Raw genomic sequence first — 72,089 nt, forward strand, 5'->3', positions numbered from 1 at the left:
TATTAAATAAGAAATTACCGATTGGAGGTTAGAATTAATTAATTAAATTAAATTAAGATGGTATAGAGTTAATTCCATAGTAGGATTTTATTAATTAAGAGTATTAATATTTTGATTCTAACTAGATTCGACAAGTTGTCGAGCTACCGGGTCGGAGGACCAAGGAAATTAACGGAGTTTTATTAAGGAGCATTGACGGAGTAATACCGTAGTTAAACGGTTTCTGTGAGTACATGTTTTTACATTTCGGTATTCGTAAATTCTCATATTTTAACATACCGTGTGATATATGTGTTGCGGTGTTATATGTTTACATGCCTTTCATGGATGTATGTTTTATGTATATACTATATGTATATATTATTTTGATATACAAAGGTACACACATAGTTTTGAGAAATTATTATGCATTTGCTTATGCTTGAATGTGTGTTACATCGGTTGGCTGTGCTATCGATGTCAGAATTGTGTGTGTGTGTTACATCGGTTGGCTGTGCTATCGGTGTCAGGATTGTGTGTGTGTTACATCGGTTGGCTGTGCTATCGATGTCAGGATTGTGTGTGTGTGTTACATCGGTTGGCTGTGCTATCGATGTCAGGATTGTGTGTGTGTGTTACATCGGTTGGCTGTGCTATCGATGTCAGGATTCTGTGTTACATCGGTTGGCTGTGCTATCGATGTCAGGATTGTGTGTGTGTTACATCGGTTGGCTGAGCTATCGATGTCAGGATTGTGTGTGTATGTTACATCGGTTGGCTGTGCTATCGATGTCAGGATTGTGTGTTACATCGGTTGGATGTGCTATCGATGTCAGGATTGTGTGTGTGTTACATCGGTTGGTTGTGCTATCGATGTCAGGGTTGTGTGTTACATCGGTTGGCTGTGCTATCGATGTCTGGTGATTATGGTTGATCGGTTGGCTGTGTTATCGGTCCCATAAGATTGTGCATGTATGTTATATTGGTTAGTTTTGTCATCAATGTAGATGGACGAATTTAAGAAATGTGGTTTAATTTAAAGGTCAACATGTATGGTTGACTTTCAATGATATTGAAATCTTGTCGAAATATGTAATGTGCGAGTTCAAGCTTCAATGTTTTTTTTTTAAAACGTTTTCAAAGGATTTCGAAAATACATAAAGTTATTTTAAATATAAAACGGTTTTAACTTTATGTAATATTTATTGAGCAAAGGGTCAACGCGCCTCCTAAACTTGTGACACGGGGTCATCTAACCCAATTTATACTTTTTTGAGCAACTAACCCCAAAACTCTTCATTTTTGGGTCAAATAACCCCATAAATTATATTTTTATTTTAAAAAATAGATTTAGAATAATTATATCGCAACAATTAGGGAAATATCTAATTACCTTTTTGCATCCATCGCCTCCGATTTATATTTTACACATTTTAAAAATATAATTATGGGTTAAAATTGAAGAGTTTTGGGGTTAGTTGCTCAAAAAAGTATAAATTGGGTTAGATGTCCCCGTGTTACAAGTTTAGGGGGCGCGTTGACCCTTTGTTCAATATTTATTTGTAACAGCATGAACTCACTCAGTTTTATACTGACCCACTCCTCCCAACACTTTCAGGGAAAGCTGGTCCGATTTTGAAGAAGGCTTTCGAATGTTTATTTCTCGGAAGTCTAATTTGGTAAAAGACTGTAAAGAAGGTTTTAAGTTCTAGTTGTCCGCAGTAGATTAGTATAGTCTTATTGTATTCAAATATTTTAAAGCGCATTTAAACTCTGATGTTTTGTCCCATCAGTTATTTAATAAATGTTTCATACATTTCTATTTTCAAAATGAAAAATTTATAGTGTTTTTCAGGCTTGCTACGGGTTTCGGAGCAACCACTCCCACTCCCTAGCGCCGGTCTCGACTCGAGATTTCGGGTCGTGACAAAGGTGGTATCAGAGCAGTTGGTCCAGTTACCTTTGCTAATATGTGAATTGAGTGCAGTTGGTCAGAGATACCACTGCTAGTGTTTGTAGATGTTGTGTCTACCTAGGAGCAATGTATAATGTCACTAGGTTAAATTAGGAACTATTGCGGATTATAGGATTTCCAGTCATGTCTTTCAAACGTTTTCATCGTTTTCATCGGTTTTCCAAATGTTTTTCAAAACGTCCTGTCATATGTGTGGTGTCAGGATATCCGTTAGATGTGTATGTTAACACAATATATGTTTATGGTTACTCGAGTAGCATTACGCTTTCGAGTATATAGTCTACGAGAAGTTGTATACTCTCGAGACGCATACTATCTATGAATTGTGTGATTATTATGAGTATGATTGATTGATTGATGCGGTATGTTTATAGCGTAATCACTGAAAGGAGTGATATGCTTTCGAATGTGATAAAGTCTGCGTGGAGAGATATACTCACGAGACTTGCGTTATGTGCTTTAGCCGAGAATTCCTAAATGAGTTGATTATCATTAGGATATGGCTTATATGTATGATATATGATGACATGTGCATTGTGAATTGTTTACTTGAGTGATTATATGTTTTGAGTGTTGTTTAGTCTACGTAAAGTAGTACACTCTTGAGACTTATGGTATGTGTTATGATGGAGTAAATCTTAAATGAATTGGGTTTTCTTTGAACCTGATTTATATGTATTGATGATGGCTATGGTTTGTTTAGATGCATGTACTGTGGTTGATTATTATGTGCATGCGATGGAATAGTAATATATGAAACGTATAGAACACGTGAATTATAGCCATATATGACATAGAAGAATGAAAATTTTATTAGAGTCTAGTTCGTAAAGTAAGAATGAGACACGACTATATGAGCGGTAGAACTTTGCGAACATGATGCGGATGCCATGTTATTAGGAGCTCATTTAGAATTCTTTGTGCCTTAGAATGGCTGAACAAAGAACCACTCGAGCGCGTGCAGCGGCACAACGAGTAAACGAGGCCCTAAGGGAGGCCGAAATTAATTTAGGAGAGTATGATCCAGTCTAACAGGCAGATAGAGGCCGCGGACGAAATAGAGGTCAAGAAGAACCTAGAGTATATCAAGCTGGGAATGTGCAGGCACCAGGAATGCCGCAACAACCCAATATTGATATAAATTATTTGGCAGCAGAAGTTATTGATATACGAAGTTGTGTGTTAATGATGGGGCAGTGGATGCAACACCAGCATCAGCGAGAAGAGAGAAATGTTGATAGAGATCTGGTGTTAGCATACGTAAAACTGAGCCGAAAAGAGTTTGATGGATCAAGTGATGCATTAGACTTTTTGGAAGAAGTCGAGCAAAATGCTCGTAGACTTCAAGCTAACGAAAGACAGACAATGTTGTTAATGGAGATGTCGATGGAAGGTCCAGCCAAGGATTGGTTTCGACAAGTAATTGGATCAATAATGGGTCATATAACATGGGCAGAGTTTGTGACCCGATATAAGGACTTCTTTTTACCGTTTGCGGTAGTTGAAGGTAACCGGGACAAACTGTTATCGTTAACTCGAGGTAACAGATCTGTACAAGAATATGTTACCGAGTTTAATCGATTGAGCAGATTTGCTCCAGACTTGATAACAGATCAAGTCAGAGTAAACACCATGTTTGTGAAGGGATTAGGACATCAGTTTATATAACTGTTGAATCAGAGAGACAAGGATTTTGTGCAAGTTGTCGACAGCACAAGACAACTGGAAAGCGCATTAATCCAATTTGGTAAAATTCCTGACCCCTCACAACCAAACCAAGTCAGAGATGAACGTTCTGGTTATGGAAACCAGACTTCGAGGCAAATTAGTGAAGGAACTGAACGACGTTATGGTCGAACCCATAAGAAAGGTAGACAAGGAAAAGAAGCCAAGAAGGCTAGAACCATTGGTCAAAATTTTGAGCAAGGAAGCTCTAGTTTTGCAAATCCTATGTGTCAACGATGTGGAAGGAGACATTTAGGTATTTGTCAAGCTACTACAAATATATGTTTTTCGTGCAGCCAACAAGGCCATTACGCGAGAGAATGCCCGTATTCCGTACAACAGAATACAACAGAGAATGTGGACCAACCACTTCCTCAGCAAGCAAGGTCTATTTACACAACGGTTTCGAGACAGGGTCAACCTAGCGCAATACGCGGTAGAGATTGAGGCAGTGAAAGTCCGAACTTGAGGAGTTAAATAGTGGCGCAAATCCCTTAATCAATCAAGGATTAATAAGAATATTTGGGCTAGTTTCGCAAGCTATGCCTGAAACCAAGGAATAAGATTAGATCCTTTAGATGTGTAATAAAGCGTAGAAAGCTTAAGAAGAGACAATATAGAAAAATTAGAGACTAAGCAATTTTGCAGAGCTCTATGTCTACAGAAACTTACGCAGGCGCCATTTTTGTAAACACAAATGTGTTAATAAAAAAGAGTTGTTTTATAAACACATAATTGTGCCCGGACACGAATCACGAAAGCATTGCATTGGCACGAATAGGATTGCATCACTATATTCATATTGTATTCACTATTAGAACATGCATCATGTGCATTATGTATGTTGAAAGGAAAAGAGGAATGCTATTGCAACTCTTGGTGATGAGAGAAGTCATCACACCGGTGCACAATTATGACATGGATTTATATGTGGAAAAGAAAAGTGGTTTTAAAAGGATAAGTTTTTAACGTAAGTACGCTGAGACATTGACTCTGTAATGTAAACAAACGAATAGGATTAGGGAAAGCACCCTATTAGTCCTAAATAAGAAATGTTGAGATATAAATGATATTATAATTCGAGGATGAATTATTTTAAGGAGGGGAGAATGTAATACCCCGTATTATTTGTTAGTATTTATTTTCGCGCGTGTCCAAATTTTTATTAAGTAGGACCTCGAAAATAGTTATTAAATTCACGAGATGAATTTATAAGTGTGAAAATATGATTTGGTGTGTGTTTTGCCTTAAGTTTGACTTTTGGCAATTTTATGTGTTAAATGTGAATTTTGCGATTTTACGCTAAAAATCGTCAAAATAGATATTTTTAATGGCCCAAAAATATTTTAATTCAGCCCATATGTTATGTTTTAATGTTTTTGAATATTTGAGAAACTTAAGTTTATTTTGCCCCTAGAGTTCGATTTAATTACAAGAATGCCATAATGACAAACTTGTAAATAAATGAAACATGAAAGAATATCTAGATATTTCCTCTAGACATCTTGGTGACCAAGTAACTTACTCATCTTCTTCTTCTTCATTTCTCTAGCATAATTTCATTCTCCATTGTTGTGTGGGTGCCAAAACTCTCAAAAAAAAAAAACACAAGTCCTAGATTGTTAAATTTTCTCACTAAATTTTCTTAACAAAAACGTTGCAATTTTCCCGTAGAATACTAATCTACAATTGCATGCTGGATCAAGGTGAATTTCAAAGCTCAAATCTTAATTTGTATTTGCTGATGTTGAATGAACCTTAGATACATGCTTAGGATGGTTTAAACTTATTGTTTGATGGTTGATTAGTTGGTTTTAGTTGCTAGTTTGATGGGTTTCAGTTTTAAAATAATTTTTCCGTGAAATTAAATGAATTATTTTAATTTTCTCGGCTGATATAAATGGCGAGGTTAAAATATGCTTTAAAGTGTGATTTTTGTGAATTAAAAATGTTAAACATTTCGGGTATTAATTTAATGGTTTGGAGTTCGATTTTTAATAGTTTTAAAGGATTAAAAATCGCTTAAAAAGGGTAAATAAATGGATTTTAAATTTCCAGAAATAAATTGGTTTATGTTTGAGTTAGATGTTGGGTTGATGGTGAATAAATGATTAATGGTGAATTTTTAATGGTTTGTTAATCGGGTTTAATTTTTGATAACTGTTTATTCGTTAAAAATTGTTTAAAAAGGGTATTTTCGTTATTTTAAATTTCTGGGCAGAAATTATTTATAAATGTTATATGTTGATTATTTATGGAATTTAATTGATTTAATTGAGGTGTTTTGACGGATTAATAATCGGTTTTGATTATTAATGGTTATTTCAGTTTTAATTGTTAAAATTATGAAAAATAATTTATTTTAATTTTGAGGCTGCTGTTTTCAAAATATTAAATAAAAATATGTATTGGTTGACTTTTGGGTGACTAAAATTATGTAAAAATAATTTTTGAACGTTTTAACGGTTTTTAAAGCTCTTCGGAGCTTGACCGGAATTTGGTGACCGGAGTGATCAAAACATAAATGGGATTCTGAGTTTGAGAGTTTATGATTTATTCAATTTGGTTGGATTTGGACTTGATTGTCAAAATTTAGAGTTTAGGAGTTAAAGTGTAATTTTCATAAAAATAAAGGACCAATCGGTAATTTAACCATATTTCCAGATTATTAATGTATATAATCTGATGTGAAATGATTTTTATAATTATAAATGATTTTAATGATTTTTGAAAGATTTGGATGTGTTTTGCCGAAAACTAGAGTTTTGGGGTTAAATTGTATTTTTCCAAATTTGAAGGGTTACATTGTATGTTAGCCAAAGTTTCCAGATTATATTTGTTAATAATCTGAGGTAAATAATTTTTGGGTATTTTAAGTAATTTTGTCGATTTTAAAATCGATTGATTTACAAAAGGACCTAAATGGTCAATTTTGAAAAGTTTGAGGATATTTGGTATTTTGACCAAAAGTGGAATTTAAGCTAATATGGGGCTGTTTTAATAGATTTAAATAAATAACTTTGAAGTGGAAAGTATTACTTGATGGAAGAAATATATTTTATATATTTATGAAAAATAAAATATTTAAATGAGTGGTGATGAAAAATGGTTTTGCGTGTTAAAAGAGATAAACAAGAAAAGTTTAAATTAGTAAAAATATGAAATTATTAAATAAGAAATTATTTGGAGGTTAGAATTAATTAATTAATTAGATTAAATTAAGATGGTATAGAGTTAATTCCATAGTAGGATTTTATTAATTAAGAGAATTAATATATTGATCTAACTAGATTCGACAAGTTGTCGAGCTACCGGGTCGGAGGACCAAGGAAATTAACGGAGTTTTATTAAGGAGCATTGACGGAGTAATACCGTAGTTAAACGGTTTCTGTGAGTACATGTTTTTACATTTCGGTATTCGTAAATTCTCATATTTTAACATACTGTGTGATATATGTGTTGCAGTGTTATATGTTTACATGCCTTTCATGGATGTATGTTTTATGTATATACTATATGTATATATTATTTTGATATACAAAGGTACACACATAGTTTTGAGAAATTATTATGCATTTGCTTATGCTTGAATGTGTGTTACATCGGTTGGCTGTGCTATCGATGTCAGAATTGTGTGTGTGTGTTACATCGGTTGGCTGTGCTATCGATGTCAGGATTGTGTGTGTGTGTGTTACATCGGTTGGCTGTGCTATCGATGTCAGGATTGTGTGTGTGTGTGTTACATCGTTTGGCTGTGCTATCGATGTCAAGATTGTGTGTGTGTGTTACATCGGTTGGCTGTGCTATCGATGTCAGGATTGTGTGTGTGTGTTACATTGGTTGGCTGTGCTATCGATGTCAGGATTGTGTGTTACATCGGTTGGTTGTACTAGCGATGTTAGAATTGTGTGTTACATCGGTTGGTTGTACTATCGATGTCAGAATTGTGTGTGTGTGTTACATCGGTTGGCTGTGCTATCGATGTCAGGATTGTGTGTGTGTGTTACATCGGTTCGCTGAGATATCGATGTCAGGATTGTGTGTGTGTGTTACATCGGTTGGCTGTGCTATCGATGTCAGGATTGAGTGTTACATCGGTTGGCTGTGTAATCGATGTCAGGATTGTGTGTGTGTGTTACATCGGTTGGATGTGCTATCGATGTCAGGATTGTGTGTTACATCGGTTGGCTGTGCTATCGATGTCAGGTGAATATGGTTGATCGGTTGGTTGTGCTATCGGTCCCATAAGATTGTGCATGTATGTTATATTGGTTAGTTTTTCCATAAATGTAGATGGACGAATTTAAGAAATGTGGTTTAATTTAAAGGTTAACGTGTATGGTTGACTTTCAATGATATTGAAATCTTGTCGAAATATGTAATGTGCGAGTTCAAGCTTCAATGGTATTTTTTAAAACGTTTTCAAAGGATTTCGAAAATACATAAAGTTATTTTAAATATAAAACGGTTTTCACTTTATGTAATATTTATTTGTAACAACATGAACTCACTCAGTTTTATACTGGCCCACTCCTCCCAACACTTTCAGGGAAAGCTGGTCCGATTTTGAAGAAGGCTTTCGAATGTTTATTTCTCGGAAGTCTATTTTGGTAAAAGATTGTAAAGAAGGTTTTAAGTTCTAGTTGTCCGCAGTAGATTAATATAGTCTTATTGTATTCAAATATTTTAAAACGCATTTAAACTCTGATGTTTTGTCCCATCATTAATTTAATAAATGTTTCATACATTTCTATTTTCAAAGTGAAAAATTTATAGTGTTTTTCAGGCTTGCTACGGGTTTCGGAGCAACCACCCCCATTCCCTAGCGCCGATCTCGACTCGAGATTTCGGGTCGTGACAGTCATACTTACGCTGGGATCATTTCAATACTGTTATTCCATAATCATATTATATTAGTATAAAAGGTTTTGACTTAAGAGTTTTAAACTTAATAAATGTAAATAGTATTACAAACTCATCTCAGTATATCTGACCCCGTTGTTTTCCCAAATTTTTCAGGTTTATGATTTGAAAGTTGGTCCACTCCGATCCTTTTGATTCCTCTGAGGTTTTATGCTATCTAAACTAGTCAACTGTTTTAATCTCTTAGACTGCAGTAGAGCTAGTTTATTTGTTATGGATATCTTATGTTAGTTGTCGGATTGGTCCGATTATTTTGTTATTAACTTTGCCACGTTATACTTTGGTTTATATCGTTATATATAAGGCATATGCTGCGGAGTCTCAGATTCGAGCCGAGCATTTGGTTAAATTAAGTGTTATATACACTGCCAGAGTTAGGTTTGAGTCTCGGTTGCTCCTGAGCAGTGTTTTTCTGCAGGTTATTATGTTTGATTGGTTATCCGCGAGGCTTGCTACGGGTTTTGGTACAACCATACCCATACGCTAGCGCCGGTCGCGATCCATGAAATTGGGTCGTATATATATATATATATATATATATATATACTGTATAAACAGCTTTCGAACTGTTTTCGGCATTATGGATATGAATTGGAACGGGCTACTCGATGGGCATCATCGAGACAGTGTGCGCACCGGTATATGATCTTATGGTATCGAGGTAGGTTTGAGATATGTCTCGTCTTAGTAAGGGCACCGGTGGAAGATACGTCTCCTGAGACTCACGTGTTTATTTGAGTGACAGTCGGGAATTGGTTATGGAGATACGTCTCACCGACACGATAACTGGATTATAGATATTGTTGTTTAGGGTTTCAATACTTATCCATAATGATAAATGCTTTACAAAATTTTTATAGGTTTTTAAAGGTTTTAACTTAATAAATGTTTGATAAAAAAAATTGTATAAATGTAAATAGTTGTATGAACTCTCCTCAGTATATCTAACCCCGTTGTTTCCCAAATATTCCAGGGTTATGATTTGAGCGAGTCAGCTGGTCTCCGATTCTTTATTCTCTCGGAGGTATTTTTTATTTTTAATAAAGTCGTTAAACTGATTTTATTTCTTAGATCATTGTAGTAACTAGAAGTCTTAATTATCTAATACTTGTTGTTAGATCCATTCTATTGAATTATTTTTGTTTATATAAATCGCTAGACTAGGTTGGAGTCTCAGTTGCCCCCGAGCGGTGGTTTTTCTTGCAGGTTTCTATGTTGAGTGGTTATCCGCAAGGCTTGCTACGGGCTTTGGTACAACCATACCCATACCCAAGCGCCGGTCACGATCCATGAAAATGGGTCGTGACAATAACTCAACGGAAACGAAATAAAAACCGTCTAAATAAACCTAAGCAAAACACCACCGCATATTCAATAGATTAAACCAAACCCAAGGTAATTCTATCAGAAAGACAATTGCGGAGAGTCAAGCAAAACGAAACATAATTTAACCGAAAACACGCTAAAACTTTTACGGACATTCTTCCCAACTTAAAGAATTACGACTTCGAATTTAAAACTGAGTCGAAAATTCAAAAGATCACTATAGGCGTACTCGAAAAATTCTTACTTCAACAATCTAGTACGTCAAACGACTCTCTAAACACCACGTGTGAACGAATTTAAAATTTATTTTTCAATCGGGAATAACCAATACGCTATACAAGGAAAATTTTTAAAAGAACAAACTCAAGTTTCAAAGACTACTAAAGCAACACCACAAGTGTAGGAACAATCCCAAACTTCAAATCGTACTCTTACTAAGCCAAACTCCAATGCTACAACCCGAAAGCCTAAAGACACTTTCAATTTAAAATAATCTTACATTCCTTAACGCCTACGCACCATATCACATATAGCGGTCACAACACCAATTACCTCATATGAGAAAGTTTAAAACGCACTCTAACAAGCATACAAGCAGATCAAAATGTCGTCCTGATTATATATGCTCTCACAAAAAAATGGCTGAGAACTAAGATCAGTTCTATAATACCATCATCTTTTCGAACCAAGACGTAAGAAAACACACAAAATTCTAAGGAAAACCTAACTTAAACTTCAGATAACAAATTTTTTTCATCGTCCAATTTTTTTTATCAGTCAATTATTACCTAAAATCCTACAGAAGATCATTTAGATCAAATCGCTATCAACGGTTTGTTGGTTATGCTCAAAATAAATTTTTTTTATAAAAACTCTTTTCGCAACCACAAAATATTTAATAATACCATCCGCCTTTAATTTGAAATAACTAACATCTTTAGTTTAATTTCATTTTCAACAGAAAATAATTAACCCGTTGAAAAATTTTCTAGTTTCGTAAGCGCATCCACAAAATAAAACACTTTCACTTTGAAATCATAACCGAACCCTACTTTCACAATAAAATTCACGATTTTATAAAATCGTTCATCTAGAAAAAATCTTAAAATCCACTTTTAGTCAAAATTGACAAAATTTCATCTCTTTCTCAACAAAATAAAGTTTTGCAATTAAGGATCCATTCGTTTACGAAATATTCCCATACTGGTACTAAAACGTTTTAAACAGAATTCGAATTTGTAAAAACAAAATTCCTTTTAATTCTTTCAGCGTAAACAAACACGCAGAGCATAACTAATTTCCTTAAAACAACAATCCTCAAATTATATACTCTAAGCTGACACAATTCTTTAATCCGAACTCAAAACTTTCCCGCACTTACCACAACTAAACCTCGAGTGCAACCTTATAACCATAGCACTTATTTATCAAATACGGATACTCCATCAATATAAAACAAACCCTTACAATGCAATTTCTCTTAAATCACCACCGTCATCACATAGTATTTCTCTAGATAGCAAACAAAATTTCAAAACCGTTTAAAATTATCAACTTTTAAACACCATTTACACAATGTAATTCGCGAGTTTATAACAAAACATTTTTCAGCGTTTTAAGCCAAACGTATATAAAATTATTTTGCGTAATTGTGCACCAGGGTGATGACAGCTCTCATCCCCAAAGAGTTGCATTCAACCATAATCATTTAATGCCGTGATGAATGTACTAAATGCATGTATCAATTATTTATTTCTCTTTTAATTAGTGATCATACTTAATGCTCAATGCAGTTTCCTATTCGTGGCATTTCAAATGCATGTTCATGACATCCACAATTACATGATAAAAACATTTTTAGCGATTTAAGTCAAACGTTTACAAACGTTACGAAACAAATCAAAACTTTTAACTTTTTTGCGAGTTAAGCCAAACGTTTAAAACATTACGAAACAAATCCAAATGTTTCACCTTATTAGCGATTTAAGCCAAACGTTTACAAACTTTACGAAACTAATCCAAACGTTTCACCTTTTTAGCAATTTAAGCCAAATGTTTAAAACATTACGAAACCAATCCAAATGTTTAAAACGCTATGAAACAAATCCAAACATTTCACCTTTTTAGCGATTTAAGCCTAACGTTTACAAACATTACAAAACAAATACAAACTTTTCATATTTTAGCTATTTAAGCCAAACTATTAAAATGTTATGAAACCAATCCAAAGGTCTAAAACGTTATAAAATAAATACAAACGTTTCCCCTTTTTAGTTATTTAAGTCAAACGTTTAAAATGTTACGAAACCAATCCAAATGTTTAAAGCGTGATGAAACAAATCCAAACATTTCACATTTTTAGTGATTTAAGCCAAAAGTTTACAAATGTTATGAAACTAATCCAAATGTTTCACCTTTTTAGCGATTTAAGCCAAACATTTGAAACGTTGCAAAACCAATCTAAACGTTTAAAACGTTACGAAACAAATCCAAATGTTTCACCTTTTTAGCGATTGAAGCCAAACATTTTCAAACATTACGAGACAAATCCAAACATTTCACCTTTTTAACGATCCAAGGCAATTGTTTATAACGTTATGAAACCAATCCAAAGGTTTAAAACGATAGGAAACAAATCCTAACGTTTCACCATTTTAGCGATTTAAGCCGAACATTTCGAAACAAATCCAAACATTTCACCTTTTTAGCGATTGAAGCCAAACATTTAAAAGTTACGAAACTAATCAAAACGTTGAAAACGTTACGAAACAAATCTAAACGTTTCATCTTTTTAGCGATTTAAGCCAAACGTTTACAAACGTTACGAAACAATTCCAAACGTTTCACCGTTTTAGTGATTTAAGCGAAATGCTAAAAGCATTTCGACATAAATCCAAACGTTTTCCCTTTTTAGCGATATAAGCCAAACATTTATAAACTGTAATACCCCGTGTTTTTCCGGCTAGTTCCGATGAACTTTCCAATATACCTTGGATTTGTTTGAGTTGGTTTGACTTCTCGAAAACATGGTTTGAAGGTTCATGACCTCTTGAATGATGTTTTATGATGTTTTGAGTGTGGTTTGGGTCATCGGATCGATTCTGAGCTTAAAGTCAAATTTCACATTTTTCCTTCTTGGGCAGAAAAGTTAGCGGTCGCCAACTTTAGTTAGCGGTCGCCAACTACTTTGCGGTCGCCAACTATAGTTCGCGGTCGCCAACTTGCACTGTACAGTTCGCCGTTTTTCTATAAATACCACCTTATTCGACCTAAATCAATATTGAACTTTTCTTAAAACCCTATTGCGGCTGTCACTCTCAGATTATCATCTCCTATTGATTCCTCAACCTATTTTCTTCAATTGTAAGTATTTTAATCAACTATTTCAACATTTAATCCCTTAAAACTCATTCAATCGATTTCTTATTAATTGTTCTCTATTATATGTTGCTATAGGCTGAATTGAGTTATTATTTTTCTGGGTTTTCTCTATTGGATCATTATTAATCTATTTCAAGAGGTTAGTGGTTCTAATCCTTTGCTTTGAATTGTAGAGATTGTTAGATATTGGTTTACTTTATTACTTTGGGTGATATAGCATGTTGTATATTCTGTTTTTACTTGATTGAAATCTGAGATTTCATATTTTGGGTGTTGTTGTTGTTAATTGTTGATGTTCTTACTTGATTAGCTTGGAATCATTGTTTAGACTAAGGGCTATGTGATTTGGTATGTGGTTATGAATTAAATTATGTTTCTCTTTCTATAAAAATCTGGAAATACGTATATAAATTGGTAATAGGTGGCTAGTTAAGAATCTTACATTGGGTGACTTGAGATCATTGGCTAGACTTAAGTGTGGTACTAAATTGTAGGTTTCTATAAGTAATCCGATGTTTTAAAGGCATATAAATGTGGCTGGAAATTATCTTTTCAAAAGGGTTATTTTGATAGTTCTAATACGTTGGGCTAATTGATTGAATTGGAATTTGTTGGACAAATCGTTTATAAGTTAAGATAAGTTACCATTGTTTTGATAGTGGATTAAAAAGGTAATTTCAAATCTGAATTGGTTAGTTTATAAGTGTTCATAATCATTGTTGTATCTATTTAAAGTGATTTAACACGTTGTGTTTATTTGGGTAATCTTTTGCCAAGTGTTGGCTTAAGTGTTGGCGTGTTGTTACAATTGGATTGTTAGTGATGTTAAGTGTTGAGTTCCTTTGTTTCAAGTTAATATTATTGTAAAGATATTCCGGATTTTTAAATTTGGTTTATACATTGGTTTTGGGTGGGTTAGACTTTGGTCGCCTGACATGTGGGAAGAAATTGAGCATAGTGATGACTCAGTTGACTCACTACCTTGGAATCACTTATTCGAAATAAAGTTGATTTGGGTTTTTGCCCACTCCGGTTTATGTTTTAAAGGTCGGGAACTTAACTTAACATGACTTGTTGTTGGCTTGTTATTTTATTGAGTATTGTGTTTATTTTGATGGGCTTTACCTTGACTTGTCGTTTGTGCTAGTCCTATGTGGTGTCTAGTACTCTTTAGAGTTAGGGTATGTTTTTAATTATTATTTATACCTTGTTTAGACCCGTCGACCGTTCGTACTTCGGAGACGAACCATGATTCGATTGCTTGCGAGGTTGTCACGTGGATTAGCAAGCTGTGAGTTTATATCGCTATTTACCGCTTTATTAAGTAAATTGTATTTTTGCATATATATATATATATATATATATATATATATATATATATATATATATATATTGCATAAACAGCTTTCGAACTGTTTTTCGGCATTATGGATCTGAAATGGAACGGGCTATTCGATGGGCATCATCGAAACTGCGTGCGCACCGGTATGATCATATATGGTATTTGAGGTAGGTTAGAGATACGTCTCACCTAGTGAGGGCGCCGGTGGAAGATACGTCTCCTGGGACTCACGTGTTTTATTTGAGTGACAGTCGGGGACCGGTTATGGAGATACGTCTCACCGACACGATAACTGGATTTAGATATTTGTGGTTTAGGGTTTCAATGCTTATCCATAATGGTAAAATGCTTTACAAATGTTTTAAGGTTTTTAAAGGTTTTCACTTAATAAATGTAAATAGTTGTATGAACTCATCTCAGTATATCTGACCCCGTTGTTTTCCCAAATTTTCCAGGGTTATGATTTGAGCGAGTCAGCTGGTCTCTGATTCTTTATTTCCTCGGAGGTTTATTTTATTTTATTAAAACTATTAAACTTATTTTATTCTTAGACCGCAGTAGTAATTAGAAATCGTATTTGTCTAATAATTGTTATCAGAATTATTCTATTGATTTAAGTATTGTTTTGACATTAATATAATAACTTGGGTTATTAAATATTTATGCTATGTTGGAGACTCGGAATTGATCGACCATATATTATATAAATATTGTATTTTATGAACTGCTAGAACTAGGCTGAAGTCTCGGTTGACCCCGAGCATTGGTTTCTTGCAGGTTATGTATTTATAAGGTTATATGTAAGGCTAGCTACGGGTTTTGGTACAACCATACCCATACCCTAGCGCCGGTCGCGATTCATGAAAATGGGTCGTGACATAAACGTTATAAATAAAATCCAAACATTTCACCTTTTTAGCGATTTAAGATGAACATTTAAAACGATACGAAACCAATCTAAACGTTTAAAACATTACGAAACAAATCTAAATATTTCACCTTTTTAGCGATTTAATCCTAACGTTTACAAACATAACGAAACAAATCAAAATATTTAACCTTTTTAGCGATTTAAGACAAAAGTTTAAAACGTTTCGAAACAAATCCAAACGTTTCACCTTTTTAGCGATTTAAGCCAAACATTTACAAATGTTACGAAACAAATCAAACTATTTCACCTTTTTAGCGATTTAAGCCAAACATTTAAAACGTTACGAAACAAATCCAAACGTTTCACTTTTTTAACGATTAAAGCCAAACGTTTACAAACGTTACGAAATAAATCCAAACGTTTCACCTTTTTAGCTATTTAAGCCAAATGTTTAAAATGTTACGAAACCAATCCAAACGTTTAAAACATTACAAAAAAAAATCCAAACATTTCACCTTTTTAGCAATTTAAGCCTAACGTTTACAAACATTATAAAACAAATCCAAATGCTTCACCTTTTAGCAATTTAAGCCAAACCCTTAAAACGTTACGAAACCAATCCAAACGTTTATAACGTTATGAAATAAATCCAAACATGTCACCTCTTTCGATTTAAGCTAAACGTTTACAAACATTACGAAACAAATCCAAACGTTTCACCTTTTTAGCGATTTAAGCCAAACGTTTAAAACGTTACGAAACCAATCCAAACGTTTAAAACATTATGAAACAAATCCAAATGTTTAACCATTTTAGCAATTTAACGCAAACGTTTAAAATGTTTCGAAAGAAATCCAAACGTTTCACCTTTTTAGCGATTTAAGCCAAATGTTTACACACATTACGAAACAAATCAAAACGTTTCACCGTTTTAGCAATTTAAGCCAAACGCTTATAACATTACGGAACAAATCCGAACGTTTCCCCATTTTAGCGATTTAAGCCAAACGTTTACAACGTTATGAATCAAATCCAAACGTTTCACCTTTTTAACAATTTAAGCCAAACATTTTAAACGTTACGAAACCAATCCAAACGTTTAAAACGTGACGAAACAAATCCTAGCGTTTAACCATTTTAGCGATTTAATACAAACATTTAAAACTTTTTGAAATAAATCCAAACGTTTCACCTTTTTAGCGATTTATGCCAAATGTTACGAAACAAATAAAAATGTTTCACCTTTTTTGCGATTTAAGCCAAAAAGTTTAAAACGTTACAAAACAAATCCAAGGGTTTCACCTTTTAGCGATTTAAGCCAAACGTTTATCAACGTTACGCAACAAATCCAAACGTTTCCCCTTTTTAGCAATTTAAGCCAAACGTTTACAAACATTACGAAACGAATCCAAATGTTTCCTCTTTTTAGCAATTTAGGCCAAATATTTGCAAACGTTACGAAACCAATCCAAACATTTCCCCTTTTTTGCGATTTAAGCCAAACGTTTATAACCTTACGAAACCAATCCCAACGTATAAAACGTTACGAGACAAATCCAAATGTTTCACCTTTTTAGCGATTTAAGCCAAACGTTTACAAACATTATGAAACAAATCCAAACGTTTTACCTTTTAGTGGTTTAAGCCAAACGTTTAAAACGTTATGAAACCAACCCAAACGTTTAAAGCTTTACGAAACAAATTCAAATGTTTCACCTTCTTAGCGATTTAAGCCAAATGTTTACAAATATTACAAAAAAATCCAAAAGTTTCACCTTTTTCGCGATTTATGCGACATGTTTACAAATGTTACGAAATAAATCCAAACATTTCACCTTTTTAGCGATTCAAGCCAATCGTTTAATATGTTACGAAATAAATCCAAACATTTCACCTTTTTAGCGATTTAAGCCAAACGTTTAATATGTTACGAAACCAATCCATACATTTAAAACGTTACAAAACAAATACAAACGTTTCCCCTTTATAGCTATTTAAGCCAAACGTTTGCAAACGTTACAAAACAAATCTTAACGTTTCCCCTCTTTTGCGATGTAATTTAAAAAATGAAAACATTACGAAACCAATAAAAACATTTAAAACGATACGAAACAAATCCTAGTGTTTCACCTTTTAAGCGATTTAAGCCAAATGTTTAATACATTACAAAACAAATTCTAACGTTTCACCTTTTTAGCTATTTAAGCCAAATATTTAAAACGTTACGAAAAATATCCTAACGTTTACCTTTTTAGCCATTTAAGCCAAAGGTTTCGATATAAATCCAAACGTTTCACCTTTTTAGCGATTTAAGCCAAGCGTTTAAAACGTTACGAAACCAATCCAAACGTTTAAAATGTTACAAAAAAATGCAAACGTTTCACCTTTTTATCAATTTAAGAAAAACGTTTACGTATGTTACGAAATTGATCCAAACGTTTCACCTTTTTAACGATTAAAGCCAAACATTTATAAGGTTACGAAAACAATCCAAATGTTGAACCTTTACGAAACAAATACAAACGTTGTCCCTTTTTAGCGATTTAAGCCAAACGTTTACAAACATTACGAAATAAATCCAAACGTTTCGCCATTTCAACGATTAAAGTCAAACGTTTACAAACGTTATGAAACAAATCCAAACGTTTCACATTTTTAGAAAGTTAAGGCAAACGTTTACAAATGTTATGAAACAAATCCAAACGTTTCCCCTTTTTAGCGATTTAAGCCAAACGTTTAAAATGTTAAGAAACCAATCCAAACGTTTAAAAAGTTACGAAACAAATCCGAATGTTTCACCTTTTTAGCGATATAAGCTTAACGTTTACAAACATTTTGAAACAAATCCAAACGTTTCCCCATTTTAGCAATTTAAGCCAAACGTTTATAGACGTTACAAAACAAATCCAAACGTTTCAGCTTTTTAACTATTTAAACCAAACATTTTAAACGTTACGAAACAAATTTAAACATTTCACATTTTTAGCGATTTAAGCCTAACGTTTAAAAGCATTACGAAACAAATTCTAAACGTTTCACCTTTTTAGCGATATAAGCAAAAAGTTTAAAACATTTCTAAACAGATCCAAACTTTTAAAACATTACGAAACAAATCCTAACGTTTAACAATTTTAGCGATTTAAGACAAACGTTTAAAATGTTTCAAAACATATCCAAACGTTTTACTTTTTGGCTTAATCACCAAAAAATGCCAAACCTATACGTTTTGTGTCAATTATAGCCAAACCTTTAAAAACCACCAGATTCAACCAAACCTTATATGTTCTGTTTCTTTTTTAGCCATTTTTGAATCGAACCGGTTTTTCTGACACCGTGTCGTCCACATCACCACCAACTAAGCAATTGGCTGGCATGTCAGCTGAAATATTTAAATAAGGTTTGGCTATAACTGACAAAAAAAAAATAGGTTTGGTATTTTTTGGGTGAATAAACCTAATTTTAAATTCAAGCTAATTTTTAAATTTAATAATTAGTAAATTAATTATATCATTTATGAAATTTATATATATTTAAAAATAATTAATATTTCCTATTTAATACTAATTAAAACTAGTTTTAATTTTTTATTAAACCTAATTAAATCTAATAAATTTATATTCTAATATATTTTAATGAATATATAATTAAAAAAATAAATTAATGTATTATTTAGGAATTAATGTTGAATTAAATTTGGTGAAAGGGTTTAATGTTCATGATGATTTTGAACTTGATTTGTTATTTTTAATGTTGTTGAGATCTTGTTATGACTGGGTTTAGGTAATAAATAAAATAGGTATGTGTAAATTAAGGTAAGTTTTTGGCTATGCCGAGTAAAATGACATATAAACTTCATGATATATATTAATTACAGCACAATGAGCTTCACTTTTTAAAGAAAAAAAATGAGAAAATAATTACACTCGTCCTTTAAATAAGCAGTTTATTCAGTGATTATTTTTATGTTTATGTGTGTATAGTTGAATTATGAACATTGTCGTATATTTGTTGTGTATATTACTTTCAGATTGTTCGTCGGAAGACGAACAATTGGGTCTCAAACGGCGGCAGTGTCAAAGAACCAACGACTGGAATTTAAAAAAAATAAAATTTAAGATGAATATGACATTTTTTGTTTTAAATAGAATTTAAATTAATTATATATCCATCAAATATGTAAAAGAAATATTAAAATTATTTAAATTTAGTAAAAAAATAAATTAATTTTAATTAGCGTTAAACAAAATATTATTTTTAAATATATATGAATTTTATTATAATATAATTAATCATTTAAGTATTCAATTTTAAAATTAGTTTTATTCACCAAAAAATACCAAACCTATGCATTTTGTGTCAGTTATAGCCAAACCTTATTTAAATATTTCAGTTGCCATGTCAGCCAATTGTTTAGTTGGCGGTGACGTGGACGACACGGTGTCAAAAAAAACCGGTTCGATTCGAAAATGGCTAAAAAAGAAACAGAACATATAAGGTTTGGCTAAATCTGGTGATTTTTAAAGTTTTGGCTATAATTGACACAAAACGTATAGGTTTGGCATTTTTTGGTGATTAAGCCTTACTTTTTTAGCGATTTAGGCCAAACGTTTACCAACATTACGAAACAAATCAAAATGTTTCACCTTTTTAGCAATTTAAGCCAAACGTTTAAAACGTTACGAAACAAATCCTAACGTTTCACCTTTTTAGCGATTTAAGCGAAACGTTTACAAACGTTAAGAAACAAATCCAAACATTTCACCTTTTTTGCTATTTATACCAAACGTTTAAAAAGATACGAAACAAATTCCAACGTTTAAAAAGTTACGAAACAAATTCCAACGTTTAAAACGTTACGAATCAAATCCAAACGTTTAAAACATTACAAAATAAATCCAAACATTTCACCTTTTTAGCGATTTAAGCCTAACATTTACAAACATTACGAAACAAATCCAAATGTTTCACCTTTTAGCAATTTAAGCCAAACGCTTAAAATGTTAAGAAACTAATCCAAACGTATAAAACGTATGACGTTTCACCTTTTTAGCGATTTAAGCAAAATGTTTAAAACGTATAGAAACCAATCCAAACGTATAAAACATTACGAAACAAATACAAACGTTGAACCATTTCAGCGATTTAAGGCAAACGTTTAGAACGTTTCGAAACAAATCGAATCATATCACCTTTTTATCGATTTAAGAAAACGTTTAAAACGTTTCGAAACCAATCCAAACGTTTAAAATATTTCGAAACAAATCCAAACGTTTAACCTTTTAAACCAAATGTTTAGAAATGTTAGGAAACAAATAAAAACATTTCACTTTTTTAGCGATTTAAGCCACACGTTTAAAAAGTTACGAAACAAATCTAAACGTTTCCCCATTTTAGTGAATTAAGCCAAACGTTACGAAAAAAATCCAAATGTTTTACCTTTTTAACAATTTTAGCCGAACATTTTAAACGTTCCGAAACCAATCCAGATGTTTAAAACGTTACAAAACAAATCCAAAAATTTCACATTTTGAGCGATTTAAGCCTAACGTTTAAAAACATTACAAAACGAATCCAAATGTATTACCTTTTAGTGATTTAAGCCAAACGTTTAAAACGTTACGAAACCACTCCAAACGTTTAAAATGTTATGAAACAAATCCTAACGTTTAACTATTTTTGTGATTTAAGACAAACGTTTAAAACGTTTCGAAACAAATACAAACGTTTCACCTTTTTAGCGATTTAAGCCAAACGTTTAAAACAGAACCAAACGTTAAAAACATTAAGAAACAAATTCAAACGTTTCACCTTTTTAGCGATTTAAGCCAAATGTTTACAAATGTTACGAATAAATCCAAACGTTTCACCTTTTTGGCGATTTAAGCCAAATGTTTACAAACGTTACGAAACAAATCCAAACGTTGCACTTTTTTAGCGATTTAAGCCAAACAGTTAATATGTTACGAAAGCAATCCATATGTTTTAAACGTTACGAAACAAATCCCAACATTTCCCCTATATAGTTATTTAAGCCTAACGTTTGTAAACGTTTCGAAAGAAATCCTAACGTTTCACCTTTCTCGCGATTTAATTTGAACATTTAAAACATTACGAAACCAATCAAAACATTTACAATGTTATGAAATAAATCCTAGTGCTTCACCTTTTAAGCGATTTAAGCCAAACGTTTAAAAGATTACGAAACAAATCCTAACGTTTCACCTTTTTAGCGATTTAAGCCAAATGTTTAATACGTTACTAAAAAAATCCCAACGTTTACCTTTTTAGCTATTTAAGCCAAACGTCTCAAAACAAATCCAAATGTTTCCCCTTTATAGCGATTTAAGCCAAACGTTTCAAACATTACGAAACCAATCCAAATGTTTAAAACGTTACAAAACAAATCCAAACGCTTCAACTTTTTATTGATTTAAGCAAAACGTTTATAAATATAACGAAATAGATCCAAATGTTTCACCTTTTTAGCGATTTAAGCCAAACATATTAAACGTTACGAAACCAATCCACATGTTTAAAACGTTATGAAACAAATCTAAACGTTTCCCCTTTTAGCAATTTAAGCCAAACATTTACAAACGTTACGAAATAAATCCAAACGTTTCGCCTTTTTAGCGATTAAAGTCAAACGTTTACAAACATTATGAAACAAATCCAAACGTTTCATATTTTTAGAAAGTTAAAGCAAACGTTTACAATTATTACGAAACAAATCCAAACGTTTCCCCTTTTAACGATTTAAGCAAAACGTTTAAAATGCTACGAAACCAATCCAAACGTTTAAAACGTTATGAAATAAATCCAAATGTTTCACCTTTTTCGCGATATAAGCCTAACGTTTACAAACATTACGAAACAAATACAAACGTTTCCCAATTTTAGCGATTTAAGCCAAACGTTTACAAACATGACGAAAAAAATCCAAATGTTTCACCATTTTAATGATTTAAGCCAAACGTTTTAAAGGTTACGAAACCAAAAAAATGTTTAAAACGTTACGAAACAAATCCAAACATTTCACATTTTTAGCGATTTAAGCCTAATGTTTAAAAACATTACGAAACAAATCCAAACGTTTTACCTTTTAGCGATTTAAGCCAAACGTTTAAAATGTTACGAAACAAATCCTAACGTTTAACCATTTTAGCGATTTAAGACAAATATTTTAAACATTTCGAAACAAATCCAAACGTTTCACCTTTTTAGCGATTTAAGTCAAACGTTACAAATCAAATCCAAATGTTTCACCTTTTTAGCGACCTAAGATAAACGTTTAAAACGTTACGAAACCAATCCAAACATATAAAACATTACGAAACAAATCCAAATATTTCACCTTTTTCGCGATATAAGCCTAACGTTTACAAACATTTGAAACAAATCAAAATGTTTCACCTTTTTAGCAATTTAAGACAAAAGTTTAAAACGTTTCGAAACAAATCCAAATGTTTCACCTTTTTAGCGATTTAAGCCAAACGTTTACAAATGTTTCGAAACAAATCAAAATGTTTCACCTTTTTAGCGATTTAAGCCAAAGGTTAAAAACGTTACGAAACAAATCCAAATGTTTCACCTTTTTAGCGATTTAAGCCAAACGTTTCCAAACATTACGATATAAATCATAACGTTTCACCTTTTTAGCTATTTAAGCCAAACGTTTAAAATGTTACGAAACTAATCCAAACATTTAAAACGATACGAAACAAATCCAAACCTTTCCCCTTTTTAGCGATTTAAGCCAAACGTTTAAAACATTAAGAAACAAATCCAAATGTTTAAAACGTTACAAAACAAATCCAAACGTTTCAACTTTTTATCGATTTAAGCGAAACGTTTATAAATATTACGAAATAGATCCAAATGTTTCACCTTTTTAGCGTTTTAAGCCAAACATATTAAACGTTACGAAACCAATCCAAATGTATAAAACGTTATGAAACAAATCTAAACGTTTCCCCTTTTAGCGATTTAAGCCAAACGTTTACAAACGTTACGAAATAAATCCAAACGTTTCGCCTTTTTAGCGATTAAAGTCAAACGTTTACAAACATTATGAAACAAATCCAAGCGTTTCACATTTTTAGAAAGTTAAGGCAAACGTTTGCAAATGTTACGAAACAAATCCAAACGTTTCCCCTTTTTAGCGATTTAAGAAAAACGTTTAAAACGTTACGAAACCAATCCAAACGTTTAAAACGTTATAAAATAAATCCAAATATTTCACCTTTTTCGTGATATAAGCCTAACGTTTACAAACGTTACGAAACAAATACAAACGTTTCCCAATTTTAGCGATTTAAGCCAAACGTTTACAAACATGACGAAACAAATCCAAACGTTTCACCATTTTAACGATTTAAGCCAAATGTTTTAAACGTTACGAAACCAATCAAAATGTTTAAAACGTCACGAAACAAATCCAAACATTTCACATTATTAGCGATTTAAGCCTAACGTTTAAAAACATTACGAAACAAATCCAAACGTTTTACCTTTTAGCGATTTAAGCCAAACGTTTAAAATGTTACGAAACCAGTCCAAATGTTTAAAAAGTTACGAAACAAATCCTAACGTTTAACCATTTTAGCGATTTAACACAAATGTTTTAAACATTTCGAAACAAATCCAAACGTTTCACCTTTTTCGCGATTTAAGCCAAACGTTACAAATCAAATTGTAATATCCCGTAAAATTTTGAAGTTTAAGTTACGAGTTCCGGTAATATTTTAATTGTCGACGTAATTAAATTGTTATATGAGTTGATTCGGAAATGGTTTAATTTAGGTCCGGGTTTCGAAAGGGGTTAATTGAAGTGCGGGTTTCGTTAATAATTTTGAATCAATTACGTATTTAAAATTTGTATCGGGGTATAGTTCGTGGTTCGGTTCGATTATTGGTTCGATAAAAAAAAAATTTAAAAAAAACAAAAAGAAAAAGTTGAAGGTCTCGTTCGAAATCATGATTCTCGAACGAGACCTTCATGAATTTTTGAAGGTTCTCGTTCGAGAACCAAAGTCTCGAACGAGACCTTACTTATTTAGCTGGTCTCAATCCTCCCTCAACCTCACGTAATTTGCGTCCAACTTCTCACGATTTTTACTCCGGATTTTCAGCTAAAGCTTATCCCATTTCAAACGTTTCTGAACCCTAATACTATCCTCTATATATTCATCAATCTCCAGCCGCCTTCTGACTCCAAATTGCTGTGAAACTCGTATGCTATCCATCACGTTTCTGAACCATAACTCTGTTCTTCAAACTGAAAACGACACCTCCGTTTGTAATCGATATCTCATCCGTTTCTGAGCCAAATTACGTTCCGTTCGATTCCAGAGATTATAGACTCAGTCCTCTACAAGTCCGAGCTTAGTTTTCACACAACGGTACGCTATCGTTTACGTAATTTCTGTAACCGTTGCCGCGTTTACGTAAATTCTGTTTTTGAGTTCTAAATCTATCTCTTGAAATTTTAATTTGTTTGACAGCCGTTCGGAAGTCGAAATCAATTCCGTTTATTTCCCGTGAAAGTAGACTCACGCATCTTCGTTTCTACACCTTTCGTTTGTTAAACGGTACGTAAACGAACCCGTAATAATCGCCGCCGTCTCACCGTATTATATTGTTTAAAACTGTGAATATTGATAAAAATAGCTACTGCCGTATGATTCTTGCTTCTTTAACTATAATTTTGTTTTCCTTTTGGGGTTATGATTATGCTAGGCTATGATCATAAGTTTTGGTGTTAGAATCATTAAACTCTTAGCAAGTGTTTATCGTTCGGTTTTAGGATTCATCGTTTTGTTTTCTCGGTTTCAAGTTTCTGTAAATGGCTTCTTTGGATTTGGTTTCTCCTAATTGTGTTGGCTTGATTTATGTGGGCTTACATTGATTCTTGTTGGAATATAAAAGGTGAGGAATTGTTGTTTTGATCAATTAATAAATTCTGAGTTTTTGCCTCTGTATATGCGTGAGGTTGAGTGAGTTAGGGGAGGAAGATGATTAGGTGGCGGGGAGTTGTTGGCCTATTTTAAATTCTTAGGGTAAAAAGTTCTTTTAAGCCATTGATTCTTTTTGCTTAAAACATATTGATTCCTAAACTTAGTTTAGTAACTATTTGATATTGATTTTTGATTTCAATTTGCGAAGTTGGTTTCGACTTATCAATAAACGTTTTAAATAATATTATTATTTATAATTTGAAATTACTTTGGGCTTTAATATTTTTAAATTTAAATTAATATTAAACTTATTATGAATTATATACGATTTGATAATTTACTATATTAAATAAGAATTTGGGGATTTTATTTTATTTCAAAGTTTATCAAATTAATTATATTATTTTTTGGCATAAAAATAATATTTGAATATTTAAAAATTAAATTAATAATTATTATTAATTATTATTTAATTGATTAATTTGATATTTTTGGCTTAAAATGCCTTTGTGATTAAAGTTATATTTTTGCTTTGTTTGTTATTTAATTAATTGAGATAGTTGCCGGTAATATTTAATTACTTGAGTTTCAAGCTATTGAGTTCTATTTTTATATTAATTAACATTTTATTTAATATTAATTATGAACTGTGGTTTATAAACTCTGGAATTTTAGTTGGGTCGGTTTGGACTTGGGTCACCGACATGTGGGTTTAGCTTGGTAGTTTTTGAAAAACTCGGCTAACCCACTATTTGAGGAATTGATTTTATTTATCAATTAAATATTATTTTAATAATATTTTCGGATTGAATTTAAGTACGAACTCAATAGTCTTGAATTAATTACGGCATTATAATTTATTGAGAATTGTGTTCTTCTGTGATTTATCTGGTTATTTAATTGTGCTAGTCCTACGTGGTGTCTAGTGATCTTAGAGTTAGGGGTCAACGGATTTTAACCTATTTATTATTTTAGACCCGTCGACTGTTCGTGCTTCGGAGTCTACGCAGGGTTAGCTGTTTGCCAAGATCACGTGGATAAGCAAGCAGTGAGTTTGTAGTGCTATTTACCGCTTTATTAAGTACCGCAATTTATTTTAATATTATAAATGTTTGCGAACTGTTTTTTTACGGATTATGGAACTGGATTGAAACGAGCTACTCGATAGGCTTGTATCGAGACTGTGTGCACCGGTAAGTACTCTGGGAAACGGCAGACTAAAGTCTTGCTCACGCTGGTATATTTATTTGACGAGGATTTGTTCCCGTCCACTCTGGGTTATCGGTATGCTATGTCATACTTACGCTGGGATCATTTCAATACTGTTTTTCCATAATCATATTATATTAGTATAAAAATGTTTTGATTTAAGGGTTTTAAACTTAATAAATGTAAATAGTATTGCGAACTCATCTCAGTATATCTGACCCCGTTGTTTTCCCAAATTTTCCAGGTTTATGATTTGAAAGCTGGTCCACTCCGATTCTTTTGATTCCTCGGAGGTTTTTATGTTATTAAACTAGTTTCTATTATTTTCGAACTCTTAGACCGCAGTAGAACTAGTTTATACATTACTTATTATTATACTTTGGGATTGTCGATTTGAGCGACTATTTATATTTGCCATGTTCACTCTGGAATATTATTTTTATTATATATATGGCATGCTGTTGAACTTTTCAGGTATTTAAGTTATTTATATTGTTTATTGTTTTTCCGCAAGGCTTGCTACGGGTTTTGGTACGACCATACCCATACCCTAGTGCCGGTCACGATCCACGAAATTGGGTCGTGACACAAATCTAAATGTTTCACCTTTTTGGCGATTTAAGATAAACGTCTAAAACGTTACGAAACCAATCCAAACATATAAAACATTACGAAACAAATCCAAATATTTCACCTTTTTAGCGATATAAGCCTAACGTTTACAAACATTTGAAACAAATCAAAATGTTTCACCTTTTTAGCAATTTAAGACAAAAGTTTAAAACGTTTCGAAACAAATCCAAATGTTTCACCTTTTTAGCGATTTAAGCCAAACGTTTACAAATGTTTCGAAACAAATCAAAATGTTTCACCTTTTTAGCGATTTAAGCCAAAGGTTAAAAACGTTACGAAACAAATCCAAATGTTTCACCTTTTTAGCGATTTAAGCCAAACGTTTACAAACATTACGATATAAATCATAACGTTTCACCTTTTTAGCTATTTAAGCCAAACGTTTAAAATGTTACGAAACTTATCCAAACATTTAAAACGATACGAAACAAATCCAAACGTATAAAACATTATAAAACAAATCCAAGAATTTCACCTTTTTACCGATTTAAGCCTAACGTTTACAAACATTACGAAACAAATCCAAACGTTTCTCCTTTTTAATGATTTAAGCCAAACGTTTAAAACGTTACGAAACCAATCCAAACGTTTATAACATTACGAAACAAATCCAAACATTTAACCATTATAGTGATTTAAGGCAAACGTTTAAAACGTTTCGAAATAAATCCAAACGTTTGACCTTCTTAGCGATTTAAGCCAAACGTTTACAAACGTTATGAAACAAATTAAAACGTTACACCTTTTTAGCGATTTAAGTCAAACGTTTAAAACGTTACGAAACAAATCCGAACGTTTCCCCATTTTAGGTATTTAAGCCGAAGGTCTACAAACGTTACAAAACAAATCCAAACGTTTAACCTTTTTAACAATTTAAGCCAAACATTTTGAACGTTACGAAACCAATCCAAATGTTTAAAACGTTTGGAAACAAATCCAAAAATTTCACATTATTAGCGATTTAAGCCTAACATTTAAAAACATTATGAAACAAATCCAAACGTTTTACCTTATAGCGAGAAAAACGTTTAAAACGTTACGAAACCAGTCCAAACGTTTAAAACGTTACGAAACCAGTCCAAACGTTTAAAATATTACGAAACAAACCCTAACATTTAACCATTTTAGCGATTTAAGACAAACATTTAAAACGTTTCGAAATAAATCCAAACGTTTCACCTTTTTAGCGATTTATGCGAAACGTTACGAAATAAATCAAAATGTTTCACCTTTTTAGCTATTTAAGCCAAATGTTTACAGACGTTACGAAACAAATCCAAACGTTTCCCCTTATTAGCAATTTATTCCAAACGTATACAAATATTACGAAACAAATCCAAAAGTTTCCTCTTTTTAGCAATTTAGGACAAACGTTTGCAAACGTTACAGAACCAATTCAAACATTTCACCTTTTTAGAGATTTAAGCCAAACGTTTAAAACCTTACGAAACCAATCGCAACGTTTAAAACATTATGAGACAAATCCAAACGTTTCACCTTTTAACTATTTAAGCCAAACGTTTAAAACCTTATGAAACCAACCCAAATGTTTAAAACTTTACGAAACAAATTCAAACGTTTCACCTTTTGTAGCGAGTTAAGCGAAATGTTTACAAATGTTAAGAAACAAATCCAAACGTTTCACCTTTTTTACGATTTAAGCCAAATGTTTACAAACGTTACGAAATAAATCCAAACGTTTCACCTTTTTAGCGATTTAAGCCAAACGTTTAATATGTTACGAAACCAATCCATACATTTAAAACGTTACGAAACTAATACAAACGTTTCCCCTTTATAGCGATTTAAGCCAAACTTTTGGAAACATTACGAAACAAATCATAACGTTTCACATTTTTCGTGATTTAATTTAAACATTTAAAACATTACAAAACGAATCAAAACATTTAAAACGTTACGAAAAAAATCTTAGCGTTTCACCTTTTAAGTGATTTAAGCCAAATGTTTAAAACATTACAAAAAAAATCCTAACGTTTCACCTTTTTAGTGATTTAAGCCAAATGTTTAAATCTTTACGAAAAAAATCCTAACGTTTACCTTTTTAGATATATAAGCCATAGGTTTCGAAACAAATCCAAACCTATCAGCGTTTTATCGATTTAAGCCAAACGTTTAAAACGTTACGAAACTAATCCAAACGTTTAAAACGTTACAAAACAAATCCAAACCTATCACCTTTTTATCGATTCAAGAAAAATGTTTACAAATGTTACGAAATTGGTCCAAACGTTTCACCTTTTTAGCGATTTAAGCCAAACGTTTAATACATTACGAAACCAATCTAAATGTTTAAAACGTTACGAAACAAATCCAAACGTTGCCCATTTTTAGCGATTAAAGCCAAACGTTTAAAAACGTTACGAAATAAATCCAAACGTTTTGCCTTTTTAGAGATTAAAATTAAACGTTTACAAACGTTATAAAACAAAACCAAATGTTTCACATTTTTAGAAAGTTAAGGGAAACGTTTACAAATGTTACGAAACAAATCCAAACGTTTCCCCTTTTTAGCAATTTAAGCCAATCATTTAAAATGTTACGAAACCAATCCAAACGTTTAAAACGTTACGAAAAAAATCCAAATGTTTCACCTTTTTAGCGATATAAGGCTAACGTTTACGAGCATTTCAAAATAAATCCAAACGTTTCCCCATTTTAGAGATTTAAGCCAAACGTTTACAAACATTACGAAACAAATCCAAACCTTTCACCATTTTAACAATTTAAGCCAAATGTTTTAAAAGTTACGAAACTAATCAAAATGTTTAAAATGTTACAAAACAAATCCAAACATTTCACATTTTTAGCGATTTAAGCCTAACGTTTAAAAACATTAAAAAAATCCAAACGTTTTACCTTTTAGGGATTTAAGCCAAAGTTTAAAACGTTATGAAAACAGCCAAAATGTTTAAAATGTTACGAAACAAATCCTAACGTTTAGCAATTTTAGCGATTTAAGACACACATTTAAAATGTTTCGAAACATATCCAAACATTTCATCTTTTTAGCGATTTAAGCCAAACATGTACAAACATTACAAAACAAATCAAAATGTTTCACCTTTTTAGCGATTTAAGCCAAACGTTTAAAACGTTACGAAACAAGTCCAAACGTTTCACCTATTTAGCGATTTAAGCCAAACGTTTACAAATGTTACGAAACAAATCCAAACGTTTCGCCTTTTTAGCTATTTATGTCAAACGTTTAAAATGTTACGAAACCAATCCAAACTTTACGAAACAAATCCAAATGTTTAAAACATTACAAAACAAATCCAAACATTTAACCTTTTTAGCGATTTAAGCCTAACGTTCACAAACATTACGAAACAATCCAAATGCTTCACCTTTTAGAAATTTAAGCCAACTGCTTAAAGCGTTACGTAACCAATCCAAACGTTTAAAACGTACGAAACAAATCCAAACGTTTCACCTTTTTAGCGATTTAAGAAAAACGTTTAAAATGTTTCTAAACCAATCCAAACGTTTAAAACATTACGAAAAAAATCCTAACGTTTAACCATTTTAGTGATTTAATGCAAACATATAAAACGTTTTGAAACAAATCCAAACGTCTCATCTTTTTATCGATTTAAGCAAAACGTTTAAAACGTTTCGAAACCAATCCAAACGTTTAAAACATTTCGAAACAAATCCAAATGTTTAACCTTTTTAGCGATTTAAGCCAAACGTTTACAAATGTTAAGAAACAAATCAAAACATTTCACCATTTTAGCGATTTAAGCCAAACAATTACTAACGTTACGAAACAAATTGAAAGGTTTCAACTTTTTAATAATTTAAGCCAAACCTTCTAAACGTTCTGAAACCAATCCAAATGTTTAAAACGTTATGAATCAACTCCAAACATTTCATATTTTTAGCAATTAAAGCCTCACATTTTAAAACATTACGAAACAAATCCAAACGTTTTACCTTTTAGCAATTTAAGCCAAACGTTTAAAACGTTACGAAACCAGTCCAAACGTTTAAAATGTAACGAAAAAAGTCCTAACGTTTAACTATTTCTGCGGTTTAAGACAAACGTTTAAAATGTTTCGAAACAAATCCAAACGTTTCACCTTTTTAGCGATTTATGCCAAACGTTACGAAACAAATCAAAATGTTTCACCTTTTTAGCGATTTAAGCGAAACGTTTAAAACGTTACAAAACAAATCCAAACGTTTCACTTTTATTAGCGATTTATGCCAAAAGTTTACAAACGTTACAAAACAAATCCAAATGTTTCCCCTTTTTAGCAATTAAAGCCAAACGTTTACAAACATTATGAAACAAATCGAAACGTTTCCCCTTTTTCAATTTAGACCAAACGTTTGCAAACGTTACGAAACAAATCCAAACATTTAACCTTTTTAGCGATTTAAGTCAAACGTTTAAAACCTTACAAAACCAATCATAACGTTTAAAATGTTACGAGGCAAATCCAAACGTTTCACCTTTTTAGAGATTTAAGCCAAACGTTTACAAACGTTACGAAAAAAATCCAAACGTTTCACATTTTTAGCGATTTAATCCAAACGTTTAAAACATTATGAAATTGACCCAAACGTAAAAACGTTACGAAACGAATTTAAATGTTTCACCTTTTTAGCGATTTAAGCCAAATGTTTACAAATGTTAAGGATAAATTCAAACATTTTACCTTTTTGGCGATTTAAGCCAAATGTTTACAAACGTTACGAAATAAATCCAAACGTTTCACCTTTTTAGCGATTTAAGCCAAACATTTAATATGTTGCGAAACCAATGCCTACGTTTAAAACATTACGAAACAAATCCAAACATTTCCACTTTATAGCAATTTAAGCCAAACGTTTGCAAACGTTACGAAACAAATTCTAACGTTTCACCTTTCTCGCGATTTAATTTAAACATTTAAAACATTATGAAACCAATCAAAACATTAAAAACGTTACGAAACAAATCCTAGTGTTTCACCTTGATACCGACCTAAGAATATTCGAACTCCAAGCATCGCCTAGAAAATGCTATGCTCGCCCGATGAGTCTCCGAACCTTCCATCGCCCATATCAATCTTAATCAGACTCCTCCCGGTCAGTTATCAAACCGACCTCATCCACTCCGTTCTCTAAACACCCACTACCCGGAATAATCGGGAAACGTGCCTTAGCCATTATCAAAGATCGTGGGACAAACCCACGAACTACCAGATAACAACCGCCATAAACTCATTATAAAAGGAAGCCACGTGATGCTAAGAGAGGTACGCACAAATTAGACTTAAACACATAAACACTCATTTACTTACCAGAAAACCCTTATTAACTTAAGCGTCGGAGTGGCTTCTAGGCTGAATCAGCCTGAGGTTCTTTGAGCTTACATTTGTTACTTGTGCAGGAAAACAGTACGGGCGACCTTCGTAGTTCGACCTGTATCATTTGGTGCGGTGTGGAACTTATTAGTTTCGTCGTTCCTTATTGATATTTTTCAGAGTTTTCATTTCAAGAATGGATCCCCCGGGAGATAATACCTCACCAGTTACCAACAGAGGAGACGGGGAAACAGAACTGCCGGCCTTAAATCTATTTCCCCCAGGCAATGAAGAAGGAGAAACCAGCGACCCTCAGGCGATAAGACAGGCGATACCTCTGATTACCGGAACACCTAATGAAGAGCCAATCAGCAATCAGGCGATGTTCAAAGCTTTCCTAGAGATCACCAGTTTACTTAAAGACATCAAAGAGATAGTATCGCTACAGTCCCAAGAGCCAGAATCAGCAAAATTATTAGCACAGAAGTCGACATCACCCATAGATAAAGGAAAGGAACCGGTACGGCAAGGAGAGGCGCCAGAAAATTCCGCAAAGAAACAAAGCGCCCCCATAACAATCCCGGATGAGGAACGCTGGATGAACGAACAACACACTCCCAAGGATAGAGAAGAACATCCGGAGGAAAAAGTCTGTCAAGTCATGAGCAGGCTCGGAATAAGATGTGAAGACGTAGATATTTCTCTTTGGAGTGACTCACCCCTTGCAGATTTCATCATCTCTCACGGGTTCCCTGCAAAGTTCAAGTATCCTCCAAATCTGGAATCCTATGACGGGACCGGCTGCCCCAAGAGCCATGTGCATAAATTCCAAGCAGTAATCAATGTTCAGACAAACCTAGATCATGTGTTGTGCATGCTTTTTCCTACTACCCTAAAAGGTTTGGCGCAGGAATGGTACCAAAGCTTAAAGCCAGGATCAGTGCTAACATTAATCAGTTCTCAGGACTATTTCAGGCCAGATTCGTAGCATGCATCCCTCAGAAGAAGTTGTCCACAGATCTGCTAGCTATCATGCAAAGAGACGGAGAGACGCTTAGGAAATATGTAGAAAGGTTCAACAAGGAGGCGATGCAAATAGAAGACCTGAGCCAAGAGATCGCCTATACAGCGTTACTCAACGGGACCACTAATTCTGACCTGCGAAAAGAGTTGTTGGCTAAATCACCAAAATTATTTACTACACTGATGACCATCGCACATACACAAATCAGAGTGGATGATGGCCAGAGAGAGATAGAGAACCGACACGGAAGGACAGAAGAACGAACATTTTCAGAAAGAAGGAATGGAGATAGATCGCCCACGGGAAAAAGGTTCGGAGAGAAAGGTAACGACCGTTTCAGAAATAAGAGAAAAACGGACGAGGATAGGCGATACACCCCCCTAAACACAACCAGAACCAACGTGTTATTTTGGGTGAAAGACAACCGGGAGAAGGTCAGGTGGCCAAGAAAAATGAATGTTGCATCAGCTAGCAAAAGAGACAACAGCAAATACTGTGAATTCCACAGAGATAACGGCCACACCACAGACGAATGCTGGCACCTGAAGGAAGAGATAGAGAAGCTGATAGAGAGGGGGTCCCTTTCCCAGTTCGTGAAAAGGGATACCGAAGCCAGAGAGGCTGAAGCAGAAAGAAAGAAAGAAAAGAAGAGACCACCAGAAGGCCTAGGCCGGAGCCGGCAGACGTGGTTAACGTAATAATGGGTGGATCAACCGGAGGAGACAGCAATACTACCAGAAAGAAAGCAGCTAGGACGGTCTACTCTGTCAGCCCAGGTGCACCAGACGTAAAGAAATTCGGAAGTATATCTTTTTCAGAAAACGATAGCCATGGGTTATCACTCCCCCATGAGGACGCCCTGGTAGTTAAAGGGCGACTCAACAATTTCAAGGTATCTCAGATGCTTGTAGACACAGGAAGTTCGGTAAACATGATCACGATGGAGGTGTTTGATAGAATCGGACTAAAAAAGGAAAATTTGACACGTGTATCCACTCCACTGGTAGGACTCGGCGGAAAATCTGTACACGTGGAAAGATCATTAGAAATAAATATCCAACTGGGGGATGGCAAACTCTATAAAGAAGTCCGAGCAGAATTCATGATAGTCAATATGGACTTCGCCTACAACGCAATTCTTGGAAGGCCGCTATTGCATGACACATGCGCATCCATTTGCATGAGATACTTACTGATGAAAATCCCGACCAGAGAAGGCGATGCGGAAGTCAGGGGATGCCAAAAATCAGCCAGAGAGGCATACTTTACGGCTCTCAAAAAAGTTCACGTAACTTTTCCAGTGTTAACGGTGGAACCTCCAGAAAAGACAGAGAGGGCGGAGCATTATGGGCGAACCTCAAAGATAGAGCTTTCCCTAGGAAAAGAGATAGTGGTGGGAGACGAGCTAGAAGAAGGAATCAAACGATCTCTGACAGAAACTCTCAAAGCACTTGGAGACTCCTTTGCCTGGACAACAGACGAACTGATCGGAGTAAACCCAGATGTCATATGCCATCGGTTAAACATAGCGGCCGACTCAAAGCCCGTAGTACAAAAGAAAAGAAGACACTCACCCGAAAAACAACTAGCCATCGCAGAAGAAATCGCTAAGTTAAAAGAAGCAAACGTGATCAAAGATGCATATTATCCCAAATGGGTGGCAAACATGGTAATGGTGAAAAAGTCCAATGGTACTTACTGAATGTGTGTAGACTTCACAGATCTGAACAAGGCATGTCCCAAAGATAGCTTCCCGCTGCCAAACATCGATCAATTAGTGGACTCCACAGCAGGCCATGCCCTATATGCGTTCCTAGATGCCAAAGCAGGATACCATCAAATACCCATGGCATCAGAAGACCAGGAAAAAACGGCTTTTGTAACAGACCAGGGGTTATTTTGTTATAAGATGATGCCATTCGGCTTAAAAAATGCAGGAGCCACATATCAGCGGCTGGTGAACTCCATGTTCAGAGATTAGATCGGAAAACACATGGACGTTTATGTGGATGACATGATTGTTAAGAGCGTCAGGACTGAAGACCATCCAGCAGATGTGAAGATAGTCCTAGAGACACTGAAAAGATACCAATTAAAGCTAAATCCGGAGAAGTGTGTATTCTGAGTACCAGCGGGCAAGTTTTTGGGATACATGGTCTCTCAGTATGGGATCGAAGCCAACCCAGACAAAATTGAAGCAGTTCTAAAAATGACACCGCCTCGGAGCATACACGAAGTCCAGAAACTCAATGGCCGGATCACGGACCTAGGTCGATTCATGTCCTACTCGGCAAAGCGATGCTTACCTTTCTTTAAGACGCTGAAGCAGATCAAGAACTTCACATGGACGGAAGAATGCCAGACGGCGTTTGAGGAATTGAAAAGCTTCCTCTTGTCAGCCCCACTCTTGGCGAGACCAGATCCAGGCGACGTGTTATATTTATACATCTCTTGTTCTGACGAAACAATAGCAGGAGTACTGGTATCGGAGAAAGAAGGAGAACAATACCCGATCTACTACATCAGCAAGGTGCTCAGGGATGCCTTGGAGAAACTGGCGTTATGTGTATACACCGCCACAATTAAACTCCGACATTACTTCGAAGGACACCAAGTTATTGTACAGACCGACCAACCATTACGAAAAATCCTCCAGAAGGCGGAAACACGTGGACGTATAGCGGAATGGGCTGTCAAGATAGGAAGCTTGGGCGTTATCTATGAAGCCCGGAAAGCCTTAAAGGCTCAAGCACTGGCCGACTTCTTCGCAGAATTAACATTTACGGAACCAATGGAAAACAAAGCGACTCCCTAGGAAATACACGTTGATGGAGCAGTTTGTGGAGAAGGAGCAGGAATCGGTGTCGTACTTAAAGGACCAGGGAGAGTCCAAATGGAATACTCAGCAAGACTCGAATTTCCAGCTTCCAACAATGTGGCGGAATATGAGGCGCTAATAACAGGATTACAGTTGTGTGAAGAACTCAATATCTCCGAAGCCCAGATCTACAGCGACTCACAACTGGTCGTGAACCAAGTCTCAGGGAACTTCGAAGTAAAAGAAGCTACACTGAAGAAATACGCCAAGCAAGCCAAAACCTTCTTCGTCAACAATGGGCGATCTTGGTCGTTACAGCAAATACCTAGAGCAATGAATGGAAGGTCAGACGAATTGGAAAAGTGGGCCGCAACAAGAAATTACGATTCAATGAAAAACATCCCTCACAAGATCAAATGACAACCCAACTTCCAAGAGGAAATTGAAGAAGGCGAAGTACTAATGGTGGAAGGAGAAGAAACCTGGATGACTCCCCTCACGGCGTATTTAGCTGATGGAATACTCCCTGAGGACAGAAAGGAAGCCAAAAGGATAGTGATACTATCATCCAAGTTCGGAATATACAATGGCCAGCTATACAAACGGTCATTCACCCATCCCTGGCTGAGGTGTGTTAACAAAGAAGAAGGAGAGTACATCATGAAGGAACTACACGAGGGGACCTGCGGAGCACATGATGGAGCGTCAACTCTGGTCAGGAAAGCCCTATTACAAGGCTACTATTGGCCTATGATGAAAGAGCAAGCTACAACACTGGTAAGAGGATGCTGGCCTTGCCAACAACATGCTTTGGTACCTAGAAAACAAGCTTCAGAAATGAAACCAATCGGCAGTGCATGGCCCTTCGCCCAGTGGGGAATGGATATCCTGGGACCTCTCCCTCTGGCCATAGGACAGAGAAAGTTCCTAGTAGTGGCGATCGACCACTTCACTAAGTGGATAGAAGCAGAACCACTGGCAAAAATCACCCAACAACGAATAACTAACTTTTTTTCAGATCTATCTTGTGCAGGTTTGGAATACCGAAGGTGCTGATCACAGACAATGGAAAGCAGTTTGACTCAGTGAAATTCAGAAAGTTCTGTGCAGAATATCAGATCGATCTAAGGTTCACCTCGGTTTACCATCCACAATCAAATGGGCAAACCGAAGTGGCCAACAGAATTCTATTGGCCGGACTAAAAAGAAGACTAGACGAATACAAAGGAAGATGGGTAGAAGAACTCTACAACGTCCTATGGAACTACCGTACCACCCCTAGAGAATCAACGGGCGAAACTCCATTCGCCCTAGCTTATGGAACGGAGGATGTAATTCCTGTAGAGATTGGCGCACCCACACCAAGGACAGAAGACAACCAGCTGAACTTAGAAGAAAACGAAGCAGAACTCAGGAACAAATTGGACCTCTTGGTCGAAAAAATCAACATATCAGATATCAGAATGGAAGCCTACAGACAAAAAATGGCCAAACATTTCAACAGCCATGTGAAGAAAAGAAAGTTCAAATTAGGCGATCTCGTCATGAGAAAGACCGAAGTCAAAAAAGGAGAAGCAGGGAGTGGAAAGCTGCAACCAAACTGGGAAGGACCTTACACCATCAGCGAGGTCATTAAGGAAGGAACATTCAAACTCACGAACTCTATGGGAAGAATCATACCAAGGACATGGAACGCCAACAACCTAAGGAAAATTTAGCAACAATAGTTCACCACTCAGCATGAGTAGCTATTATTTCCTCAATTTCAGTTTCTTAAAGAATTACTATGTATGCATTTAAATTCCTCCAAGTGATATTTCATCACAGTATTGTATTTAAATTCCTCCAAGTGATATTTCATCACAGTATTGTATTCGAATTTCTCCAAGTATTTTAATTTACCCTTACTCGGACAAGGAAGATTCACAGATACTGTCTCTCCGCTATAATTATTGTTTATTTAAAATATTTCCAAAAAGGAGAACTGACTAGTTCAACCCCACAAAGGAAACAACAAAAACACGCGATCTAAATGAAGATCGCCCAAAATAAAGAAATCATAAGAAGAAAAATATATATATATTAAAAAGAGGGTAAAATACGGCCTCCAGAAGATTACAAGGAAAAATAAAAATTCATATGCAAAAAAAAAATATACATGTACACAGTACTAACAGAAAACAAAGAAAAGGGGGGGGGGCTAAAGTTTAATCTCCTGCTCGATCTTCTCCGGGATAGCCTCCTTATCCCCTTCAGAAGCAGCTGGGTCAGATAATCCCTCCTGCGAACTCCGCCTGGCGGAAGAAGAAGCATCAATAACAATGTTGCCAGAACGGGTAGGAGAAGGGACATCGGCAAGACTAAGAGGGTCGGCCCCAGGAAGAATGGATTCTAAATCAGAGGGCCGATCCAACAACTCCAGAGCAGCAAAAGGGCGCTCGGAAGAAATAATCAAGCCAAAGTCCTTCTCCTCAGGACTTCCCCCCAAGCCAGGAACAAGTGGCTTCTCGCCAACCTTGGCATTATCACCGGCCACTTTGGCAGACTGCTCGGCGACCTCCGCAGCACTTTCACTCTTTTCAGACTTGAAGGAGACAAACAAGTCTTCAGGAGAGTCTGTCTCACTTTCACTGTTGACCCCGGAGGGAAAGCCATACAAAAAATCAGTATCACCCTCAGGATGACGCTCTAAATATGTGCCCACGATAGCTTCAGTGAAGACAGTCAGGTCATTAACAAGCTGGGCTGTATTTCGGCGACGCCTCTCCTTCTCACGAGCCAGTCTGCCTCGCTTTAAGTAAAACTTCCTCTCAGCAACAGACACCTTCTCAGTAAGAGCCAAGACGGTGGTGTCGAAATCCTTTTTCAGATCATTATAATCAGCCCCCTTCACCACCACCTCCGCCGCCAAACTAGTGTTTTCTTTCTTTAGGCGGGCGACCTCTTCTGTTAGCGCCTGCTTCTGTTTAATGGCATCCTCCCTCTCTTTGGATAACCTCTCCACATCAGCACGAAGAGATGTCTGCTTGAGGGCGCATCCGCCATGCTCAGTATGGAGTCATACTTTCCCTTCAAAATCTTATACTCCGTCTTTATCTTCACTTGCATCTCGCCGTCATTCAGACGGTTTGAACGATATGGACGGAGGGCGAAGGCAGTCTAACAACAAAATAAAAGTGAAGTCAAAATATATATACATATATATATATATATATATATATATATATATAATAATAATAATAATAATAAAGGAAAAAGAGAGAGAAGGAAATAATCACCCTCAGCAGGCCAGTAAAACAGTCGTCGATCAGCACGTTTTCCGGCCTCTTCAAATAATAATCGACATCAAAAGGGCAGCAAGAACCCCTAAAGATGTCAGCAGCAACAGCAGGACAACGGCTGGTTGCCTCCACCCCATATTTCTGGAGGAGCAGGTCGACCTGAGTCACCATAACATCCCTCCGAGGCTTCTTCATCGAGGGACCTTCCTCAGCAGCATCCTCGCCCCCAGAAGAAGGAGCTGGCCTCTTCGAGCCTGAAGAAGCAGTCAAAACACCTTGAGGAGGAGGAATGGACTTGGGCTGCTTCTCCTTTGGGGGAACCTCCATTTTATTCTTCCCCTTACCCGTATAAGAGGGAACAGCAGGAGGAGGAGCGTTCATGGCAGGCTCCTTAATTTTGAAACCAGGGAGCACCACCCTGGATGAAGTAGGAGGATTCGGGGCGGAGCCATCATCCTTCTGGGAAGAAGGTGGTTTATCTCCGGTCTTGGAAGGAGCGTCGCCCACTTTCTTGACAGGCTCTCTCCTAACCTCGGAGGATTTTGTAGAGACAGCCTGGGCAAGAGCCTCCCTCTCTCGAGTCTCTTTCTCCCGGCGAGCTATTCTATCCTCCATAACCTTCTGTTGAAGTTCCTTAAAATTCGGCACTGAGAATTCCAAGAAAATAAACAAAGATCAGAAAATAAAAATCAGAACTTAAAGAAAATAAAAGCTTCATGGTACAAACAAGGTACCAGAAGAACTAAGAGGCGTAGAAGAAATATTAAGGGGAGAAGAAAGAGGTGGTTCGCCTCCATCAGGGAACTCGTCTTCACAACTAGGCGAAGTCTCCTGTTTATCATTATTCTTCTTCTTCCTCTTCCCCCTCTTTTCACCCTTTACTCTCTTACTTTTCTTGGAAGCAACACCCTGATCCCAGCCGAAATAGGAGTCAATCAAATTCACCACATGCACCTTAGCACGACCTCGAAGCAGAAGCAACGTCTCCTGATCAGCCTCACTCAACTTCGCCTTGTCCAACTTCCTGGGCCCTTCCAAAAATACGTTTGGAATGGAGCCTCAACCCCCTTCCTTCTTGGCAATAACAAAGGAACCTTTCCACTGCTTCAAAGAATTGGGAAGACCACTAAAGGGAGATCGGCCAGGTTGTAAGTAGAAGAACTCATCACTTTCATTCCTTCCAAGAGAATAGATCGACTGAACGATCTCATAACCGACCTGCCTCTTCAAATGGAGCCCAAAAATGAAAATCCCTGTCAGATGGCGATGGGAGTTCGGATGAAGTTGACCTAAGGGGATCTTAAAATGGTCAAACACCATCTATGTGAAGCCATCAAGTGGTAGCCTTAAGCCCGCCTCAAAATCTTCAATAAAGATCAACTGTTCGTCATCATCTAGGATCTGGTCAACAGCAGAACCTTCAGACGGAATCTGAAGCCCGATAGAAGAGGGAATCTCATACCTCGCCCTAATCCATACAAGGGCGCTTTGACCCAGGTCGATGGTCCATTCAGACAAAGGCTTTTTCTTGCTAGAGGACGTCCCAGAAGATGCTTTACGTTTTTTGAAAACGAAATCCTCCTCATCCTCTTCATCATCGCCCATCTCGCCATCATCGCCATCATCACCATCATCACCTTCTAAAGGAACCTCGCCTTCCGGTTCTCTGTTATTAACCCCCAATAACGTGTCAATATCCTCCACGGCGGACACACCCTCCTCACTGTCCGGAACCACCTTTTGGGATAACCCTTCCTCATCAGAAACCAAGTCCACCAGGGTTGCAAGAGGAGCAGGATAAGAGGAATCGCTAGAAGAACTCTCAGAAGAAGAAGAAGAAGAAGAAGAAGAAGTAGACAAAGAAATCTTGGAAGGAGACATCCTAAAAAAACTAACTGAAGTCTGGAACAGAAAATAAAGAGAAGAAGGAATAAAAGAAGACAAGCAAAAAGAACTAAGTTACATACTGATGAGAGAAGAAAGTCTAGCACTATATAACTTGAAGAAGGCCTGGCTGGAAAAGATGATCAACGAAAACAAAGAATTAGACTGATGAAGAAAGGAAAAGGAAAGCAAGAGTGAAAAACTAATATTAGAAAATAATACCTCTTTTATATGTCAAGTCAGAAATAGGGCACTCAAGTACCCAGTAGCAGGCAACTCCTCGAAACAATTAATCAATTAATGAAAAAACCCAAGGGTCGCATTCTTTTATATGCCAAAAGACGCTTAAAATTCGTAACCGTTGAAGAAAACGTTAGAAATTCAAATCGTTTCGAAAATTCCGGGAATTTGAATTTTGAAAATTGGCGCTTCAAGTCTTTGACTTAGCAAGATTATAAGGGGGGGGGGGGACATCTGATACCGACCTAAGAATATCCGAACTCCAAGCATCGCCTAGAAAATGCTATGCTCGCCCGATGAGTCTCTGAACCTTCCATCGCCCATATCAATCTTAATCAGACTCCTCCCGGTCAGTTATCAAACCGAGCTCATCCACTCCGTTCTCTAAACACCCACTACCCGAGATAATCGGGAAACGTGCCTTAACCATTATTAAAGATCGTGGGACAAACCCACGAACTACCAGATAACAACCGCCATAAACTCATTATAAAAGGAAGCCATGGGATGCTAAGAGAGGTACGCACAAATTAGACTTAAACACATAAATACTCATTTACTTACCAGAAAACCCTTATTAACTTAAGCATCGGAGTGGCTTCCAGGCTGAATCAGCTTGAGGTCCTTTGAGCTTACATTTGTTACTGGTGCAGGAAAACAGTACGGGCGACCTTCGTAGTTCGACCTGTATCACACCTTTTAAGCGATTTAAGCCAAACGTTTAATACATTGCGAAACAAATCCTAATGTTTCACCTTTTTAGGGATTTAAGCCAAATGTTTAAAACATTACGAATAAATCCTAACGTTTACCTTTTTAGCTATTTAAGCAAAATGTTTTAAAACAAATCCAAATGTTTCACTTTTTAGCGATTTAAGCTAAACGTTTAAAACATTACGAAACCAATCCAAATGTTTAAAACGTTACAAAACAAATCTAAATGTTTCACCTTTTTATTAATTTAAGCAAAACGTTTACAAATGTTAGGAAATAGATCCAAACGTTTCACCTTTTTAGCGATTTAAGCCAGACGTTTTAAACGTTTCCAAACAAATCCAAATGTATAAAACGTTACGAAACAAATCTAAATGTTTCCCCCATTTTAGCGATTGAAGCCAAAAACGTTACAAATTATATTCAAACGTTTCGCCTTTTTAGCGATTAAAGTCAAACATTTACAAACGTTATGAAAGAAATCCAAACGTTTTACATTTTTAGAAAGTTAAGGCAAACGTTTACAAATCATACGAAACAAATCCAAACGTTTTCCCTTTTTAGCGATTTAAGCAAAACGTTTAGAACGTTACGAAAACAATCTAAACGTTTAAAACGTTACGAAAAAAATACAAATGTTTTACCTTTTTGGCGATATAAGCCTAACGTTTACAAACGTCACCAAACAAATACAAATATTTCCCTACTTTAGCGATTTAAGCCAAACGCTTACAAACATTACGAAACTAATCCAAATGGTTCACCATTTTAACTATATAAGCCAAACGTTTTAAACGTTACGAAACCAATCAAAATATTTAAAACATTACGAAACAAATCCAAACATTTCACATTTTTAACGATTTAAGCCTAACGTTTAAAAACATTACGAAACAAATCCAAATGTTTTACCTTTTAGCGATTTTAGCCAAACTTTTAAAACGTTACGAAACCAGTCCAAATGGTTAATATGTTGCGAAAGAAATCCTAACATTTAACCATTTTAGCGATTTAAGACAAACGTTTAAAACGTTACGAAACAAATCCAAACCTTTCCCCCTTTTTAGCGATTTAAGCCAAACGTTTACAAACGTTACGAAACAAATCCAAACGTTTCACCTTTTTAGCTATTTAAGCCAAACGTATAAAATGTTACGAAACCAATCCAAACATTTAAAACTTTACGAAACAAAACGTTTAAAACATTACAAAACAAATCAAAACATTTCACCTTTTTAGCGATTTAAGCCTAACGTTTACAAACATTACGAAACAAATCCAAATGTTTCACCTTTTAGGAATATAAGCCAAACGCTTAAAACGTTACATATCAAATCCAAACGTTAAAAACTTTACGAAACAAATCCAAATGTTTCACCTTTTTAGTGATATAGGCCAAACGTAACGAAACAAATCCAAACGTTTAAAATATTACGAAACAAATCCTAACATTTAACCATTTTAGCGATTTAAGGCAAACGTTTAAAACGTTTCAAAACAAATCCAAGCGTTCACCTTTTTAGCGATTTAAGCCAAACGTTTACAAATGTTACAAATTAAAACGTTGCACCTTTTTGGCGATTTAAGCCAAACGTTTAAAACGTTACGAAACAAATCCAAAGGTTTCCCCATTTTAGCGATTTAAGCCAAATGTTTACATATTTTACGAAATAAATCCAAACGTTTTACCTTTTTAATGATTTAAGCCAAACATTTTAAATGTTATGAAACCAATCCAAATGTTTAAAGCGTTGCGAAACAAATCCAAACATTTTACATTTTTCGCAATTTAAGCCTAACGTTTAAAAACATTACGAAACAAATCGAAACGTTTTACATTTTAGTGATTTAAGCCAAACGTTTAAAACGTTACGAAACCAGTCCAAACGTTTAAAATGTTACAAAACAAATCCTAGCGTTTAACCATTTTAGCGATTTAAGACAAACGATTAAAACGTTTCGAAACAAATTTAAACGTTTCACCTTTTTAGCAATTTATGTCAAACGTTTACAAACATTGCGAAACAAATCAAAATGTTTCACCTTTTTAGCGATTTAAGCCAAACATTTAAAACGTTACGAAACAAATCCAAATATTTCACATTTTTAGCGATTTAAGCTAAACTTTTACAAACGTTACGAAATAAATCCAAACATTTCCCCTTTTTAGCGATTTAAGCCAAACGTTAACAAACGTTACGAAACAAATCCAAACGTTTCATCTTTTTAGCGATTTAGGCCAAACGTTTGCAGACGTTATGAAACCAATCCAAACATTTCACCTTTTTAACGATTTGAACCAAATGTTTAAAACCTTATGAAACAAATCCAAACATTTAAAACATTACGAGACAAATCCAAATTTTTCACCGTTTTAGCGATTTAAGCCAAACGTTTACAAATTTTACAAAACAAATCTAAAAGTTTCACCCTTTTAGCGATTTAAGCCAAACATTTAAAATGTTACGAAACCAACCTAAACTTTTAAAACGTTTTGAATTAAATCCAAACGTTTGACCTTTTTAGCGATTTAAGCCAAAAGTTTACAAACATTACGAAACAAATCCAAACATTTCCACTTTATAGCAATTTAAGCCAAACGTTTGCAAACGTTACGAAACAAATTCTAATGTTTCACCTTTCTCGCGATTTAATTTAAACATTTAAAACATTACGAAACCAATCAAAACATTAAAAACGCTACGAAACAAATCCTAGTGTTTCACCTTTTAAGCGATTTAAGCCAAACGTTTAATACATTGCGAAACAAATCCTAACGTTTCAACTTTTTAGTGATTTAAACCAAATGTTTAAAACATTACGAGTAAATCCTAACGTTTACCTTTTTAGCTATTTAAGCAAAATGTTTCAAAACAAATCCAAACGTTTCACTTTTTAGCGGTTTAAGACAAACGTTTAAAACATTACGAAACCAATCCAAATGTTTAAAACGTTACAAAACAAATCCAATTGTTTCACCTTTTTATTGATTTAAGCAAAACGTTTACAAAGTTAGGAAATAGATCCAAACGTTTCACCTTTTTAGCGATTTAAGCCAAACGTTTTAAACGTTACCAAACCAATCCAAATGTATAAAACGTTACGAAACAAATCTAAACGTTTCCCCCATTTTAGCGATTGAAGCCAAAAACGTTACAAAATATATTCAAACGTTTCGCCTTTTTAGCGATTAAAGTCAAACATTTACAAACGTTATGAAAGAAATCCAAACGTTTTACATTTTTAGAAATTTAAGGCAAACGTTTACAAATCATACGAAACAAATCCAAACGTTTCCCCTTTTTAGCAATTTAAGCAAAACGTTTAGAACGCTACGAAAACAATCCAAACGTTTAAAACGTTACGAAAAAATACAAATGTTTTACCTTTTTGGCGATATAAGCCTAACGTTTACAAACATCACGAAACAAATACAAATATTTCCCTACTTTAGTGATTTAAGCCAAACGTTTACAAACATTACGAAACTAATCCAAACGGTTCACCATTATAACTATATAAGCCAAATGTTTTAAACGTTACGAAACCAATCAAAATATTTAAAACATTACGAAACAAATCCAAACATTTCACATTTTTAGCGATTTAAATCTAACGCTTAAAAACATTATGAAACAAATCCAAATGTTTTACCTTTTAGCGATTTAAGCCAAACGTTTAAAACGTTACGAAACAAGTCCAAATGGTTAATATGTTGCGAAAGAAATCCTAGCATTTAACCATTTTAGCGATTTAAGACAAACGTTTAAAACGTTACGAAACAAATCCAAACCTTTCCCCTTTTTAGCGATTTAAGCCAAACGTTTCACCTTTTTAGCTATTTAAGCCAAACGTATAAAATGTTACGAAACCAATCCAAACATTTAAAACTTTACGAAACAAATTGAAACGTTTAAAACATTACAAAACAAATAAAAATATTTCACCTTTTTAGCGATTTAAGCCTAACGTTTACAAACATTACGAAACAAATCCAAATGTTTCACCTTTTAGGAATATAAGCCAAACGCTTAAAACGTTACATATCCAATCCAAACATTAAATACTTTACCAAAAAAATCCAAATGTTTAACCTTTTTAGTGATATTAGCCAAACGTAACGAAACAAATCCAAACGTTTAAAATATTACGAAACAAATCCTAACATTGAACCATTTTAGCGATTTAAGGCAAACGTTTAAAACGTTTCGAAACAAATCCAAGCGTTCACCTTTTTAGCGATTTAAGCCAAACGTTTACAAATGTTACAAATTAAAACGTTGCACCTTTTTGGCGATTTAAGCCAAACGTTTAAAACGTTACGAAACAAATCCAAAGGTTTCCCCATTTTAGCGATTTAAGCCAAACGTTTACATATTTTACGAAATAAATCCAAACGTTTCACCTTTTTAACGATTTAAGCCAAACATTTTAAATGTTATGAAACCAATCCAAATGTTTAAAGCGTTGCGAAACAAATCCAAACATTTTACATTTTTTGCAATTTAAGCCTAACGTTTAAAAACATTACGAAACAAATCGAAACGTTTTACCTTTTAGTGAAAGCCAAACGTTTAAAATGTTAGGAAACCAGTCCAAACATTTAAAATGATACAAAACAAATCCTAGCGTTCAACCACTTTAGCGATTTAAGACAAACGATTAAAACGTTTCGAAACAAATTCAAACGTTTCACCTTTTTAGCAATTTATGCCAAACGTTTACAAACGTTACGAAACAAATCAAAATGTTTCACCTTTTTAGCGATTTAAGCCAAACATTTAAAACGTTACGAAACAAATTCAAATGTTTCACATTTTTAGCGATTTAAGCTAAACTTTTACAAACGTTACGAAACAAATCCAAACATTTCCCCTTTTTAGCGATTTAAGCCAAACGTTAACAAACGTTACGAAACAAATCCAAACGATTCACCTCTTTAGCGATTTAGGCCAAACGTTTGCAGACGTTACGAAACCAATCCAAACATTTCACATTTTTAACGATTTGAACCAAATGTTTAAAACCTTATGAAACAAATCCAAACATTTAAAACATTACGAGACAAATCCAAATTTTTCACCGTTTTAGCGATTTAAGCCAAACGTTTACAAATGTTACAAAACAAATCCAAACGTTTCACCTTTTTAGCGATTTAAGCAAAACGTTTAAAATGTTACGAAATAAATCCTAACGTTTACCTTTTTAGCAATTTAAGCCAAACGTTTCAAAACAAATCCAAACGTTTCACTTTTTTAGCGATATATGCCAAATGTTTAAAACATTAAGAAACTAATCCAAACGTTTCAAACGTTACAAAACAAATGAAAACGTTTCACCTTTTTATCGATTTAAGCCAAACATTTACAAATGTTACGAAACAAATCCAAAGGTTTCACCTTTTTATCGATTAAGCTAAACGTTTAAAACGTTGCGAAACTAATCCAAATGTTTAAAACATTACGAAAAAAAATCCAAAACTTTTCTCCTTTTTAGCGATTTAAGCCAATCGTTTACAAACGTTACGAAACAAGTCCAAATGGTTAATATGTTGCGAAAGAAATCCTAGCATTTAACCATTTTAGCGATTTAAGACAAACGTTTAAAACGTTACGAAACAAATCCAAACCTTTCCCCTTTTTAGCGATTTAAGCCAAACGTTTCACCTTTTTAGCTATTTAAGCCAAACGTATAAAATGTTACGAAACCAATCCAAACATTTAAAACTTTACGAAACAAATTGAAACGTTTAAAACATTACAAAACAAATAAAAATATTTCACCTTTTTAGCGATTTAAGCCTAACGTTTACAAACATTACGAAACAAATCCAAATGTTTCACCTTTTAGGAATATAAGCCAAACGCTTAAAACGTTACATATCCAATCCAAACATTAAATACTTTACCAAAAAAATCCAAATGTTTAACCTTTTTAGTGATATTAGCCAAACGTAACGAAACAAATCCAAACGTTTAAAATATTACGAAACAAATCCTAACATTGAACCATTTTAGCGATTTAAGGCAAACGTTTAAAACGTTTCGAAACAAATCCAAGCGTTCACCTTTTTAGCGATTTAAGCCAAACGTTTACAAATGTTACAAATTAAAACGTTGCACCTTTTTGGCGATTTAAGCCAAACGTTTAAAACGTTACGAAACAAATCCAAAGGTTTCCCCATTTTAGCGATTTAAGCCAAACGTTTACATATTTTACGAAATAAATCCAAACGTTTCACCTTTTTAACGATTTAAGCCAAACATTTTAAATGTTATGAAACCAATCCAAATGTTTAAAGCGTTGCGAAACAAATCCAAACATTTTACATTTTTTGCAATTTAAGCCTAACGTTTAAAAACATTACGAAACAAATCGAAACGTTTTACCTTTTAGTGAAAGCCAAACGTTTAAAATGTTAGGAAACCAGTCCAAACATTTAAAATGATACAAAACAAATCCTAGCGTTCAACCACTTTAGCGATTTAAGACAAACGATTAAAACGTTTCGAAACAAATTCAAACGTTTCACCTTTTTAGCAATTTATGCCAAACGTTTACAAACGTTACGAAACAAATCAAAATGTTTCACCTTTTTAGCGATTTAAGCCAAACATTTAAAACGTTACGAAACAAATTCAAATGTTTCACATTTTTAGCGATTTAAGCTAAACTTTTACAAACGTTACGAAACAAATCCAAACATTTCCCCTTTTTAGCGATTTAAGCCAAACGTTAACAAACGTTACGAAACAAATCCAAACGATTCACCTCTTTAGCGATTTAGGCCAAACGTTTGCAGACGTTACGAAACCAATCCAAACATTTCACATTTTTAACGATTTGAACCAAATGTTTAAAACCTTATGAAACAAATCCAAACATTTAAAACATTACGAGACAAATCCAAATTTTTCACCGTTTTAGCGATTTAAGCCAAACGTTTACAAATGTTACAAAACAAATCCAAACGTTTCACCTTTTTAGCGATTTAAGCAAAACGTTTAAAATGTTACGAAATAAATCCTAACGTTTACCTTTTTAGCAATTTAAGCCAAACGTTTCAAAACAAATCCAAACGTTTCACTTTTTTAGCGATATATGCCAAATGTTTAAAACATTAAGAAACTAATCCAAACGTTTCAAACGTTACAAAACAAATGAAAACGTTTCACCTTTTTATCGATTTAAGCCAAACATTTACAAATGTTACGAAACAAATCCAAAGGTTTCACCTTTTTATCGATTAAGCTAAACGTTTAAAACGTTGCGAAACTAATCCAAATGTTTAAAACATTACGAAAAAAAATCCAAAACTTTTCTCCTTTTTAGCGATTTAAGCCAATCGTTTACAAACGTTACGAAATAAATTCAAACCTTTCGCCTTTTTAGCGATTTAAGCCAAATGTTTATAAACATTATGAAAGAAATCCAAACGTTTCACATTATTAGCCAGTTAAGGCAAACGTTTACAAATATTTCGAAACAAATCCAAACGTTTTACCTTTTTAGCGATTTAAGCTAAACGTTTACAAACCTTATGAAATAAATCCAAACATTTCCCCTTTTTAGCGATTTAAGCCAAACGTTAACAAACGCTACGAAACAAATCCAAACGATTCACCTTTTTAGGGATTTAGGCAAACGTTTGCAAACGTTACGAAATTAATCCAAACGTTTCACCTTTTTAACGATTTAAACCAAATGTTTAAAACCTTGTGAAACATATCCAAAAATTTAAAACATTACGAGACAAATCTAAATGTTTCACCGTTTTAGCGATTTAAGCAAAACGTTTACAAATGTTACAAAACAAATCCAAACGTTTCACCTTTTTAGCGATTTAAGCCAAACATTTAAAATGTTACGAAACAAACCTAAACTTTTAAAACGTTACGAATTAAATCCAAACGTTTAACCTTTTTAGCGATTTAATCCAAAATTTTTCAAACGTTACGAAACAAATCCAACCTTTTTACCTTTTTATCGAATTAAGCCAAATGTTTACAAACGATACAAAACAAATCCAAATGTTTCACCTCTTTAGCGATTTAAGCCAAACGTTTGCAAATGTTACGGAACAAATCCTAACGTTTCACCTTTATCACGATTCAAGCCAAACATTTAAAACATTAGAAACCAATCCAAACATTTAAAACGTTACAAAACAAGTCCCAACGTGTCACCTTTTAAGCGAATTAAGCGAAACGTTTAAAACATTAGGAAACAAATCCTAACGTTTCACCTTTATAGCGATTTAAGCCAAATGTTTAAAACGTTACGAAAAAATCCTAATGTTTACCTTTTTAGCTATTTAAGCCAAACGTTTCAAAACAAATCCAAACGTTTCGTCTTTTTAGAGATTTAAGCCAAACGTTTAAAACGTTACGAAACCAATCCAAAAGTTTAAAACGTAGCAAAACAAATCCAAACGTTTCACCTTTCTATCGATTTAATCCACACGTTTACAAATGTTACGAAATAGATCCAAACGTTTCACCTTTTTAGTGATTTAAGCCAAACGTTTTAAACGTTACCAAACCAATCCAAATGTATAAGACATTACGAAACAAATCTAAATGTTTCCCCCTTTTTAGCGATTTAAGCCAAACGTTTACAAACGTTACGAAATATATCCAAACGTTTCGCCTTTTTAGCTATTAAAGTTAAACGTTTACAAACGTTATGAAACAAATCCAAACATTTCACATTTTTAGAAAGTTAAGGCAAACAATTACAAATGTTACGAAAAAAATCCAAATGTTTCCCCTTTTTAGCGATTTAAGCAAAACGTTTAAAATGTTATGAAATAAATCCTAATGTTTACCTTTTTAGCAATTTAAGCCAAACGTTCCAAGACAAATCCAAACGTTTCACTTTTTTAGCGATTTATGCCAAATGTTTAAAACGTTACAAAACAAATTAAAACGTTTCACCTTTTCATCGATTTAAGCCAAACGTTTACAAATGTACAAAACAAATCCAAACGTTTCACCTTTTTAGCGATTTAAGCTTAACGTTTAAAACGTTACGAAATCAATCCAAATGCTTAAAACATTACGAAACAAATCCAAAAAAATTCCCCTTTTTAGCGATTTAAGCCAATCGTTTACAAACGTTATGAAATAAATCCAAACCTTTCGCCTTTTTAGCGATTTTAGCCAAATGTTTATAAAAGTTATAAATGAAATCCAAACGTTTCACATTTTTAGCGAGTTAAGGCAAACGTTTACAAATTTTACGAAAAAAATCCAAACATTTCCCCTTTTTAGCGATTTAAGCCAAACGTTTAAAACGAGACGAAACCAATCCAAACGTTTAAAACGTTACGAAACAAATCCAAACGTTTCACCTTTTTAGCGATTTAACCCAAACATTACTAATCAAATCCAAACGTTTCACCTTTTTAGCTATTTAAGCCAAACGTTTCAAACGTTAAGAAAACAATCCAAACTTTTAAAACGTTACGAAACAAAATGTTTCACAATTTTAGCAATTTAAAACAAATGTTTAAAACGTTTCGAAACAAATCCAAATGTTTCATCTTTTTAGCGATTTAAGCCAAACGTTTACAAACGTTACGAAACAAATCCAAATGTTTCACTTTTTTAGCGATTTAAGCCAAACGTTACGAAACAAATCTAAACGTTTCACATTTTTAACGATTTAAGCCAAATGTTTATAAGCGTCTCCAAACAAATCCAAACGTTTCCCCTTTTTATTGGTTTAAGCCAAACGTTTAAAACGTTTCGAAACCAATCCAAACCTTTCACCTTTTTAGCAATCTTTGCCAAACGTTTACAATCGTTACGAAAAAATCAAACGTTTCACCTTTTTAGCGATTTAAACCAAACGTTTAAAATGTAATGAAACCAATTCCAACGTTTAAAATGTTACGAAACGAATCCAAACGTTTCACCTTTTAGGCAATTTAAGCCAAACGTTCACAAACGTTACGAAACAAATCCAAACGTTTATCCTCTTTAGCAATATATGCCAATCGTTTAAAACGATACGAAACCAGTCCAAACGTTTAAAACGTTACGAAACAAATACTAACGTTTCACCTTTTAGGCGATTTAAGCCAAACGTTTAAAACGTTACGAAAGAAGTCCTAGCTTTGCGCCTTTTCACCGATTTAAGCCAAACGTTTACAAACATTACGAAACAAATCCAAAAGTTTAACCTTTTTAGCGATTTAGGCCAAATGTTTGCAAATGTTACGAAACCAATCCAAACATTTCACCTTATTAGTGATTTAAGCAAAACGTTTAAAATCTTACGAATCCAATCCAAACATTTAAAATATTACGAGACAAATCCAAACGTTTCAATGTTTTATCTATTTAAGCTAAACATTTACAAACGTTAAGAAACAAATCCAAACGTTTCACCTTTTTATCAATTTAAGCCAAATGTTTAAAACGTTACGAAACCAACTCAAACGTTTAAAACGTTATGAAACAAATCCAAACGTTTCATATTTTTAGCGATTTAAGCTAAATGTTTACAAACGTTACGAAACAAATCCAAACGTTTTACCTTTTTAGCGATATAAGCCAAATGTTTACAAACATATCCAAACGTTTTACCTTTTTAGCGATTTCAGCAAAACGTTTACAACGTTACGAAACAAATCCATACCATTATAACATTATGAAACAAATCCAAACATTTCCCCTTTATAGCGATTTAAGCCGAAGGTTTGCAAACGTTACGAAACAAATCCTAACGTTTAACCTTTTTTGCAATTTAAGCCAAACATTTAAAACATTACGAAACCATTCCAAATATTTAAAACATTACGAATCAAGTCCTAACGTTTCACCTTTTTAGCTATTAAAGCTAAACGTTTCAAATGTTACGAAATAAATCCTAACGTTTACATTTTTAGCGATTCAAGTCAAACGTTTCGAAACTAATCCAAAGGTTTCACCTTTTTAGCAATTTAAGCCAAACGTTTAAAACGTTATGAAACCAATCCAAACGTTTATAACGTTACAAAACAAATCCAAATGCTTCACCGTTTTATCAATTTAAGCCAAACGTTTACAAATGTTACGAGACAAATCCAAATATTTCACCTTTTTAGCGATTTAAGACAAACGTTTAAAACGTTACGAAACCAATCCAAATGTTTAAAACGTTACGAAACAAATCCAAAACGTTTCCCTTTTTAGCGATTTAAGGCAAACGTTTACAAACGTTACGATATAAATCCAAACGTTTTTCTTTTTTAGCTATTTAAGCCAAACGTTTTTAAATGATATGAAACAAATTCAAACGTTTCACATTTTTAGCGAGTTAAGGAAATATTTCCCCTTTATAACGATTTAAGCCAAACGTTGAAAACGTTACGAAACCAATCCAAACGTTTAAAACGTTACGAATCAAATTTAAACGTTTCACCTTTTTAACGATTTAAGCAAAACGTTTACAAACGTTACAAAACAAATCCAAACATTTAACCATTTTAGCGATTTAAATCAAACGTTTCAAATGTTGCGAAAACAATCCAAACTCTTAAAACATTACGAAACAAATCCTAACATTTCACCATTTTAGCGATTTAAGACAAATATTTAAAGTGTTTCAAAACAAATCCAAACGTTTCATCTATTTATCGATTTTAGCCAAACGATTAGAAACCTTACGAAACAAATACAAATGTTTCATCTTTTTAGCGATTTAAGCCAAACATTTAAAACATTACGAAATAAATCTAAACGTTTCGCATTTTTAGCGATTTAAGCCAAACGTTTACAAACAAATCCAAACGTTTCCCCTTTTTAGTGATATAAGCCAACATTTAAAACGTTACGAAACCAATCCAAACATTTCACCTTTTTAGCTATTTTAGCCAAACGTTAACAAGTGTTACGAAACAAATTCAAACGAGTCACCTTTTTAGCAATTTAAGCCAAACATTTAAAACGTTATGAAACCAATACAAACGTTTAAAATGTTAGGAAACAAATCCAAACGTTTTACCTATTAGGCGATTTAAGTCAAACGTTTACAAACATTACGAAACAAATCCAAATGTTTCACCTCTTGAGCGATATAAGCCAAACGTTTAAAACGTTACAAAACTAATACAAACGTTTAAAACGTTACGAAAAAAATCCTAGCGTTTCACCTTTTTAGCGATTTAAGCCAAACGTTTAAAATGTTACGAAACAAATCCCAGCGTTTCACCTTTTAAGCTATTAAAGCCAAACGTTTAAAACATTACGAAAAAAATCATAACATTTTACCTTTTTAGCGATTTGAGCCAAACATTTGTAACGTTGCGAAACAAATCCAAATGTTGCACAGCTTTAGAGATTAATGCCAAACGTTTACAAACATTACGAAAGAAATCCAAACGTTTTCCTTTTTAGGGATTTAAACCAAACGTTTAAAACTGTACGAAACCAATCCAAATGTTTAAACTGATACGAAACAAATCCTAACGTGTCACCTTTTTAGCGATTTAAGCCAAATGTTTACAAACGTTATGAAACAAATCCAAACATTTCACATTTTTAGCGATTTAAGCCAAACGTTTAAAATGTTACAAAACCAATCTAAACATTTAAAACATTACATAACAAATCCTAACGTTTCACCTTTTTACCGATTTAAGCCAAATGTTTAAAGCGTTGCGAAACAAATCCTAACGTTTCACCTTTTTAGCGATTTAAGGCAAACGTTTAAAACGTTGGGAAAAAATACAAACGTTTCACCTTTTTAGCCAATTAAGCCAAACGTTTAAAACGTTCGAAAACTAATCCAAACGTTTAAAACGTTATGAAAAAAATCCAAATGTTTCTCCTTTTTAGTGATTAAAGCCAAACGTTACGAAACAAATTCTAAAGTTTATCCTTTTTGGTGATTTAGCAAAACGCTTAAAACGTTACGAAACAAATCCAAACGTTTCACCTTTTTAGCGATTTAAGCCAAATGTTTAAAATCTTACGAAACAAATCGAAAGGTTCAAAACGTTACGAAACAAATCCCAACGTTTCCCTTTTATACCTATTAAAGGAAAACGTTTAAAAGTTACTAAATAAATCCTAATGTTTCACCTTTTTAGCGATTTAAGCCAGACGTTTTAAACGTTACGAAACAAATCTAAACGTTTCACCTTTTTAACGATTTATGCTAAACATTTAAAACGTTATGAAACGAATTTACACGATTAGAACATTACGAAACAAATCCTAATGTTTCACCCTTTTAGCGATTTAAACCAATCGTTAACAAACGTTACGAAACAAATCCAAACGTTTCACCTTTTTAGCAATTTAAGCCAAACGCTTAAAACGTTAGGAAACCAATCCAAACGTTTCACCTTTTTAGATTTATGCCAAACTATTAAAACGTTAATAAATTAATCCAAACGTTTAAAACTTTACGAAACAAATCCTAACGTTTCACCTTTTTAGCGATTTAAACCAAACATTAAAAGCGTTAGAAAACAAATCTTAACATTTCACCATTTTAGCGATTCAAGCCAAACGTTTAAAACGTTACGAAACAAATCCTAACATTTCACCTTCCTAGAGATTTCAGCCAAACGTTTAATATGTTTCGAAACGAATCCAAATGTTTCATCTTTTTAGCGATTTAAGCAAAACTTTTAAAATGTTCTGAATCCAATTCAAACGCTTAAAACGTTACGAAACAAAACCTATCGGTTCACCTTTTTAGAGATTTAAGCCAAACTTTTAAAACGTTACGAAACAATACGTTTCCCCTTCTTAGCGATTTAAGCCAAACATTTATAACATTTCGAAACAAATCCAAACGTTTCCCCTTTTCCGCGATTTAAGCCAAACGTTTACAAACGCTACGAAACAAATAAAAATGTTCCACCTTTTTTGCAATCTAATCCAAACGTTTAAAACGTTACGAAAAAGATTCAAATGTTTCATCTTTATAGGGATTTAAGCCAAAACGTTTACAAACGTTACGAGAAAATCCAAACGTTTCATCTTTTTCAGCGATTTAAGCCAAACGTTTAGAACGTTATGAAACCTACCCAAACGTTTAAAACGTTATGAAACAAATCCTAATTGTTTCACCTTTTTATCGATTTAAGCCAAACGTTTACAAACATTACGCAACAAACCCAAACGTTTCACCTTTTTAGCGACTTAGTCTAAACGTTTGCAAACGTTATGCAGGCAATCCAAACATTTCATCTTTTTACCGATTTAAGCTAAGCGTTCAAAACCTTACGAAACTAATCAAAACGTTTAAAACTTTACGAGACAAATCCAAACGTTTCACTTTTTTAGCGACTTAAGTCAAACGTTTACAAGCATTACGAAACAAATCAAAACGTTTCACCTTTTTAGCGATTTAAGCAAAACTTTTAAAATGATGCAGAACTAACCCAAATGTTTAAAATGTTACGAAAGAAATCCAAACGTTTCACATTTTTAGCGATTTAAGACAAATGTTTACAAATGTTACGAAACAAATCCAAACGTTTCACCTTTTAGCGGTTTAGGCCAAATGTTTACAAACGTTACGAAACAAATCCAAACATTTCACCTTTTTAGTGCTTTAAGCTAAACGTTTAAAATGTTACGAAACAAATCCATACGTTTAAAATGTTACGAAACAAATCCAAAACGTTTCCCCTTTAAAGCGATTTGAGCCAAACATTTGCAAACGTTACGAAACAAATCCTAACATTTCACCTTTTTTGTGATTTAAGCCAAACATTACGAAACCAAACTAAATATTTAAAACGTTATGAAATAAATCCTAACGTTTCACCTTTTAAGCGATTTAAGCCAATCCCTTAAAATAGTACTAAACAAATCCTAACATTTTCCATTATTAGCGATTTAAGCCAAACGTTTAAAATGTTACGAAATAAATCCTACCGTTTACCTTTTTAGCTATTTAAGCCAAACGTTTCACCTTTTTAGCGATTTAAGCTAAATGTTTAAAACGTTATGAAACCAATCAAAACGTTTAAAACGTTACGAACAAAATCCAAACGTTTCACCTTTTTATCGATTTAAGCCAAACGTTTAAAACGTTACGAAACAAATCCTAACATTTCACCTTTTTAGACATTTCAGCCAAACGTTTAAAATGTTTCGAAACAAATCCAAAAGTTTCACCTTTTTAGCGATTTACGCAAAACTTTTAAAATGTTTCGAATCCAATCAAAACGCTTAAAACGTTACGAAACAAATCCTAACGTTTCACCTTTTTAGAGATTTAAGCCAAACGTTTAAAACGTTACGAAAGAAATAGTAACGTGTCACCTTTTTAGCGATTTAAGCCAAACATTTAAAACGTTTCGAAACAAATCCAAATTTTTCCCCTTTTCCGCGATTTAAGCCAAACGTTTACAAACTACGAAACAAATCAAAATGTTTCACCTCTTCAGCAATCTAAGCCAAACGTTTAAAACGTTACGAAAAAAATTCAAACGTTTCATCTTTTTAGCGATTTAAGCCAAATGTTTACAAATGTTACGAAAAAAATCCTAACGTTTCACCTTTTTCATCGATTTAAGCCAAACGTTTAGAATGTTATGAAACCTATCCAAACTTTTAAAACGTTATGAAACAAATCCTAAACGTTTCACCTTTTTATCGATTTATGTCAAACGTTTACAAACATTACGGAACAAATCCAAACGTTTCACCTTTTTAGCGACTTAGTCTAAACGTTTGCAAACGTTATGAAGCCAATCCAAAAATTTCACCTTTTTAGCGATTTAAGTTAAGCGTTTAAAACCTTACGAAACTAATCAAAACGTTTAAAACTTTACGAGACAAATCCAAACGTTTCACCTTTTTAGCGATGTAAGCCAAACGTTTAAAATGTTACGTAACTAACCCAAACGTTTAAAACGTTACCAAATAAATCCAAACGTTCCACCTTTTTAGTGATTTAAGACAAATGTTTACAAACGTTACGAAAAAAATCAAAACATTTCACCTTTCTAGCGATTTAAGCCAAATGTTTACAAACGTTACGAAACAAATGCAAACATTTCACCTTTTTATTGATTTAAGTCAAACGTTTAAAATGTTACGAAACCAATCCATACGTTTAAAACGTTACGAAACAAATCCAAAATGTTTCCCCTTTACAGCGATTTGAGCCAAACGTTTGCAAACGTTACGAAACAAATCCTAACGTTTCACTTTTTTTGCGATTAAAGCCAAACCCTTAAAACATTACGAAACAAATCCTAACATTTCGCCTTTTAGCGATTTAAGCCAAACTTTTAAAATGTTACGAAATAAATCCTAACGTTTACCTTTTTAGCTATTTAAGCCAAATATTTCACCTTTTTAGTGATTTAAGCCAAATGTTTAAAACGCTACAAAACCAAGAAAAACGTTTAAAATGTTACAAAACAAATCCAAAAATTTCACCTTTTTAGTGATTTAATACAAATGTTTACAAACATTATCAAACAAATCCAAACATTTCACCTTTTTAATGATTTAAGCCAAACGTTTAAAATGTTACGAAACCAATTCATACGTTTCAAATGTTACGAAACAAATTCAAACTGTTCCACTTTATAGCGATTAAAGCCAAACATTTGCAAAAGTTACGAAACAAATCCTAACGTTTCACCTTTTTTGCGATTTAAGCCAAACATTACGAAACCAATCCAAGCATCTAAAAGATTACGAAACAAATCCTAACGTTTCCCCTTTTAAGCGATTTATGCCAAACGTTTAAAACATTACGAAACAAATCCTAACATTTTACCTTTTCAGTGATTTAAGCAAAACTTTAAAACGTTACGAAACCAATCCAAACGTTGAAAACATTACAAAACAAACCCAAACGATTCATATTTTTATCGATTTAAACCAAAGCTTTACAAATGTTACGAAAAAATCCAAACGTTTCACCTTATTAGCGATTTAAGCCAAGTATTTAAAACGTTACGAAACCAATTCAAATGTTTAAAACATTACGAAACAAATCCAAACGTTTCCCCTTTTTAGCGATTTAAGCCAAACGTTTACAAACGTTGCGAAATAAATCCCAACGTTTCGCCTTTTTAGAGATTTAATCCAAACGTTAACAAACGTTATGAAACAAATGAAAACGTTTCACTTTTTAGCGAGTTAAGGCAAACGTTTACAAATGTTACGAAACAAATCCAAATGTTTCCCGTTTTTAGCGATTTAAGCAAAACATTTAAAATGTTACGAAACCAATCCAAACGTTTAAACGTTACGAAACAAATCTAAACATGTCACCTTTTTAGCGATTTATGTCAAACGTTTACAAACGTTACGAAATAAACGTTTACAAACGTTACGAAACAAATCCAAACGTTTCACCTTTTTAGAGATTGAACAACCTCAACTGGTTGTTCTTCATACAAAAACTCTTGGTCAATCTCAGCGCTCTGAGGTACAATCACGTGAGAAGGATCGGAAATACACTGCCTCAACATGGAAATGTGGAACACCGGGTGAACCAACGACATTTTTTGTGGCAACGCTAACTTGTACGCCACCGCCCCAATACGCCCAATGATCTCATACGGACCAACATACCTCGGTGCTAACTTCTCTTTAACACCAAAACGCACAACGTCCTTCATAGGCAAAACCCGAAGAAATACGAAATCTCCAACCTGAAACTCAATGTCCTTACGCTTAGGATCAGCGTAACTCTTATGCCGACTAAAAGCAGTCTCTAACCTCCGTTTGATCAACGGTACCTTCTCCGAGGTAATCTGAATAATTTTTGCTCCCGAGAGTTTACGCTCTCCAACCTCCTGCCAACCTCCTGCCAACAGATAAGTCGACACTTGCGCCCATACAAGGCCTCATAAGGTTCCATCTCAATACTCGCATGTTAACTGTTGTTGTAGGAAAACTCAATCAACGGCAAATGAGAATCCCGGCTACCCTGAAAATCGAGGACACACATCATGAGCATATCCTCCAATGTCTGAATAGTCCTCTCAGACTGACCGTCAGTCTGAGGATGAAAAGTTGTACTGAAATCCAGTCGAGAACCCAAAGATTCCTGTAACGCTTTCTAGAACCTCAAAGTAAACACAGAACCTCTATCTGAAACAATAGAAACCGGTACACTATGCAAACTGACAATCCTGTCGATGTACAACTGAGCCAATCTCAAAGCAGGATACGAAACCTTGATCGGAAGGAAATGAGCTGACTTAGTCATACGGTCAACTATTACCCAGATAGAATCGTACCCCTACCGAGTACGTGGTAACCCAACCACAAAATCCATGGAAATTCGCTCCCACTTCCACTCTGGAATAGGTAGTGGCTGCAGATAGCCGAAAGATCTCTAATGTTCCAGCTTCACCTGCTGGCAAGTCAGACACTTGGAAACATACTCAGCAACATCCTTCTTCATTCCGCTCCACCAGTACGTACCCTTACGATCATGGTACATCTTGGTAGAACCCGGATGAACACTATAAGCAGACTTATGCGCCTCCTCTAGAATCTGGTCTCTCAAACCATATGAATCCAGAACATACAATCTCGAACCATGACTTAGAATTCCTTCCACAAACGTAAACTCAGAATTATCGTCCTGCTGAACCTCCTCAATAATCCGTTGGAACTGTGGATCCTCAATTTGTAAAGCTTTGATCCGATCAATCAAAACAGGCTGCATTTGTAACTGTGCCAACAAACTACCGGCCTGAGTAACCTTAAATCATAGCCTAAAGCTATCAAACCGTGCCACTCTCTAACCATGGTTCTACGCCCAACCTCACTGATATGGGCCAAACTGTCCGAAGACTTGCGACTCAACGCATCGGCTACCACATTAGCCTTACCAGGATGGTACTGAATAGTGCAGTTGTAGTCTTTCAGCAACTCTAGCCACCTCCTCTGTCTCAAGTTCAACTCTCTCTGATCAAAAATATACTTCAGACTCTTATGATAAGTGAAAATGTCACAAGTAGCACCATACAAATAATGCCTCCAAATCTTCAGCGCAGAGACCATCGCCACTAACTCTAAATCATGAGTAGGGTAATTCACCTCATACGTCTTCAACTGATTGGAAGCATAGGCAATAACCTGTCCATGTTGCATCAGCACGCAACCAAAACCAATCCGAGACGCATCACAATACACTGTGAAACCATCAATGCCAAAAGGCAATGCGAAAACAGGAGTTGTAGTCAAAATCTCCTTGAGCTTCTCAAAGCTCGCCTCGCACTTGTAAGTCCACTCAAACTTAACACCTTTCTGTGTCAGTTTAGTCAACGGTGCAGATATTATTGAGAAAACTTGCACGAACCGACGGTAATAGCCAGCTAAACCAAGAAAACTCCTGATCTCGGTAACCGACCTCGGCCTCTGCCAATCCATAACCGCCTCAATCTTCTTCGGATCAACCTTGATCCCATCTTTCGACACCACGTGTTCTAGAAAATGTAACCTGATCTAGCCAGAACTCACATTTTGAGAACTTAGCATACAACTGATGCTTACGCAACGTCTGTAGTATAGTCCTCAAATTGTAAGCATGTTCCTCCTCACTCCGAGAATAGATCAAAATGTCATCAATGAAAATTATAACGAATTGATCCAAAAATGTCTTGAACACTTTGTTCATCATATCCATGAATGCTGCTGGTGCGTTAGTCAGACCAAAGGACATAACTAGAAACTCAAAATGTCCATAACGTGTCCGAAAAGCAGTCTTAAGCACATCTACATCACGAATCCGAAGTTGATGATACCCAGACCTCAAGTCAATCTTGGAAAAACACTTTGCACCTTGCAACTGGTCAAACAAATCATCGATGACATGACAACCAATCCATCCCCAAGATGACATCAAAAGAAAGAACGTCAAGCATAATCAAATCAGCACATATTTCTCGACCATGAATAATCACAGGAAAAAAAGGATAAACAAAATACACTACTACACCTTCAGATATAGGTGTAGACACAGCTAGAGGTTCAGTCAAAGTAGATGGTGCAATACCCAACTTTTCAGCGAAGCACGTAGACACAAACGAATGAGTTGCACCCACATGAAATAGTACTAAAGCATCAGTAAAAGAGATCGGAATGATACCTTGCACCACGGCGTTTGATGCATGCGCATCCTGAGGAGTAAGTGCGAACACTCTGGCCTGACCCTGCGGCTGCTGCTGCAAACTCTGCCCAGTACCATACCTGTTGGAACCTTTACAACCGTTACTACGGCCACAAAAACCTCTACCACCAGAACCACGGCCCCACCAAGATGCTGCAGGCTGAGAATACCCTACAGATGAAATAAATGCAGGTCTCTGTTGCTGGTAAGACGACTGCTCTACACTGGCATTAGACATCTGCTGCCCAGATGTCGGAAATCCCCTGGAGAAATGACCCGGCTGGCCACAAGGAAAACAACCTCCTGGAGCTAACTGGCACTGACCAAAATGCCTACGTCTGCAATTCTGGCAGAAAGGAATGTTAGATCCACCACTCTACCCGCGTACTGAACCACAGTTACTCCCACTGTTGCTACAACTGTACGAAGCACTCCTAGCATGATGCCTCGCCTTGGTGTGCATACGGCGACTCCCCCTATTAGCCTGAGAAGAGCCGCAGTAGTAGTTTCTACCACCATGCTGTGCTGGGGCCTGCTGCCCCCCACTAGGAAGATCATTCTTTCCTTTCTATGTATGGAAAAGGTTAGAGATCGTTCCAAACTGAATCAATGAGCTCTCCAGCCGACAAGCACTATCCACTACTCGAGAGAACTCCATGTCTGTCCCTATCAGCAAAGGAATAAAGTCCGAGCCTAAGCCCCAAACATAGTGGTCATTCACCCGCACTCGATCACCCTGTAGATCTGTAGAGAACCGCCCCAAACGAATAAACTCCGTAGTATAATCTGTCACTGATCTATCCCCCTTCTTCAAATGTAGCAGCTTCTCTTTAAAACTCTCAGTAATAGAGAAGATTAGATAGAAACCTCTGAACCTGACCACAAACTCAGCCCAAGGTACTGTAGCCATCTCTGGTATGATTTTATCGCGAAACCAGTCCTTAGTTGGACCCTTCAGCAACATCTCCACAAGCATCACTGATTGACGATCAGTAGCCATAATCCTCTAATTGTTGTACTCAAACACCTCCAAAGGTCAAGAGCATCTCCAGTTCCATCAAATGTATTTGGAGTCAACTTCATGTAGCTCATCACCACCTCTCTGTCTGTCGGAACATGGTCGACACCAGCAAGTCCACCAATACCGGCTACAGCACCAGCCTGAGGTTACTGTTGCTGCGCTAACTGACCTACTACAGTACACTTATTCTGCAGAAGAGCCTGATTGTTCTGCATCTCGGCAATCCCAGCCAAGAAAGTAGAGAAGTCGAACGCCTGCATGTTCGGTGCCTGCTGCACATCCGGTTCCTGCTGTACTCTTGGTGCCTGAACGCCTGCTGCAGCACGTTCTCTACCTCTACCAGCTCCTCTACCTCTACCAGCACCTCTACCTCTACCACATCCAGCATTAGCCTGAACCGGTGGTACATTCTGATCGACTTCCATGGAAATCGCATCATCAGCCTCAGCTTCTTGCTCTGCCACAGCACGAGCACGAGTACAGACAGCGTTGTTCATATTCTAAGGATTGAACAAAAACAATTTAAATACGCAGCAACTTCATACCCAAGTATGAAATAGAACAAGTAACAAATAGGATTTCACAAGAAATCAACAGCAATAAAAATATTCACCCAAGTGAAATAACATTAAAAACATATAAACATCAAATCAACATAATATGAATGACTCGACGCAATCCTATTGGTGTAGGAAGAATGTTTTAAATTCAAAAGATGATGTTTCAAGACAAGACATGAACCTATATCTGCAGTAGTTCCTAAGACACGACGATACTTAATAGAGTAAACACATAGCATGCAAATGGCCTTATTTTGAAACCAAAGCTCTGATACCAAGTTTGTCACGACCTATTTTCATGAATCGCGACCGGCGCTAGGGTATGGGTAATGTAGTACCAAAACCCGTAGCTAGCCTTTCGGTTAACATACAATTATAATAAACCTGCAAGAAAACCAATGCTCGGGGGCAACCGAGACTTCAGCCTAATTCTAGCAGTTATAATATTCGACATTTATATAACATGCATTTCCAATACTGGTCTTAAATAGGCATAACATAAATAATCTTGAATAATCATATAATATGCCAAAGCAATAGTAATCCAGTCGGACCAATCCGACAACATCAAAATATAAAGACGTCTAGTTTACGTCTGTGGTCTAAGAATAAAACAGTTTCATAGTTTTACTAAAATAAATAGAACCTCTGAAGAAAACAAAGAAACGGAGATCAGCTAACTTGCTCAAATCATTAGCCTCTAAAAATTGGGAAAACAACGGGGTCAGATATACTGAGATGAGTTTATACCACTATTTACATTTATTAAGTTGAAAACCTTTAAAACCGTTTAAAACATTTAATAAAGATATTACGATTAATAGTTGGAACCCTAATCCACAATTTCTAAGTATAACCATAATCCAATAGGCCTGGTCCCAAGAGCTGAGCTACACCGAGTTACCACTGACCGCACTTAATCCATATCCAGAGTCCCGAGAGCTCAGCTATACCGAGTTACTCTACTGGTCCCGAGAGCTATGCGCACACCGAGTTACCACATTTACACAATAACTTACCTAGATCATTACCAGTGCGCACACAGTCCTAATGATGCCCATTTGGTAGCATATTCCAACTAAGAGCCATAATATAAAAACAATTAGAAATATACGTACAGTATATATTTAATATTAAAATAACAATTTACTCAATAAAGCGGTAAATAGTAAGTATAAACTCACTGCTTGCTAATCCACGTGATAACTGGCAAGCAACTACTCCTGGTTCGTCTTCGAAGCACGAACAATCGACTGGTCTAGACAATATAAATAATTATTAAAAGTAGACACTGACTCTAGAGAGTACTAGACACCACATAGAACCAGCACAAATAACACGTCGGAACAAAACAATCTAGAACAACACAAAATACCCAATAGGTAAAAATGCCCAATTAATACAAGTTTATTGAGTTCTTGTTTTAGAAATCCAATTTATAAATATCATTTAATAACTTTAAATAATAAATAATTTTCAAATAGTGGGTTAGTCGAGTTACCAATAACTACCAAACTAATCTCACTTGTCGGGTGACCCAAGTCTAACCCGACTTAAAACGTTTAACAAATATAAACCCGACTTTATATTTATTAAAATAACTTGATAAAATAATAAACCATTAAAACATAACTCAATAATTTCGAATTCAAGTAACTCGAGTTACAAACCAAAAACTTAATTAATTAATTAAGTTTAAAAACGTTCAAGGGCTAAATTGTAATTTAGCCAATTTCATGCCAAATTGGTATTCGAAGTATAATTATTTTTGTTTATAGTTCAAAACGAAATGTAAAGTTACTAACCAACAACTTAATCAAATAAGTTTAAAAAACGTTAAAGGGCTACATTGTAATTTAGCCACTTTGATATTCGAAAACAAATATAATTACCCGAGTAATTATATTAATTTAAATTGTGAAACACTTATTGTTTACAAATTATCAATTTATAAATCAATCGAGATTCGAAAGTTATTATTTAAAACAAAATCAATTTATAATTAACCTTTAGCATTAACTTGTTTTAAGTGGAACATTATGGTGATTATAATGGAAAATTAGTCATCTTCTTCATACAAAATAACAACTCACCCGCCTAAGCCTATGATCATCAAGTTACAGAACATAAAACAACCAAATCAAGAATTCGAATTAACCTAGAAGAATGCAACACTAGAGTTTTAATAACAATCTTCATAACTCTTTAACAAACCACATTTAACAAGATCAAATTCAATGTAACCCTAGTATTAACAAACACCGAAACTATCTATCATTAAAATAAATCGAGAATATCAATCAACGATAGAACAATCTCAAACCGAGAGCTTAAACAATTTACAACTAACATCCTAAGAGATTCATAATCATTAATATGAAAGAATCTAAGCCAAAAGAAAAGAAAAGGATCAGCAGTAGCTAATTCAACAAGAAACAGATTACACAAACTTAAAACGGTAAACCGTACGGAGATTGAAACAAGATTGATTGCGTACCGTTATGCGAAAACAAGATTGGAAATCGTAGAGGCGTGAGTCTAGAGTCTCTAGGACGAAACAGAATTAATTTCGATCTAGAAACGAAGGAGAACGATCAAAGTTACGTAATGTCGTTTGGAAGCTACAACTGAAATTAATAGGAACTAGACTTACTGATTATCTTGGAACTTTAGGAAGGAATTTGAGCAGCGATATCTCAGAGAAATCAAGCGATCAAGGAAGGCTAGGGTTGAGGGAAGTGTAGGGAATGAATTAGGTTAATAAAATTTGGTATAAATAGGATAGAATGGATAGAAAACAAAACAAAAAAGCGGCTCCCCAACAGCTAGGGCTGGTCTCGTTCGAGACCATTAAAATTGCACTGGTCTCGAACGAGACCAGCACAAGATGCACAGGTCTCGAACAAGACCTGTGCTAGTCTTGAAAGAGACCTAAATCCAAATACAGGTCTCGTTCGAGACCTGTGGTGCAACAATTTGGTTGGGCCAATCCAAGGCCCAACCGAAGAAAAGTGCCTAAAGGCCAAACCAAACCTAAAAGAAATTTAAAACTTAACCAAAAAGATTTCTCAACCCATAAAACGACTCTCAAATATATTATCGGGACTCATCGGAAAATAAAAATTTTACGGGATATTACAAGCGATTTAAGCCAAACGTTTACAAAAACAAATCAAAATGTTTCACCTTTTTAGCGATTTAAGCCTAAAGTTTAAAACATTACGGAAAAAAATTCAAACGTTTCCCCTTTTTAAAGATTTAAGCCAAACGTTTACAAACGTTACGAAACAAATCCGAACGTTTCATCTTTTTGAGCAATTTCAGCCAAACGTTTAAAATGTTACAAAACATATCCAAACGTTTAAAACGTTACGAAACAAATCCTAAACGTTTCACCTTTTTAGCGACTTAAGCCAAACGTTTACAAACATTACGAAACAAATCCAAACGTTTCACCTTTTAAGCGATATAGGCTAAATGTTTGCAAACGTTACGAAACGAATCCAAACATTTCACCTTTTTAGCAATTTAATCCAAACGTTTAAAACCTAACGAGACCAATCAAAACGTTTAAAATGTTACGAGACAAATCCAAATGTTTCACTTTCTTATCTATTTAAGCCAAACGTTTACAAACGTTAGGAAACAAATCCAAAAATTTCACCTTGTTAGAGATTTAAGCCAAACGTTTAAAATGTTACGAAAATAACCCAAACGTTTAAAACGTTACGAAACAAATCCAAACGTTTCACCTTTTTAGCGATTTAAGCCAAATGTTTACAAACGTTACGAAACGAATCCAAATGTCTCACCTTTTTAGCGATTTAAGCCAAATGTTTACAAACATTATAAAACAAATCCAAATATTTCACCTTTTTAGCGATTTAAGCCAACCGTTTAAAACGCTACGAAACCAATCCATACATTTAAAGTGTTTCAAAAAAATCCAAATTTTTCCCCTTTATAGCGATTTAAGCCAAACATTTGCAAACGTTATGAAACAAATCCTAACGTTTAACCTCTTTTGCAATTTAAGCCAAACATTTAAAACTTTACGAAACCAATCCAAACATTTAAAACGTTACGAAACAAATCCTAATGTTTCACCTTTTAAGCGATTCAAGCCAAATGTTTATAAACATTAGGAAACAAATCCAAAGATTTCCCCTTTTTCAGCAATTTAAGCAAAATGTTTAAAACGTTACGAAACGTATCCAAACGTTTAAAACGTTACTGATGGATACCGAATCCTATAGTAAATATAATGGAGCCGAGTCACAGGAGATCCATTCTCAGGTGATACCGGACTCCCCCTGAAGATCCGAAGATATGAAGGAGACGCCGAATCCCTTAAGATTCGGTGATATGCCAATAAAGACCGAATCCCTAGAGATTCGGAGATATGCCAATAAAGACCGAATCCCACATGATCCGCCCAAAGCGCGTCAGGCCCGGGATTCGGGTAATCGACTAAGAATGGAAGTATTGTCCTATTCGGACACAAACACTATATATGGAAGGATAAGCTCTACTTTAGGAAGATAAGACTATTTAGGAAGACGTTCCTAAATAGGACTCTTATTAGATTAAGGTAGATCTCGACAAATCAGGAGAATCCCTACGATATTGCCGAATCCCTACATAGTAGGATTCACCTGCCTAATACGACTCTACAAGGTATATTCGACTACTATAAAAGGAGCACGAGGTATGCCTAGAATCACAATGACATTCATATACACAAAACACTGCTCAAAGCTCTAAAGTGACTTTAGCATCGGAGAGTTAATCGGACAACCACCGTCCGGTTAGGTTCTACCTTGTTTTGCAGGTCTTACTCACCGGTTCAGAAGGCAGACTCCACCAATTGGCGCCGTCTGTGGGAAAAGCTTAACTAAACTTCAAAAAAAAGGAGCTTTTCTGAACTCAAAAACAAATTTCATTGAAGAAGATGACTTCTGAAAGAGTGAACCTAAAAGACAACAACCAATGGACCCAAAAAACACTCCGGAGATAATCAACGTGACGGAAGACGGGCTTCACAACTCCGGGGAGAAAAGCAATACCGGAGGGTCCTCTTTTTCAACACCCCAGTACCAAACTAATCCGATGAGGGGAAGCAACCCAATTGCTTTCAATATGGGCAATGAAGAACAACAAGCACCAAGCGTAGCAGCACAAGATTCGTACAACGAAATGCTGAAAAAGGTACTAGAATAGGTACAAGCAAATCTAGACAGATTGGCTAGCGAAGCCAAAAGAACGAACGATACGCACGAAGAAACCATGAAAATCCTAAGGGAAAATTTCAGCCCTACAGCTCCCAGAAGAAGAGGAAGAACAGAAAACGCAAACCCAAGCCTTCGAGAGACAAGAGCAGAAAACAATAAGAGCAAGGAACCCCGAACCAGAGGGAATGGAGAAAGAAACGAAGCAAGAAACCAACGATAAAATAGAACAAGCGACGAGGAAAGTCCGAATAGAGACAAATCTAACGAGGAATCACCAGAGACAGCCAGAAACGAGCATAACCCGGAGGACGCCCGAAGTGGTTTGAATTCAAAAAGAGACGAACGGAGAGAGAAGGAAAAAGAAGACGCCCCGCCAAAGAGCAAGCGACAGGAGAGAGATGCAGGGAAAGAACAAACTAAGAAAAAACACCAAGAAGGAGAGGGCGAATCGTCAGAAACACCCCAAAAAAGCAAGGCCACGTATGTAGTAGAAGAAGATTTGGAAGAAAAGATCGCCAAAGCACTCAAAAAACTAAAATCTGAAGAGTTGGACATAGACAATCTCAGGTTGAAAGGATCCCCCCTCTCGCCCGAGATCATGGAGGAAACCATCCCACACAGCATGAAGCTACCGATCCTGCCAACTTTCAATGGGGAAGGAGACCCCCGAGACCATACGTCTAGATTCACAGCGACCATGGGGCTACTCAGCGTGTCAGACGCCATTCTCTGCAGGGTTTTCCCTACCACACTCACGGGCACGGCCCAGAGATGGTATAACAAATTAAAACCAGGCTCAATCAAAAGCTTCGCTTCGCTCTCAACAGAGTTACTCAATAGATATCTAACAAACATCCCAGCAAAAACCACTACTAGCATCCTAAGATCCTGCATCCAACAAGAAGGAGAAACCCTACGAAGCTACATCGAACGATTCAACAAGCAAGCTATGAAGATTGATAACCTGAACGTCGACATGGCGACAGAAGCATTGCGAGAAGGGACGCGATTCGGAAAATTGGTGGACAAGCTACTAGTCAATAAGCCCACGACTTTCTCGAACTTAATGGGCATAGCCCAGAAATACTTCGAGCTAGACGAAGGGCGAAGGGCGATCCGTGGAAAGGAAGCAAAAGGAAAAGAGTCAAAAGAGAAATCCAGAGAAAAGACCAAGTCCAAACCTGATGACAGGAGAGGAAGGCCAGAGGAGAACAGACGATTCGCCCCCCAGACAAGATATGAATCGAGATATGATCCCAGAGATGACGATAATAACTTCACCCCGCTAAACACCAGCCGAACTAACGTCCTCATGTGGATCAAAGAAAATGTCAAAAACGTGGTATGGCCACCAAAGATGAAAGCAGAGATAAGAGACACCAGAAAATACTGCAAATTTCACGACGATTACGGACATGAAACGGATAGCTGCAGAGACTTAAAGGTCGAGATCGAAAGGATGATCGACACAGGCGAGCTGAGGAAATTTGTGGCCCGAAAAGAGAAGAGCAATGACAAAGGAGAAAAAAGAAGCAGAGAAGACAAGCCAAAAGAGAAAGAAGACGAACGCCCATCCAAAATATTGTGAACCATACACATGATTAATGGAGGAGGACATAGCAGCTCCACAGTCAGGAGAAAGCAGAGGAAAGAAGTGATGAACATAAGAGAAACTCACATGCCACCAGTGATCTTTGATGTAGAAGACTACGAATACGTCAAAGCACCCCACAACGATGCTTTGGTAGTAACTACTATCATTGAAAATTGGAACATGGAGCGAATCCTAATCGACGAAGGAAGCGCGGTAAACCTCATGACAAACGCAGCATACAAAATGCTTGGAGGAACGGCGTCAAGGCTACGCCGAGTCCCAATTCCGCTATCAGGACTCGGTGCCCCCTCCATCACTCCACTGGGAGCAGTCACCTTGGAAGTAATAATCGGCCCAGAAAGAGGAATAAACAAGAAAGTCATGTCACTATTTAACATAGTGGACATGGAATTAACATACAATGCCATCCTAGGAAGACCTTTCCTCCATGATTCGGCGGCAGTAACTAGCATAAGAGCGTTGGCAATGAAAATACCAACCGAAAAAGGAGTAGTGACGCTGAGAGGAGACCAAGGAATAGCCAAGAAGTGCTATGACGAGTCAGTAGTGGATCTCCAAGAGAACAAGACCGAAAAGAAGGAAGAATAGGAACGGAAAACGACCCATCATCGGTAACGACTTTATGTCTTACCAGATGGCGTCAAATCTATCTTTAATATTTTATATGCCATCTTTTTATCAATAAAAGTTCAATTTTCCTACTATATGATTAGCCAGACGAACCAATAAAGAAATAAAAATCAAGAACAGCCACGAATGATTAAATCAAAGATGAAAGAAGAAAAAAATAAGTTAAAGACCAAACTCAAGAAAGGCAAAATCACCAAACAAGGCGAATCAACACGAAAAGGCTGATAGCCAAGAAAATGAGTTTAAATTAACTCAAGGCAAAATCGCCAAACTAGGCAAATCGCCACAAAAGGCGGATAGCCAAGAAAAACGAGTTTAAATTAACTCAGAAAAGGCAAA

General features: G+C 35.0%; 3 protein-coding genes across 3 annotated transcripts; all 3 read left to right on the forward strand.

Annotated features, from left to right (window-relative positions):
* The first annotated feature begins 3,067 nt into the window (after window positions 1-3,067).
* LOC130014827 (uncharacterized) lies at window positions 3,068-4,126 on the forward strand. The gene is made up of 2 exons (XM_056103772.1): window positions 3,068-3,571; window positions 3,635-4,126. Exons 1-2 carry the CDS (start codon window positions 3,068-3,070, stop codon window positions 4,124-4,126), a joined length of 996 nt encoding a protein of 331 aa, XP_055959747.1.
* Window positions 4,127-33,667: 29,541 nt separating this feature from the next.
* Window positions 33,668-34,357, forward strand: LOC126656952 (uncharacterized). The gene has a single exon (XM_050351578.1). It carries the CDS (start codon window positions 33,668-33,670, stop codon window positions 34,355-34,357), a length of 690 nt encoding a protein of 229 aa, XP_050207535.1.
* Window positions 34,358-36,939: 2,582 nt separating this feature from the next.
* Window positions 36,940-38,195, forward strand: LOC126656954 (uncharacterized). Its single transcript, XM_050351579.1, has 2 exons — window positions 36,940-37,433; window positions 37,511-38,195. The coding sequence occupies exons 1-2, from the start codon at window positions 36,940-36,942 to the stop codon at window positions 38,193-38,195; spliced, it is 1,179 nt and encodes a 392-aa protein (XP_050207536.1).
* Window positions 38,196-72,089: the final 33,894 nt, after the last annotated feature.

The sequence above is a fragment of the Mercurialis annua genome, linkage group LG7 (genome assembly GCF_937616625.2).
Source record: "Mercurialis annua linkage group LG7, ddMerAnnu1.2, whole genome shotgun sequence".
Classification (NCBI taxonomy): domain Eukaryota; kingdom Viridiplantae; phylum Streptophyta; class Magnoliopsida; order Malpighiales; family Euphorbiaceae; genus Mercurialis; species Mercurialis annua.

Bases quoted from the DNA above. Each gene is read 5' to 3' on its own strand.
- LOC130014827 (XM_056103772.1), top strand. From the start codon at position 3,068: ATGCCGCAACAACCCAATATTGATATAAATTATTTGGCAGCAGAAGTT. The intron at 3,572-3,634 runs GTCAGAGTAAAC...CTGTTGAATCAG, and splicing joins CAGACTTGATAACAGATCAA to AGAGACAAGGATTTTGTGCA.
- LOC126656952 (XM_050351578.1), top strand. From the start codon at position 33,668: ATGCAAAGAGACGGAGAGACGCTTAGGAAATATGTAGAAAGGTTCAAC.
- LOC126656954 (XM_050351579.1), top strand. From the start codon at position 36,940: ATGGTGGAAGGAGAAGAAACCTGGATGACTCCCCTCACGGCGTATTTA. The intron at 37,434-37,510 runs GTGGATAGAAGC...TATCTTGTGCAG, and splicing joins GCGATCGACCACTTCACTAA to GTTTGGAATACCGAAGGTGC.